At 38.7% G+C, this 72,089-nt stretch overlaps 3 protein-coding genes across 3 annotated transcripts; all 3 read right to left on the bottom strand.

The window, feature by feature from the left end:
• Window positions 1–28,408: 28,408 nt before the first annotated feature.
• Window positions 28,409–45,225, bottom strand: LOC144467946 (very long chain fatty acid elongase 7). Its single transcript, XM_078176977.1, is given in 11 exon segments — window positions 28,409–31,270; window positions 32,325–32,516; window positions 36,379–36,518; window positions 37,384–37,546; window positions 37,822–37,902; window positions 39,654–39,844; window positions 40,304–40,352; window positions 41,474–41,571; window positions 41,574–41,976; window positions 42,164–45,014; window positions 45,071–45,225. Coding segments are annotated over 8 exon segments (1,023 nt in total). The 5' UTR covers window positions 41,710–41,976; window positions 42,164–45,014; window positions 45,071–45,225; the 3' UTR covers window positions 28,409–31,270; window positions 32,325–32,351.
• Window positions 45,226–45,402: 177 nt separating this feature from the next.
• Window positions 45,403–50,541, bottom strand: LOC144467938 (cysteine sulfinic acid decarboxylase). The gene is given in 7 exon segments (XM_078176964.1): window positions 45,403–45,671; window positions 46,382–46,573; window positions 47,925–48,301; window positions 48,381–48,588; window positions 48,819–49,065; window positions 50,007–50,314; window positions 50,316–50,541. Coding segments are annotated over 7 exon segments (1,596 nt in total). The 5' UTR covers window positions 50,406–50,541; the 3' UTR covers window positions 45,403–45,497.
• A 5-nt stretch (window positions 50,542–50,546) lies between these two features.
• Uxt (Uxt prefoldin-like subunit) lies at window positions 50,547–52,023 on the bottom strand. Its single transcript, XM_078176988.1, has 2 exons — window positions 51,730–52,023; window positions 50,547–51,608 (listed from the first exon to the last, which is right to left on the bottom strand). The coding sequence occupies exon 2, from the start codon at window positions 51,593–51,595 to the stop codon at window positions 51,161–51,163; it is 435 nt and encodes a 144-aa protein (XP_078033114.1). The 5' UTR covers window positions 51,596–51,608; window positions 51,730–52,023; the 3' UTR covers window positions 50,547–51,160.
• Window positions 52,024–72,089: the final 20,066 nt, after the last annotated feature.

The raw sequence follows: 72,089 nt of genomic DNA, 5'->3' as shown, positions 1-72,089 counted from the left end.
CGTCATTGATATTGACCGCGCAACTGACCGAAACACTGTTACATTATATTTAACCGTTTGCACTCGAACGGCGAGTTGGAGGCACCGATGAAATTGTTCTGTCACGTCCCAAAATAATTTTTATATAAACAAAGCTTAGCTTCAGAAAAAATTGTTAACTAGTAAATGCGTTTCTATGAATGACAAGAATTAATTTCGTATACGTAAAAGGGCACATTGTTATTTAGAGTAGAAATATTATTAATCAGAAAAATTATTTTAGATTTACAGTTAAAATGGCTTCGAGTGCAAAGGGTTAAGACTTTGACTACCGCGTCACCCATACGCGAGTGACGGAATTATTTATCATAATTATTATATCAAACACTACTTAAAAATCTACTTGTATGAAAAAAGAAGATATTAACAAGCGTAAAATGCAATAAATTCAAGAAATATTCTAAACACACTAATACTGATCTATATAACGAAGAGCAACATATTTAGCACAAGCATCGTTTTTATAGTACATCTAGCGCGTCTCCCTACCGGAAAACGTCTATCTCTTCGGCTAAAAGATAACGTATGCATTCGCGTATCGCAGCCTCCGCAGAGCCGTCAGTAGCGAAAAACTGGAATTAGCTTACCCGTATCAGCCTTATTCGAACCGATAGTGAATAAGCCAGCTTCAAAGGTACAGGGCACCGAAAAGGCACCGCAAACCGTGTAGAGCCTCCTCTGAGGAGTGTTCGGACAAGTCGCGCGAGGCTTTCAAATCAAAGATCGACAAGCCACCGATACAGGCGATTCCTCCCGCGTCCTCTATACCGGCTGACCGTGGATCCGCATTAATCATGATCGCGGCGCAACAGAGAAAGAGGGCGAAAGATTGAGAGATGGAGAAGGAGGGAGCAGGATAAAGAGAGATAGAGAGGGAGGGTGCGAGACAGCAAGAGACAGAGGAAGAGAGAAAGAGAGAGAGAGAGATAGGGTGCAAAAGAGAAAGAGAGAGATAGGGAGCAAGAGAGAAAGAGAGAGATAGGGAGCAAGAGAGTGGAAAATGGATAGAGAAAGGGAGCAGCATTCGAAGGCGCACGCGAAACGGTGAATGCGCGACGTCGCGTCGCCGGCCGCATGCGGACATTCGTTTGGTGCCCCGTATAGAGACACGCATTTAAGAAACAGTGAAAGGCACGGGAGAAATGGCACGAGAGAGGCCAAATGAGAGAGATGGCGGGAGAGGCCGGCAGTGATTCACACGATTCGCGTGTCCGCTTATGAAAACAGGGCATTTGAACGTTGGAGGGTTTTTTTTTACCTCCGCGGAAAAAGAAGGATATCAGCGAATCTATTTGCTGGCCTCGCGAGCCACTCCCGGAAGTGTCTCATTAAAATGCTAGCCTCATTTTCTTTCAAACGAGTCCGCCCCACCGAGGGCCACTCCCGCCTTCCTTCCTTCCTTGCCCTGGGTACCAGCAGCAAGAGAGGAGCATGATCTCCTTGCCAGTGTGTTCCGGCCCGCCCCAACTTTGCCCATCGTCTTGGTGGTTCAACAAAGTGGGAAATGAAGCGGGGCAAACGTCACAAAGAGAGATGGCAAATACGACAAGCTTCTGTCCGCCCCGCAGGTGAGCAGAGAGGGCCCCCGTTCAGCGGAGCAAACCAAATGACGGACAAACGTCCCCGGCGTTGAATCGTCCACGGGCCAAGCCTGGAATTACTCATTCTATGAATAACCAGGCGAGCTTGAACATCTAGCTGGCCCCGGCTTCCGCGAGTTACGGCTGCAAACACGGCTCTACTCGGGACGAGCCCCGGGCTCTCTCTCCCTCTATCTCTCTCTCTTTCTCTCTTTCTCTCTTTCCCTTGCTGCCTCTGGACAGCCCGTAAGGGTGGCCAACGCGGTCGGAAAAACGGGAAGTGAATTACAGCCGGAGCGCAGCGTTCGATCTAATGCGCTGAATCGAAAGAAAATATTTGAATGACAACCGATGACCCACTGAGCCCGTTGGCTGTCATAGGAAAGCACCGTGCGAGATACCAGCCGGTTAGATGACGCGTCTTTGATCATTTTCGTGCTGCGTGTCTATTTCCTAATGGTTCCGGGCAGGAAAGATAGAGAGTGAATGTTAACAGCGCGTGGTTTTCAATGTTTATGTGTTTGAAAATTTTGTTCATTTCAATTGATTAGTCAGTTATAAATTCGGCAAAATTATTTAGAAGCTTTGTCATAAAAGTCCGAAGAATTTTTACGTTTTTAAATAATTTATTGTACCTCGTTCGAGGGTGTATAATTTTTTTGAACTGTTATAGATGATTATATTATTAAAGTGAATTTATAAAAGAAAATATGTATCGTACAAAAGTATCGTATCGTATCCTATCCTATGATAATTTAAAACATTTAGAATGATCATTTTACAGAAAAAATATTAATCCAATATGAAATCACCAGGAATGTAAAATAAAATCAACGTTAATATAAACTATTTTCAAGTTCATTTTATAAAATATTCTCTTCACAACACTTTCTCATGCGAACTATTTAACTAGAAGCTTGCGATTAGCCTAACAGATGTTCATAAAAAAAAGGAATCAGCTATGATAAGTGACTAAATCCCATACGCTGTATCGAAATCCGTGGGACAAGGATTCAACGGTGCACACCGCATCCTCGCGGTCTTTTGAGCTCCCTTTCTGCCAGTTGTTAAGAAATTTACTTTCCGCGACAGCCAAATCGCTCCTCTCTCGAGACTAAAAGGCAAGATAGCCGAGGGAACTTCGGAACGGATCGGTCCTTCTCGCAGGCGTCGCGAGTTCTACGGTAGCTCATCCCTTGTTCAGAAGTGTGCAACTTGATAAAACACTCCGAATCGAGGTGCAAGCGTACCTTTCCTCCCTTTCTTTTCATCCCGACGCCGACATTAATCTCATCCGGCGTAGATCTTTCTCGCACCGCCACGATGGTACAATACATTTTCATTTAACGAGCACGTTTCGATACCAACGAGCATTAGTTAAATACTGTTCATATCATTGGCAATGTTACAAAAATATATATCGTTATATTCTTAAGAGTCTGCAGAAGTATTTTACGTAAAAATCGATTGTGCTACTTTTGTAAGGGAAATGGGGAAAAAATATAGAAATTAAAAATTGGTCTTTTTCTAAATTGCATTCGATTAATGTATACCAAAAGCAAGGAAGAAATATTTATTTTGTCAACTGAAAAATTTCACATTTTTATTTCCAGTTTCACTGTAACGCTACAAGCTTCACATCGAAGACGGAAATGCGCGAAGATCGACCACCGATAACATTTTCTCTCGTCTCGCAGGGCAGAATTTTCTTCGGAAGATATCCCGCGTAGTACGTATTAGCAAGAAGACGGAGGGATTGCAAATTTCTCTTGGGTCGTCCGGCAACGCCTACTAAGAATGCGTGGGCGTGATGCGACTGCGTGATCCATTAAACAGAATAGAGGATGGGGGGCACCGTTGTGGCGACAAGCCGGGGGGGAGACAAGATTGCAAGTGGAGAGGACGCTAAGAGAAGAGTCTGCGGCTTATGAAGGGAACCGTTATAGGAGCATTTCCAGCGTGTTGACACTGCAGCCGGTTGACCCGGTTGGTTCAAAGAGACGCAAGTAGCCCTGATCGGCGGATCTGATAGTGGCAATAGAGTCTAGATTACCTCAGCGGTGCTCACGCCTATCCGTCATTGTCGAGCGGCGCGGCGTCAACGGCCGCAAGAAATGTCTTCGTTCGCGGCCGGCGACAAGTCGCGGAAGCACCTCTGCGCGAACGATTACTGCCGGCACTGGAATCGAGTGTATAATCTGAAATGCATGCACCTAGACAGGCTCGAAATGACGATCCGGCCCCTCTGCGTTTCGTCCGCTGCGCGCGGCCGGATACGACGACCAGACGTACTTCATCAAATCTCCCGATAATCGGCAACATAGTCGTCGCATGTCCGCCAATTAAGTATGAAGCGACCGGTTATGCTCGCGTCCAGCGATCTAGCGAAATTTCTGAGCGCTCGTACGGGAATGCTGTGTCATAAAGACGAGAATTGCCCGCGAGAAGTAAAGGGGTTCGAATAGGCAATTTTTTGGTTTCATTTTTAGTCATTCGAGGCTAATCATTGCTTCACTACCATCCGTAACAAGTGGGTTAGAGTCATAGTGATGTGACATTTTGCTGATTGAATTAAAATAACAGAGTTAAATTAATTTATAGCAACTTTATAATTTATTTCACTGTTCTTTTAACATTTTAGAATACATAGATTACGTTAAAAAGAATTGGTAAGTACGATTATTAAATTATGAAAGAATACTGTAAATATAAGAACAGTGCAATGGAAAGGTTCTATTTAACAAAATCTTTCGTCTTATCAATCGTTATCTAATATGAAAACAAATAAAAAATGTAAAATAAAACTTATCTCAATGTAAAATAAAAATTGTCTGCGCCAATTGCAAGAAATGTGAGCCTAGTGTAAATAAAGCATTCTTAAATTGTTTTAACTTTTCTACCGTTTTAAAGTACGTCAACTGATCTTTGTCAAAAAATCTATAGTCCAGTAACTATACTCATATTTAATTAACCGTATATCGTCGGATAAAAATGTATTAATAGCAACAAAATAAATGCAGTGATATATTTTCCTGGCTTGATACAAAATTAATCATATTCGAATACGGAATTAATTAACTACAATTTCTTCAAAGTTAAATATTAACCAAGTTCGTTGAATAAAAATGTTCCCGCCGATAGCTGCCGTGAGAAAGAACTGTGTGACGAAGTTTACAAAGAAAGGAACACGTTGTGTACGTTTTTGCTGCGCAAATATACGGCATCGAGTTTACCCGACAGTGTAATCCAGTTATTTGAACAAACACGGTGGTCCCGCGTACACCAAGAAGGCGTTGACAGTGGTTAAAGTATTTCAACTATGAAACCGAGCTTGGTTAGTCACTACATTTCTTGAAGCCCGAGCGGTTCTTGTAGTCTAACTCGCTGTACCGATTAATAGAAGCCTGATTGCTTTCAAAACTAGTTAGCACAATCTGATTCAAACCGATTGCTTCTAAACTGACTGTACAGTATCTACTAACGGCAAATTTCATTGCAGTCGAATTGTTCGAGGCCTAACAGCTACTGCAATTGTTACGGTGGCTAACGAGAGCGTTCAAATGCCTTTTAAAAAGCGATAACTTTTTTCAAACTGGATTAAATGATTTGACTATTTTTTATATGGTAAGGAGACTAGTTTACTGCATATTGACTGCTATGATTTGTTTCAATTTTGCTTTTATTCGGAGTGACGAAAAAAATAAACAAACTCTCGATCTTTGACTTTTTTTATCTGAGTCTGTAACAACAATTTAAAAAATGTTGTTGTTATAAATGACATTGTTATAAATTACAACAAATTCAAAATCTCATCGAGACCTAGAAATCTCTCCTTCTTAGTTTAACTTCCAATAAACCGAGGATTTAGACTGACGTTGTTACAGTAATCGCTTTTATATAATTCCGTCACATCCTGTACACAAACTTAATAAACTTCTATACTTTTGTTACAGTGTTTTCTGTATGAAATATAGAACGCATAAAACCGAGTATAAAAATTTATTGAATAGACATGAAAGATCAAATGTATTTTTTAAAGATTTACTACATCGTACAAAATCACGAAGTTTGTGGTGGAAACGATAAGAAAAAGCCGTGAAAAATTCAACGAAAACTCTTATTATCGACTATACAAAGCAAAGTAGAGAGACTCGGCGCAATTCCCAAATGTCTCGACGTTCGAGTAATGAGCAACTGAAGTTTCCTAATAGGCTAATGAGAAACGTTAAGTAAACTGGGGGGCTTCTGCCGACGACGCACTTACTCGCGCTCTTAACATTAACGAATCGAACAAGCAAAGTTCTGTTGACGTTAATAAACGTTTCACAGCTCGTTTAAATGATGTCTACGCAACGCTGTCTTCCATCTACCGATCGCGTGCCGAGCTCAGCGAGGAAGCACAAAATTTTAGTATCTCGAATTTCGGACTTCGTCGCCTTCACTGTCTCCATCGAACCGTTTTTTGCTGTCTTTTATTATTTCATATTTGTGGTAACTTATAATAATATAATACGTTGAAGGATTTTTAGTTCGTAATATTAAAAAACAGATATATTAGTGAAAATGTTTGTAACACTAAATCTACTGGGTTAATCGAAATGATTGACAAATTTCAAGAAATTTATTTAACTATTTCCCATGAACAAACTTTACAATTTTAACAATTTTTTAAAAATTGTTTCATGAGGAATAATTCAATATAATATTTTTTAATTGAAACAAGCGTACATTGTAATATAAATGTGAAAAGGTCCAAATAAATTCTTGTCATTTTTATAAACAAACGCATGTGCTTCAATGTTAATATTCGGTAGAATTGGTGTGAAAACACTTAACCGGCAGAACTTAAATAAACCGCTTCAAGAAATTACTGTCTATTTATTACTAAAAAATTACTACAGCAAAAGACTCATCGATATCTTGTAACTCGTTCTTTGCAAATGTTTAACACGCCACTTTTTGTATACATTTACAAGCAGACTCCAACGTTCTTTTACTATAGGATTCTTCAAATCGGTGACATCTAATCGCCAGCACAGATTCAATTAGTCCCGGGCAAGAAAACGTGTACAAATAAATTGGGACAGCGACGTAGGACGAAGGAAGTTTTGTTACCACGTAAAGAAAGTTCCGTCGTGAGAATAATTGATCTTGCTGGACGTTGAAGACGAATGGCCGGGAAAGTTGTCGGGAAGTACTACAGAATGCTGTCGAAAAAAAGCGTAACAAAAACGTGAGGCAATTTGATAAGATTTAATTAGATCGACGATTAAAACTGTAGCAGTGCGACGCAAAAAATTGAAACAATTCAATGGCATCCATCAGTGTGCCATTTTGTTGGATTTAACGATGTAGTAATCCTCTCGGCCTTCACGAGTTTTATATTCTTGTAAACGTGGTTAAACATTTTATTGCGAATAAATAGATATATTAAATAAAATAAAATAAATTCAATTTAATTCGATAAATAAATATATATTACAGAGTTGATAGTTGCTACTATGCTACACGTGCTCCAGATTTTATAAAAATAACGGGTTTAATATACATGGTTGCTATTAAATGCTTTCATGACTTATTATGCTTTCTGAAGTATTCATAAAAATGAGTAAAACGCCTATATTATTCTCTTGACAAGAATTTGCACGAAGGCCTGCTCACGGTCTACTTACCATTAAATCTTGGACCATTTCGGGGCGATATTTTCTCTGCAACGTTTAATCCTGGACTTAGAATATTCGTCCTTTCAATCCGCTTCCTCCGCCGCACAGTCTAATCGAATAATTCCGTAACCGTTTGACTTAATAGTTCCAAACATCGCGGGGTGGCTTTAGTGTCGGCATTCGCCAGAACGGCACCATCGTATTCGGGTACGCATGCATCCTTTAGCCGTCCGGGACCTCCTGTCGCTGCGGTTCCACATGGGAAGTAAGGACCCGTACGACGACGACGACGACGACGACGACGGTAACATCCTCGAACGAGCGTAAGCAGCTTGCTTCGCAGAATTCCATTGTACACACGCTTACCCCCGTCCGCCGTTTCGTCATATTGACGTCCCCGGATGGCAATTCCGCTACTTAACATCGCAACCGGCGCCCGCGGCATCATACGTCGGCGGGCCCGGGTCGGCGAGATGAATAGCGGCGGCATTTCGGTAGGTTTACTCGAAGAATACCGTGTATCCATGGAAGACAATGCAAAGATTAGGAGCGTCATTAGGCAACGAGGAGGATATTATTCAGCGCTGGCCTGGAAACAAGAACCGTCGGCGTGGCACGACGGAGACCCGGCGCGGCCTTTGGTCCTGTTTGTAACTGGTCGTGTCGAGCGGATTGCAATGGCCTCGTCGGCCCCTATATCCTGGTATATTGGTACTGTCACTCGGAAAACGCGACACAATGACCCAGGTAAATCTAGTTGAAAGAGCCGGGACGGAAGGAGGACGTCTCGAAACAGAAGGGAGGTATCCACGCGGCCGCGAGCTTTCGGAACAATGGCAACTTGTCCGCTCGGGCCTCGTTCCGCTCGCCTCGCCTCTCCCCTATACCGTGCACTTCGCGTTGCCCCGCGGATTAGACGGGGAATGTCTGTCCCGATCTCCGCGCGCCTAATAAATAGTTCCTTCTTCGTATAATACCGGAGATCTGCCTGGATTATTGGCCCGAACTCAAATTCCCCCGGGGGGTGGCGCGATTAAAGAACATTTGCTACTCGACCGCGTAAACTGGTCGCAGACCCTCGCTATTTGTCTATGGGAACAATCGCGGCGATAGCTCGAGGTAAGTTCGATGCACGGTTAACCCCTTCCCGGGCTTTGACGAGTCTGACTCGCGATGAGGGTTTTGGCCCACGGAAGCCAGGCTCGTGAACAGATGATGGGATCAAACATAAACTATACCTCAGGCTCTTAATTTTTATTTTATTCATTTTTATTGAAGAACTGTTTACCTATGAAATATAACTTTAAAATTGTCTTTTATTTCAAAATATAATATATTTATAATATCTACAAAAGGAGAAAGGATTAAAGTTTACTTTCACGACAGCAGTATCGCGCAGACTATATCAGCATTTACTATATCATTAGTTTGTTTACCACGCGTTGACGCCTAACACTTGAGCCAAAGTTTCGTCGATCTGAATGGCACGGGAAGGGGTTAATGTACAGGACTTACGAACTGCAAGCTCGTCGTATCTGCTAGCAAAGCAATAGTTATATAACAAGTATAACGCTCTTTCTCTTCTTAAACAAATTTTAAATGCATTTTTATAATAATACTGAGAGGAAATTTTGTCGCAATTTCGTTACAAATCGTCGTTATCATGTTTGTGCTTGATCGTGCTTTTGCTTTGTAGCTTTGGAGGAGGACTCCTACTTCAGTCGTCAATCGTGACTAACAATGGAATTTAATCGTTAATTACGATTATTGATAAAGCGAATGTAACCGTTAATTGCGATTATTGATTAGCAGCAGTATTGAATTTTATTCTCCGAAGCTGTTTCACTCCTGTAATTTCAGCTTTGACAGAGATACGACGTTCCCGTTCGACGGGTGTACAGAAGCAACGCATAGCCTAGGCGCATTGGAAGTTTCAACTCGATTGCATCGGCCACTCGTTTATTACCGCGTTGTAAACATGGAGTGTCTGACGAAGGTTCGTACGGCAACATGTTATTCTGCATTTTGATCTGCATTGTTCGCTGCTGTGAAAAGACGATCCGTTCTTGTCTGCTTTCAATTTGTAAAACTTCGAAAATCGAGCTTGTTGGAACCTTGATAGCACTGTGAAATGTGAGAATAAGGATATTTAATTATTTTCGTTAAAATATATTTTCAATTTAGGAGGATTACGTCGCAAGAATTGTTGCGTCGGCCACGATTCGCAATCGGTTAAATGTACCGACGAACGAACGGATAACGGCGAAACGAACGGGCAAGGAGAAAAGGCCGGCGATATTTGTTGAATATCGATAACGATGAGCCGGTAGAAAAATTACAACTATTTCGGGGACAGGCTATCCTATCGTAAGAAGATCGACCCACGTCAGGCCCTCATAAATTGTAAAAGGGGTAGAGACTAACCGATACCGGTGGTTCGAATCCCAACCCCACCTCCGTTAGCTTGCGAAATGCCGTTTGCGAACTGATTAATGGGCCAGACTTATGTACCGCAGGCCTTCATCCACTTCAACATCGAGAGCCATCGAGTCGAACATTCATCCTCTCGAGTATCTTCGCAGTGCGCGTTGGTAGAAGACGATAAGCTAAAAAGAACGGAAAAAGACCGATAACGATGCTGCAACTGGTTCTTCCGACGGCGTGTTAAAACTAAACGGAAGTAGCTGCACGAACACTGAATTTTCTCTATCTCGCTCTCTTCCTCGCACTCTCTCTCTCTCTCTCTCTCTCTCTCTCTTTCCGAATAAAATTAAGACGATATCGCGCACTGCGGGCAAAATCTCTCATGCATCGACCACGCGAACCACGAATTTTAAATGCCCCCATTTCCAGGTATCAATCGATCGGCAATCCGCAGAGCGCGCAACTTTCGGAGCGGCTCGCTCTGGAAACTATGTGTATTATTCATTTTTCGAAATAAGCAATACTTTTGGCAAATTGTGGAAAGGTAAACTGTAGTAGGTATTTAAATAACGTAGATACTTACAATATGGAGAACGTGAAGATGTCAACGGCAATATAATATTTTATGGTTTTGGCAAAATGTTAAGAAATTAGGAGTTTACTAAATATAAAAAAAATTATAAATTACATAAACTGATCTCCATTCTAAGGATCTCGAAATTATATCTGTAATATGAATTATAATAATCCATATATCAAATGCATCGTCTACGTCTTCAATGTCGCATTTTAGAAAACATTTAAAATATACCATCACCCTTTACAAATCCTTTACAAATACGAGCAAAAATTTAAATAAAATGTTCTCGAAATCGGAGGCCCCGATAACAAATTAATTTCTTATATTTTCGCGTGGAGTCCTCGGTCTTTTTTACTTCGAATCCCGAGCCACTCTGTATACCCCATTAAAGGGTGAAAGCTAAAGTCTTTGTGCTCGGCGCGCGGCGCGGCGAGATCGTTCCTTTTCATTTGGAAAATATCAGAGAGCGGCGTGGAACGAGGACGTGGGCGGGTGAGGCACGTAGCCGCGTGTCTTCTTCGGCCGGATATAATCCAAGGCGAGAACGAAACGATCAAGGGAGCCGGCAAAAAAATAGAATTTTGGATTATCGTCTGTCCTTGGATGTACTCGTCGTAGGTACCCGTGAGCGAAACAATTTCCTCACTCGCGGACCCGGGCAAAAAGAGACGATAGCCGAGCTCAGCGTCGGCAGGACATCCGGACATAACTCGAGCGTAATCGTACCCCGGATAACCGGCTATCCGCTAGAGAGCGGATAATTCCGCGCTCTTCCTACATTTCGTCCCCAGACCGCTTTCTTGTTCGAGAGGCGAATTGGCTGGTTTAAAAGGAGCGTAAGGGAGAGGAACGGAATGGCGGATAAAAACTACGCGAGAATGATCCTCTTACAGGAGGATGGCGACGCCCGTTCCCGGGGGCTCGAACGAAAAATAAAGGGCGAGGAAAAAGGGAAATAGGAAGATGTGAAAGGGAGTGAACGAGGGGCTTGCTTGCCGATAACACAGATTTAACGTTGCATGCCGGGGATGATCGAGTCGAGAGGGGAACACGATGTTGCGTCACCTGCATTCTTCTCGGGCGAACACTGCAATCTGAGATAAGGCGAATCGATAACAATCGAATGGCGGAGATTTTTCCACGGCACTCATGGAGACATTTATAAGTTTTTGTTTATCAATTGTCTTTCAACATATTTTTCTAGATAAGTCTACCTGACTAATTAATTTTCTATAGATTTTATTGAACCACGTAAGACTAAATTGTCAAAAATTCGATAGTTAAGCAACGATATTTATACTCGAGTACAAATGGTCCGAACCAACCGACTGTTAATTAACAATTTATTAATTTATTCGTTAAAATTTAACGCTACTATTTCCCACGATTGACTTTTATAACCTATAACATTTCTAAAACCTATAACACTGCATCTTCCCAAATATAATCACATAAAAACATTTACTAATTAAAAATTGATAATTTGTTGAGAGAGTGGAACTACAATTGCTCGTGCGTCGCACTTTCACGGCAAGATTCGTACAAAAGAATGGCGAGCAACAGGCATGAAGTATCGCAGAGGCAAACATAGAGGACAACTTCGCCAGGAATCAGCGTAGAAGCGCGGCGACACGTATGATCATTGACGCGATCGACGAGGCCGGCGTCCAGCCCGGAGATCAGTAATTGGCTGTTACATTTTAAACAACCGGGCCACTCGCGCTTTAATTTACTTTTATTTCCGCCGTGGGAATTTTCGTTGCCGTTCTCGCAGAAGTTTATAACTGGTGCCGGTCCCTCCGACCAGCATTGACCGCATCCCCGGAAAAGGGGTCTTTCGCGGATCTCGCCGCCCTCTATCCGTAGTTTTATTCTCAATTTCGCAGCAGCCGCGCGACGCAATTCCTGCCAGAATTACGGAACACTAACTGCACGGTTTAATAAATATGAAAGGGAAAGAGAGGCGGCGAGGAGGAGGAAGAGGAGGCGGGACAGGAGGAGGAGGAGAGAGAGAAAAAAAAGAGAAACACCATCCGGAGAACACACCGGATGCCGGTGGAAAAACCTTAAAGTTCGTCCCAAATGCATTTCCGAAGGGATTACGGGTAAAATTGTAAAAGAAACACGGTCGCGTCGCTGCGACGATGGCGGGCGCGGGCGGGGCGTGCGGCGGTGGCAACGACGACGACGACGACGACACGACAGGAAACGGTAACCGGAAGTTGGTTTTATTTCCGCGGTTGAATAACGCTTCCCAGAAGGATATTTAAAGCGGGTCGTAATTTTGCAACGGCAAAGAAAAACGTGAGAATAATCAAGCGAAACGAATTAAAAGTTCGTCAGGGACGTATTAAATTATTTAAATTCAGCGGCCTCCTGCTCGTTTGCGCGCGGAAGAGAAAAGGGTGGAAAACCTTATTACGCGAGTTGCACCGCCCCGGAATCAGAAATTCGTTTCAAGGATTCGTTAAAGTTTTAATTCCTTATTCATCAAAAAGTTCGCCGGAATGATATTTTCCTGTTCGGCCGGTCGCCCGCAAAACTATTCCGAATATTTATCCCGGGACCGGCTGTGTCGGTCGCTCCTTTGTAATGCATTCCTCTGTGCCTGTAATTAGATGTAGAACCGTTATTGGACGGTGCTCGGTACGGACACAGAGACAGAGGGGAAGAGAGAGAGAGAGAGAGAGACTGGACCGCGATCGACGTTAAAGATTACCGAAATGGAATGCAAAGCGCCGGCTAATTGCAGCAAATAGTTGAAGTAATCGTTAAAATCACCGGTTATAATTATCCGTTGCAATCGATTGTTCCTCCGCGACGCAGATACCGTTCGCCAATCGATACTCTACGCGTTTGACCCAGTTACTCCAATCATCAGAAAATAAACCTCGCGAGTTGCCATCGAATAAGTTGAAAGATCCTGTTATGGAACGCTTTACAAGATCTGTAATATTATTCTTAATTTTATTGCGAGCGAAAAGTATTTGAACTATGAAATATTTGTTCAATGCTAATAAAAAATAACACCAGTAAATTAATAAATGAATGGAAGTATACAATATGGAGGAGCATATTCTTGCTTATAAACACTGGTGTTCGAGTAAACAATTTTGTTACAGCCGAATGTTTCACAACGGTATTCGTGTGATTGAATTTACAAAGAACGATGGTAAAAAAATGTGGGTAATATTTTTATCCACATTTATAAACTCTATCTCTTTTTTATAATATTGTTTGTGTTACCTTTAAAAATCACGAAAACATAATTTGGATAGAAGTGCGCCGGAAAGCTCTGCTGCGATTTATTCGAAAACTGAAAACAATTTCTGACTGAGGGTTGAACTGGGAAGATTAAAATTCGACGAGCACCGTTCTCCGCGTATTCGGGGTGTCTCTCCGCGTTTAGAGGTTAAAAGAGACGAGTTTAGAATCGACGCGGAGCGCGAATATATCGGATTGTAAACCGGGTTGTACCTTTTTGCCCGACAAAGCTAAACTAATCCTGCGGTTCGTTTAAATGTGGCTCGAACATTCGCGGCGGTCATAGCGGTAACGAAGAGACCGGCGGGGCGGCTGGCAACGCGGAGAAGAACGGCGCGGGCGGCACGGGGTGGCAGCAAAACGAGATGGAGCTATCCCCATAAATATTAATTGAGTCTCCATCGCTGTCGTCGTACAGGGGGTGGGGGGGTGCGCAGAATTTCCAACGACTGGTCGTTCGGTAGAAAACGAAAATCCGCAGGCCGCAGAACCATAAATTCTCAAGTTTCTGCGGCTGTCTCCGGCAACCCAGGGAATGACGAAGAGGATGGGCGGCCTCTCTCCTGCTCCCTCCACCTTTCCGCCCCTTCGCTTCAGTTACTCTGCCTCGTCGCACCTTCCTTCCGTTTTCTATTATGTTACGAACGTGCGGCATGCTGAATCGTCCGAGGCGGACTGCTTCGCAACCGCAAGGACCCCGTCATTCCTCTTAGTTCGCTACTAGTTTAAACGAGTACGACGTTGATGCCCCTACGGCCACCTCTCTTACCCACTGTCCGCCGCCCAATTGTTGTGCCACGTCCGGGGGAACAATATGCGGCGTGCTCTACGAAAGTACACTGTTTTCCCGATTCGCTATCGCGTCTTTATCCTCTTAACTCGGGACAACGGGATAAATTCGTCGCCGGTGTACGCTATCGTCTCACCGTCCTTTTCGTTTGCTCTTTGTCGAAGAAATAATTCGACCGTGTCGGGTTTTGCGTTGAGTGTGACAATGTTCGGCATTCTTTTTGTTGAAACGGTAATTGCTTCAGATGTTTCTTCTAGTTTAATGTGAAGACGAGAATGCAGATCTTAAGAATATATGATAATAATTAGTAAATTAGAAGCATGAGAGTGAAAGCATATAAAGAATTTTAAAGGGTATTATTTATTATTTTTAATTTATTAAAGGGATTAAAATGATTAACGTTTGAGTGCTAGACAAATTTTGTGGATGAAAGAAATGGATAGAAGAGATATCTAATCGGATCACAAATATTGTACTATTACAGAGAATATCAAAAAATAACATTTACTCAAATAAATTTACTTCGACTCATTTTTTCAGAAATTTAGTACGACAATTATAATTAAAAATAGTTATAATTAATACAGTTGTCGAAAGTAAAAATCACCTATATTATTAAAATAAACGGAGGTAGTACGCTTCGCAAATTCAACCAGCTTTAAAAAAGATAAAATTAATATTAATTCACAGGAGCGCTATAGCACTCATCAGCGCTCACATAGTTAAGAGAGGTAGTTTTGTGTTGCTTTTATGTCTGGTAATTAGTGCACACATTTTGTCTGCTATACAAAACTGTGAAATCTAATTAGCAGACAATGTCATTCAAGCAACCCTCTCCCTTTCAGCCTTTATTTAAATATCCCAACCATTTTTACATGTATTAAATCTAATACATTTCAAAAGATTACGAGAAACGCATAAAATCTAATAACTGTACAGATTATTATCAAATTTTCCTTGTATCACGTTCGAATAACGAAAAGTAAACTGAACAACACCGGGTCCCCGAAAGAAACAGAATAATCGATAACAGCGGCCGCAAAAGAATTGAAATGATTCACGAAAAATGCGGCGAGTCTACAATGGCTGGTGGGGTTCAACGACCGTAGACGCCGTATTACTAATGAAAATATGGATCAGAGGGAAAAAGATCGATGAAACGAAATTCTAAAACGTACGGGTCTCTCAATCGGACAGTGGTCCGCGATTTTTCTTCCGCCGGGTGACGGGTGAAGTTACTTTCTCACGGTCCTGGAAACGATTCTTCCCGGCACATATGGATTCACGATCGCTTCCGACGGTCGGTGCATTTTCTGATTGCACATTTCTCGGAGTATGGGAAATCTTTCCGGAAGATTACCGACCAAACAAACGGCTGACGTATTTGACGGTAATGCACTACCTTCGTCGGACCTCTCACCCTTTCAAAAGGGTTGAATTTAACTGCCAGCACGGAGCTAACGTTCCGCATATTATACGCGCAGACTGCATACCACGCACCGTCCGCCAGGAAATAGACTGAGTCAATTTCCCATGTGCATTCCTTTGTGGCTAATGGTTAAACCTGCTATAGTCTTCGCGCAGCTATATAGCGGTTTGCAGAAACACCTGTAGCCCCAATCATAGGAGATCGGGCAACAAATAACACTTGTCTGCCGTTTGAATCTTCGCGCGGGACCTGCTTCTTGCATAGTTTCGGTCCAAGTCCAAACACTAATGACTACAGTCTGATGAATACAGTCACGTCGAAAAATATATTTAAACAGCTGAAAATGATATAAAAATATGTATATCTCACATTTATCAAAGTAAAGTTATCGTAAAATATTCTATGAAATTCAAATGATCGAATACAAGCCCTTACCATACAAATAAATAAATATTTAAATAATTTTCTAAAGGTATATGCATTTGTATTAACACCAAAATTTCTACTGCATAGAATTGAAAATGATTAAAGGCGACCGTCTCGTCCTCGGAACAGATGACTCGACGCAGTAGAATAACCCGGCATAAGTCAGACACGCGTGTCCGCGTGTGCACAGCAGAATAAACAACCATATTGATTTTTGCGTTAACGCGAGCGACGTGTTCGAGAAAATCTGCAGGCTTGGAACCGTAAAACTTGTTGAAAAAAAAAACCAAAAAAAAAAAAAACAGCAAAATCTGTCGGTGCACAAAAGCACCGGCCAATTTTTTTTCCTTCGCGGTAATTTACGGGGAGGGAAGGTTACACTCTTCGGAAATTTTTCATCGTGAAACGCGAAAACAAATCATCGGGTTTAGAATGCAACGAGAGGACCATTTTCAACAATGTTTTCATAGTAGCACATGTATACAGGAGACATGCATATTCATCTAAAGAATTTCCGTTGCCAGCGAGCCCGAGCCATTCTTTCGCGCCCCGGCCGCGCTCATTCCCGGTATTATTATCCGTTTATATTAAACGAACCGTGACGTTTGAATAACAAATTATCTGACCATTACGATGCCTCTTCAATTTGATAGCGAAAATTTTTATTTCGATAAATAGCGTTCGTTATATTATTTCCGAGAGTTTGTTCCGACGATAATGAATGTTCTAAAACATATTTTTCTTCGATCATTTCCGGAGTAAATTGACCTCTAACATAACCTCTTAGGCACGACGCGCCATTACAGTGACTTTCACGGATATCTCGTGCTTTACTCAATTGTATTATTAGTTACTAAAATAAACGATTAAAGTGAAAGCGTATATCTACCATACACTAAAAAAAGAATATATATAACTGTATCAAAAATATATATTAAGAAAAATGGTAACTTAATTATGAAAAATTCACTTAAAGTCCAGCCGTGCTTAAGAGTTGATACGTCATTGAATTAAGAAACCTAGACTACTATACCCGAAGGCAACCTGTTATAACTGCAGGTAGTATGAATTATAAAATATTTGCAGCCACAGTAAACGTTGAAAACTACCGAACACGAACTTTTTGCAGGGCCTATCCCGACGCGATGACGAAGAAGACCGGTTCGAATTGTTCGTCGAGATAAGTGAAGGGAACGAAGTAGAATGATCTAAGAAACCGGTGGGTAACGAAGCTGGCGGCATGTGCGTCGACAAAATAAGTAGCTGCGGTCTACCGGAGGTAAGGGAGAACGACGGCGGACCCCGTGGAGCGGGTTGGCTGATAGCAATAAAGCGCTATCTGGCTTCCACTCCGAGTCACTTAACGTCTGCAAGGACATTTAGAGTCCTTAGGAGCGCAGACCATTCGCGCTATAAAACACTGCCTTACCTTCTCCACCGCAGCTACTTATTATAACGACATTATCCTCGCTTTCCCTCATTAGCTACACCATCAACGACACTTCCTTCCACCCCCTTTCCCATTTCGAGCCGCCCGGCTGCCCATTCCAAACAACGAAGAACGCCACGGATAAGGTAAAGCTTTCCTGTTACCCTGGCCTCGCGTCCCCCTCCCCCCCTTTCCGTCCCTCGCCGCCTTTGGACCTCGCCGTTGGCCCCATGGTTGTCCTTTCTCCTCGGTCCTCTTCCGACGCTATCGTCCGCTCGCTCTCGTCGCCCACGCCCGCGCCGCGCCGGGGCCGTGACTGAATTAATCTTGGTTCGATGCACGTAGCCGCTCGTAATCCGTTTATCGGAATGGCGATTTGTTACGGTATAACTCGACCAGCTGCAGAAGGAGTCGCGGGACCGCTTGATTAGTCGTCGCACTTTCTTCGTTTCCGCCGGTTTCTCTGTTTCCGTCGTTCCCGGTCGAGGGGCGACAACTTAGGGGAGGATAATGGTGTCCGACACAGCGGTTTCCGTCTTCGTTTTAGTCTTCGGTTCAGCCCGCTTCGACAGTTCGTTAGATTCCCGTTGATAGAAAGCGCGCGAGATACGAAGCTTCCGATCAACTTTGTTATCTCGATTTTCGCGGCGATCGTCGCTTCAGGTATTAACAAATATATGAACCGAGCGTCTTGTTATAGGCTATGTAATCCAGAGTTATCAATGAGCTGCGGCGTTTTATGGGGATTGCTTCGTTTTATTCCTTGGTAGTCATGGAACAGATTATATTTTATTTATTCTTTTGATTTCAAAATCTTTATATATTATTGTTTGCGTGAAAACAAAATTTTGTCAAAATTTGAATACTATTAAAATGTATTTAAGGTGCTGAATGAATTGTTCCCAAAGTAATACGGTAGAAATTAATTTGTCTGAACTCCATTTATACGAACGAAATATTTCGTCAATATTCGATTTTGTGAACAGATATAATTTAGCTATTTTATGTAAACCTGAATTCCAGTTATTTTAACGTAAAGTTGCAAGTACTGTAAACAGTCGGCCACTGCCTGTTATATGAACTATCTAGTTGTATGAACGGACCTTTACCGTATCGAAATTTTAAAACATTATATTCTATAATAACTTTTCTAGCTGCTAATGCTTTATAATCACAAACACGTACAATTTCTGTCCACGGTTCAATATGCCGATAAATAATTGCTACTGCAAAATAAAAGTTTCCCGCGCGTCAATGATAAATGGCGGAAGGTAAAAATTATTTGTCCCCTCAGTACTTTTAATAGATCGCGTACAATAAAATCCGCAGCGCGCTGAATGTTTATACAGCGATTTAATTTACGAGAGACCGAAATTTTAGGAACGAATGTCTGACGGTATTTAGAGAATATTGAAAAATATCCGCGTCGATCGGTGCGCACCACAGAAGCTCGCTTCTCCCATTTAACGCTGTCATAAAATGGTTTAGCCCTCGCGTTGCTTGCGGGACTTCGATTTCATCCCCTCCCTCCGCCCTCGCCAACGAAATATATTAACCCCGCACGCGGAACAGACGTAAAGTAATCGAAAGTTTTCATCCTCCCGACGATTTTCCTAATTTTATGTCTGATCCATCTTCATTGGACCGACATCGGACATATTCTTCGACAGAGTAAAAAGCCATTCGTTTTTTTTTTCTCTTGCCGAGGTTACCGGTAACAATATTACCTTATCAAAGTTTATCCAAAGCTCCAGTCAAGCCCGAAACTTTGAACTGGAAAAGGGAAGACCCTAACGAAGTCGCTCCGTCCACTTCTTGCAGATTGAACTTTCTCGTCGTACTTTACTGATGAATATTCAGGGGTCTATGTGTAAAAGTCGAGGAGGAAAAAATTCGAGGAAGTTTTTCTAACCGAGCGATGTTTTATTCCGTCCCGTATTAAAAAGAAAATGCGACTGTTTTAAAAATCGTCTTCCGAGAGAGAGAGAGAGAGAGAGAGAGAGAGAGAGAGAGAGGAAAACCAGCCGGGCCGCCGCGCATCCCGTATAAGAACTGATCTCGTCTTTAAACTCTTTAGATTTGCCGTGCCGCTGTGTTCAAATTATACAGCGATTTAAATACGAAATGGTGAAATCGTTCCGTTTAGGTTTCGGAGGATGTGATCTCGGAATGTTTCCACGCTTTGGAGAAGCACTGTACTTGGAGATTAATTAATGTCATATATTACCTTCTAATAAACAAATTCATAGCTTAAGATACATAATATTATAAAATGCTTAGATAAGATTGACAATGTCGCAAGTGATCTTGAGGTTAGGTTCGCTAAACAATTTAATTTCATTGGAGAGTGAGCACAAGATTTAATTTAAATTAAGTGGAACATTATAATATTTAGGGTGAAAAATATTAAAAATACTGTGATTTAGAGACTATAATAAAGCAAACAATTCCTTCTTTAAATTCAATAGATATGTAATAATACTTATTTTAAACATCGATCTCAAATTAGCCCTCGTCGTGCAATATCCGATTTTTTTCAGTCTCAGAGCTCAAGGCCTACCTTAATCGTTTAACATTTGATGTCAACTGTTTTTTGTCTATACTAGAGCAACAACAAGAAATATGAAAACAAAACTAAAAAATGTAACTACTATGTAAAAATAAGTACGATAAAATAATAGCAATAATAATGATAGCAAAAAAATTTTACTTCAAAATATTTGTATACATAAGGTAATGGGTCCATCTGAACCCGAACGTGGGACTCCAAGTGAACACCCAACCACAAGTATTACAAAGGACAATTATTTTGCTTTAAGAAATAATTAAAAACGAACACTGATCGTAAATAATGACGATTCATGAATCCAATTGACGTATTTCCAACACCTAATCTATCTAAGACACAGAAAGCAAGAATAAGAAGCTACCGAATTTATCGACTCGGTATCAGAAGGTTAATTAGCGAGACCACTATAACTTCCGTCCGACCGTTCGAAGATACGATGACCCCGGTGGAACCTCGGCGCGAGACTACCCCGAGATTTTTCTATCGGCGCCGGGGCCGACTGGCCTTTTCTCCTTTAAATCGCGCGGCGCGATGGAATTTCATCGATATTCGCTAATAAATTTTAAAGGGTGCCCCGGAGCACGCCGGATCGCGCCCTAGCTGTAAATATTCAAAGTTTTCGTTCGAGTCGGTTTCCCCGGGCTTCGGCCGAGGTTCTTGTTCCCCCCCTCGACCACCCCCCGCGCGCGCGGTTTCTTTCTCGCCGGGGCCAATCACATTATGAGCAACGCGCGCGCGCGAGAGAGAGAGAGAGAGAGAGGGAAGAACAACCTAGAGAGGGGCCACTTGGAAAACTTTTTCGCGAGATGAATTCCTCCGCGAGGGCGGGTGGGAGCCGCAAGAAAGGAACGGAAAAACGGGTTCTCGATATCCGGCAGGCACGGGCCAGGAACTCCGGCCGAAATCGTTCGGTGAAATTCACACCGGGACGACGCCCGTTGCCGGTAGGACTTCGACAAGCCGCCTTCGGGGAACCCCGCCGTACGATGATTTACATCCGAACTAAATCATCCGACGTTAGGCAAGCTTCAAAACTTTGCCCGGTGAAATAGAAAACCGCGAACAGCGCGCGGGACGGGAGGGCGGGGGGAGGAGGAGGAGGAGGAGGAGGAGGAGGAGGAAGTATCATACGGGTTTATGGCGGGAAACGATTTTCAGGAAACGATTTCTCTTGCATCGATCCGCGCCGCCGGTATTATTTTTCATAGTCGGGGGCGCGGTGGAGTAATCGACCGGTCTTTTCGTGCCGGAGGAGCACGCCGGTACGGTTCCAGCTTTTATTGTGCCGTTGGAAAAGGCTTCTCGATTTTATTTAATTTCGTTCTACTTTAATTCAGAAGTCTACTCTAATCTTAGATTAATGAAATTAATTCGTATTAAAATTGTGCTGAACTTGAATTCATTTTATGCTTTCATTATTGTTCCTTTAGTTTATTTTCAAGCGTTATTAAAATTATATTTAGCGAGTAAAATATATGTTGTGTATGTGTTTCAATTGTGTTTATTATTTGTTTGTTGAAATTAAGCACAAAATGGAGGTCCTTAGAACACCACAAAATTAATTCAATTTTTAGATGCTGAATTTGCGATACTTTTTGTATAGCTTCAAAGAAGACTCGATATTTGTTTTATGGCGGATTTATATCGATAAAGGGAACTTCGAAATTTACCTTTAGGTTCTTGAGAAATGTCAATTAAACTGCTGAAGTTGCTTTTAGTGGAGGAAAGTTCTGAAGTCCGCCAACAGGGCACGGCTCCTCTACCCTACTTAGAAAATTAGAGGATACAATTAGACATTTATGACACAGTGTTGTAGAGACATTCCTGGAGAAAATTTGTTGAAGAAGAATTTTGCTTAATGGAGCAATGAACATAATTTTCTTTTAATTGTTATAATTGCCATGATATTAATTAATCAGTTATAAAAAACTTAAATTAAATAAACATGTATTTCTGCTCTAATAATGTCAATATATTAATCCTGGAACGATCGCAAGAGATATTCGACAACTCAGTCATTTGTTTCGTAATTAACGTTTCCTTATTTATTACTAAACTATTAAGTGGTGACACTTGGTAATCAATAGCTGTATTAGCCTTCAATTAAGAGTCAAGGCAGCATGATCTTGTTCTCGGTATTATTTTTACTCATCTCTCGCGCCGCTTCATGTAACTATAAATTAATAAATTAAATTCTTCTAACATCTTGCTGGTTTAATATTTCACCTGGTCAATTTTAACATAAATGCATTTAACGATCGCCTATATCTCACCTATAGCTCGTAAACTCTGCTCATCTTAATGGCAAAGTGAAAGTCGTTCGCTGATTAACTGATCGCGCACCACGTATGCCATATTCTGCTAAAACCAGAACCAACGAATAGCAACATTAACAATCGCGACTACGAATATTTGTATTTCCGTAGCGTGAACGTTTTATTCGAAAGATCCCGAAGATGAGAAAAGACACGCGTGCTGGCGCGAGTACGGGGCGCCCGGCGGTGGGTGCAGGGGAAATTAAATTAAATTTAAATTAAGCTCAATTAAGTAAGCCGCTTCCCCCATGGGAACACGGCTTCTGTGCCCTGAAATTCGCTCCTGGACGAAGGGGCAGTCTGAAAGGGTAGTGATCCTTGTCTAGTGCCGGATACGGAACTAATCTCTTTTAAATTAGTATTAAATTCTAAACGGGTTCAAGTCCGTGCTCGGCGGTTATTAAATTCCGACATGCTATCACCAAGCACGCCTCCTATTCAAATTCAAACCGCGACGCGACTCTCCTATGTTTTATACTACATATACGAATCGTAAATATACAACGAGTCCCCACCTATATCGCCGCCTCGCTTTCATTTCACCGTTCAAAGATTACGCGCCGGAGTTTTCACCGTGAACTCGATTGTCCATTTCAATTCGGTTTAACCGTTTAATATTTACCAATTAATAATCAATGCCTACGGGTGCTAACAATTTACGGTAACGCGCCGCTGTATTGATCACCGTGTGCCAGCCACTGGAATAGTTCGCTCTCGATTCATTTCTTATTATCGGTTTCGTTCATTTATTGCTGTCATTCCACGCGCGCGTGATACGGTAAATTCTCGCGAATTGTCCGTCAGCTTGTAAACCAAAATTGACAATTTGGGAAGAGGAGATACGATTATACCATTCTCGCGGCTCATTTTCATAATTGACAAATTGTTAATAATTATAAAACGAAGCGCACGATTACGTCAATTATGTTTGGAGAGAATGTTACTATGTTGGAGAGAATTTATTGTATATTGCGATGAATCGATCTGTGTGAAAATTGGAATATAATTTATAAAAATTGAAATATAATTTATAAAAATTCAAAAATGGACTAGGCGTAATTTTTCCACTTATAAGAGAAGTTCACGTCGCGCTGGGTGGTTAACAATGTTGGTAATATGGTATAACAGGATCGATTTTTTCTCCATCCTTAATTTCTGGAAGGGCTTGAAAAAATGAGTGTAAAAGTGATGAAAGAAGAGAGGAGTGTTTCGACTTCGGCCTGCTAATGGACTCATCAGTAAGGCGACCTGCTACACCCTGTCTTAAACATGAATGTTCGATGATCGATTATGGACGGTATCTCTCTAGCACCGGCGGACTAAATAGCTACAGGAAAAGCATCGACTTTGATGTCTCGTAGCAACAGATACGAACGATATTGTTGCCTCATTTTCTATCAATTTATATTACCCGTGAACTGTTTAAATATACGTAATACGTGTAACAAATTTTAAATATTTTCTATTTAGACAGTATTCTCATTTCACTGCAACGATGTCAGTAAAAAAATTAGATAATATGAAAAATATAAATTGATAAGATAGAAAAATAATTAATGAGGCAACTAAACACTTCAACACCACCATGAAGATTTTATTTTAATTAGAATAGTTAAGTTTCAAAGTAGTTAGGTCAGGCTTCAATAACATCGTGGATAATTAGTTAGGCCAAGCGTGATATAATTATTAATTGATTATACCAACGATCTGACAAAAGCGTAATTATCAGGATAAAAATCCGTTGTTCACCTATTAAATAAAATTATAGGCTAACAAAATCTTCATGAATTTTTTATTTAGAGCAATTGAACAATTGTACCGACAGTGAAACGAATTTAAGAAAACAACTTTTGCAAGAGAGCCTGTTGCTCGTCCAGAAAATTTGCATCTTTGCGCGAATAATTATTTTCCTCGATGTAAGCAAGTGTCCGGTGACTTATGGGCGACAATGTAGCCCGGAAAGTTTTCTAATTTGTTCAAAGAGAAACACGATTACCCTCTAGCGTCCATTCGTGCCTTGTTCAAGCAAACGAGCAAACAAGAAAGATTTCGCAAAACCATTTCACCGTTGTTAACTTTTGAAAATTTTTCGAAACAGTAGAATTCTATATATGCCGATCCCCTCCACGGCGACGTGTCAAAGAGGCAAACCTGTGTATTTACGTCCGGTTGTTTAAGCGGCCTCCACCGCATAATATAGAGTGGCTGGCGGTAGGGAACGGTCTCTTAAAAAATTCGCGACATCGGGCCTGGCCGCGATACACAGAGACCGCGGCACGGGCGACGGAGCCATAATGGACACCGGTGGGGAAATTCAAATTTTCGACCAATAAGAAACGGGGCGCAGTTACCAGGGTTCCACGGGAGCGCAATTCCACCGTTCGCCGGTTCGCTGCCGCAGAATTTATATTCTTGCGAAATATGTCGCGGTTTACGAGGGCGAGCTTCACAAACTCGGCTCTTTTGAATTTTTAAATTTGGAACGCGGGCCTTGGTATCCCGTTCTTCCCGCGGTTTACGTTCAATAGGGCATCTTTTTGATTATTGTGATTCCGAAATAGTGAGCGGCGCGGGCACGAGCCGGCTCCCTCTTTCTCTCCCTCTTTCTCTCTCTATATATCTCTCTATCTCTCTCTTCTGGCTGGCATGTCGACCTACGACCCCGGCCGACGTCAAGCCAGCGACCTACGATGGTTTTTCACCGAGCAAGAGAACACGTTAACAATCAAGAGATTCCTCGTTGTGTGAAAATGAGAAAGTCCATTGGAGGCTCGCGTTTAATTCCGCGGAAAACTAGGACCGCGCAAACTGTCGTCATTTGAGCACCGCGAAACTGGCATTTCCGAGCGGGCTGAAAAAAAAGAAAAACGCCGGATGGAACAACGGTGCCTCTATTATCGGCCCGAAATATCTCCGCGAAGCCTCGCAAATGTGTTTAACGTTTGCTGCGCGCGAGTGCCGATTGTTGTTCTCCTGCGCGAGCTTCTAGCACACCGAGATCGGCAGACGAGATGCCTTATATCGACGAGAACGCCGGAGTGACGATAAATAAAGCGACGTTCAATTTTGTTGCCAACTTAGGATTAAAAAAGGTAATTGTAATAATGTGTTACAAAAGTAGTGAGATTATTGATTTTATATATTTATGATATAGAAATTATATACGAATGATGTATAAATATTATAGTAACAAAGAGAATAATAGTTTAAAGTTGTCAATATATTATTGAAAATTTGTTAAAATTATTAAACCATGAAAGAACTATCTGTTTCTTGCAATTGACATAGAAAATGTTTATTTGTTATAGAGGTTTGCGATTAGTATGATTTATTCCTAACATAAAATCATGAAACACCTAAGAAACGTAGACTTGTTAAAATGATCACTATGTTATATAATATAGCACAGTTATATAATATATAATATATCATAATATATCAATATTTTATATATAAATGATCACTATGTAATATATTATTATATAACCGTAAAATGTAATTTAATATAAATAGAATTAATGTAAATAAAAAAGAAGCAGACGAATATACCGTGAGATAATATTCCATAAAATCTAATAATATATATCTTCATTTTCTATGAAAAAATGACACTTAATTTCTAACCTAGAAATGAATTTCGTTCACAATTTCAAATGCAGAATTAAATTTGCATGTTTCAACGTTTCGCTGCTGGGAGAAAGGGATGAAACAGTTCGGTTGAAGATGCGTTGTTGATTGGAATAAAATTCGAACGGTTTCTAGGATAGCAGGGGTTGCTTCGGCGATGTTTCTTTGGTCGAAATTTTCGGATATCAAAGCGTGGAATCCGGCAAGAGCCTTAGGACGGTGAATACGGGCAAACCGCACGAAGTTTAAAAAATGAATTCGCCGTGCCGAAGCGAAGCTAGCAGGAGCACGGTCATACATTTAGCAGGGAAAGATCCGCCCTCCACCTTTTTCTTTCGCAGTCGTGAGCATTGCATGCGGAAACGCAAGGCGCATGCATTATTACGCGACTCGAAGCTACCGCACTTATTCGCGAACTTTTAAACATTATTCATTTATCATCGGATGATTCTTAATTTCTCGTTGAAACCTAATCACTCAACTTAATAAAAGAATGAGATCGCGTCTTGTGGTTTGAATAAAATACGTGTTTGAAACACGTCGTGCTTCCGAATTAAATGATATGTTAATTGGACGATATATTAACATTCACTGAAACTTTCAATTTTTATTTAGATCAAATGAAACTAATTGTAATAAATTATATTAACAATCCTAGATAAAAGCACAATTTCATGTTTTGTGTGTTAATCGTTTCTTTTTAAAATGATATGTGACTAAATTATTCTGATTATAATCTTTTTCATTAATTCTATTTTACATAATGGAATAATATTCTAATGATAAAAGCGGTTATTGTATATTTTATTATCATTTTTACATATAGCTGCTAAATGAAAGTAGAACACGATACGTATCACGATTTATATATAACAAAGAAGCTAGAGAGAGAGCGGTAAATAAAAGATTATTAAAATTATTATTATTATTGTTGATAAAAGATCTCCCATTAGTCATTCAAGTCGACAAATAATTTAACGCTAGCTTGGAAGAAATTACAATAACCTAGCGTAATAATTAATAATCTTCGAAAAAGTCTTCGAAAATGTATCGTAGCAAAAGGAGCCAAATTTTAACCTTTAGCATAAATTATGTTCTTCAGTTTTATGATTGCCATTTTCGCGAAACTTAGTATAATATATGTAAAATATGTTACATGTGTAAAACATTAAGTTGGAGTATCTTTGTTTATAAAGCAGCTGGATATAAATTCTACAGATATAATTCCACCCTGTATAGTACTCAGTATTGCACAGGTGATATTCTAAACCAAACATTTTTGCTCTCGCGTGTTCAAAATATGTTCGAATAATTAGGAAAGTCGTCGTGCGCACGTCATCTCGAAGATTCGAGTTTTAACGGGGGCGTAGCTCGGACGCATACATTTTTGCATGGCAGCCAGGCACACGGCAGAACGGGACGATCTTCCACGTAGCGACAGGCTGCGCTCCCACCACCCACCCACCCTCGATGGTATTAGAGCCGCCGTTTTCCTGGCCAACCGAAATTAGCATAGGGGATTAGTGCGTCCGTGGCTTAAAGTAGACACGCATGGTTGCATGCCGATAAGACTTTATTAACGTCAGGTTTATTTATCCTGTAATTTCGTCCGAGCCCGTGTGACCCTACCTACCGCCGCTCTCCACCCATGACTTTCTCTGCGCGGCTTTCGGGATGGGCTGCCACGCAACCACGGGCGCGAGAATTTTCGGTGGCCGGGAAAAATAAACGTTCGCTCGAAAGAAACGGAATTTTTTAATTGAATCTCCGACCGTTCGTTTTCTTTTTTTCGGAAATTTCCTGCTTGACCATCTTGTGCCCCATCTTTATAATTATTCACGGAATATTATTTCCGCCGTCGTAATTGTTACAGCGAAACGAGAGCCGAAGAATTTCGAATAGACGTCCGATTTACATAAATTAGGAAAATAAATATTTCGCGATTATACTGTGAAATAGTCTCGATGTCTAATTTTAATAACAATGTACTGACAAGATCGGATTTTAAAAATTCATGGTACATTCTTTTGTAGAAAATATTTCGTAATATTATACTCCAATCTTTCATTACTGCTTTCATTAAATTTTTGAGTGCGTAGCTCGTACCACAATTTGATAATAAAAATCTGCGTGGCGAATTTTGTATATCTTGTAACATAAAGCAGAAGCTATCGTGCTGTCATAACTGTTAATTAATTAATTATTATTGAAACTCATTTTGTAGCGAACGTTTGGAGGAAGGTTTCGCATGCAACAACACTTTCAAAGCATAATTCAATAATGTTTATTACAAACGTTTCGGTTTGTAAGTGAAATACATGTATAAAATATTTGTGACGGATAAATTGGTGATCTATAATAGTAACTGTAATAAAGAATTTCTTATTAATTAACCTTAGGAAGCTTGGCGTCTACTACGTTCACACTTTGTCTACTTTAATACTCGTAAAGTGGAATTACATTACTGCCATGTTTATCGCGTGAACTCGCAAAGTAATCGTAACAATAAACGGATAAACTGGAAGTTAGTTATTTAGTTTAATAGACTATCTTTTAACCTCTTCTATTTTTACTGGATTCTAAGATCAATGTATCGTTTACATTTCGATTGGAGTATCTCTCACAAACGATCTCGGGATTTTCAAGCTTTAATGAGCGTATTTCAAGTTCACGTATCGAGCCAGTAAAATATTCTTATCTTTAAGCTCGTCGAATTGCTGATCAAGGCCATTTATTCTTTTTTATGGTGCAGTCCTTTATTTCCCAGACGACGGCAGGTCCCTTCATATACGGCGTGTAACAAAAGTGTTCGGACACTGGTATAATTTCGAATTCTACGTCATATACTTAAATAAGTATACTATGAAGGGAAAAAACCCTCACGGTGTTTTAATGTAGAATATATAAACGTCAGAATACAAAAATCATCAATTCAGTATGAAAGGTTATGTACGTAATGAAAAAGATATATTTTTTAACAAAAACATTCGTTTGAAATTATGTTCCATTCTTAAGTTTTATTATTAGTTTTATACCTTTATTATTTAATCACGTTTCAAGAAGTTTGACATCTTAAAAATTGTTTTTTATTTATAATTTATATCGTTTTATATCTCTATCCTGCACTATTTCATGATGTTTCTATAGCGTGCATTGACTTTAGTATGAATTCACTTTACGAGGACAGACAGATACGTATAAATATAATTTGTTATCTTTTAATGCATCTGAAGATATTTGCAAAATTAGAACGCCATTTGAATTAATAACAAATTATATTTACACGTCTGTGTATCTTATACGTCACTGTTTATCCTCTTCAAATTTACAGCGAGTTACAGCGAAAAATATACTTACTATAAAAAATATCGCGAAATCGTATAAAATAGAGCTATAAAACGACATCGATCATAAATAAATAATAATTTTTAAGATGTCAAACTTCTTGGAATATGTCTTAAATTATAGAGTTATGAAGCTAATAATGAAAACTTAAAGAAAGGTTATTTTTGCAATTTTTCAATTGAATTCTTCTTCAATAATTTTTTCATTATGTAGGTAACCCTTTCTACTACATAGATAGTTTTGTCTATTTTGATATTCATGTGTACATTCTATTTTAATATACTGTAAAGAATTTCTTCCCTTCGATGTATGCAATTTATTTAAATATACGTCACGGAAAGACGAAGTTATTGTTCGAACGCTTCTGTTGCTCGCTGTACATACGTATCGTTAAATCTTTATACTCTAGTGAACGGGATGAGTACCACACGCTTCTTTAATCAGTTAAAAAACTACACGTGTCGTAACAAATATATGATATTATTTCGGGTAACCATCATTGAATACCTACAAGACGAGATCTACAGTGTGTACTATTCTGTAATACGCTGAACACGATGTAACCGAAGATTTACAAGAAATGAATGAACCATGACAGTTATTTATATAAACATGAAAATGTACAAACAGAGATTTTTAACTTAACAAAACGCGAAACTATATACGTAGTATAATTACCTTTCAAGAAACATTCACCAGACACACTTCCTCCTTAAATAATTAATTCAACCGTCCGGTCGAGTCGCGGAAACAGTTTCTCGTCCCAGCACAAATTTAATATTCAACCGTGGATTTGTTAATAAAACGAAAAAAAAATAAAAAAGAAAGAACTCGCTGCAGCCGCAATTCCCACTTGAAATTACTTTCGATGCTGTCCACGACTCGACCGGCTAACAATAAATAATTCTCGAAGAGGCGATGCGAAACGAAAGAGCGCCATCCATTAAAAATACAGAAAAAAAAAACTTGAACCGAGGGTGCCGCGTCGGGCGGTGTCGAAAACGAACGAGACTAATTCTCGTCAGGATCTCCGCTGAAACTAGTTTAAATAATTTAACCGCGACTTCGGCTCGCCGTACACAAAGGCTTGCTTTTCTTTTCTTCTTCTTCTTCTTATTTTGATCGCGGCGAGGCTTCCGGCAGATCTGCTGCCACGCGCTTAAAAGAGAAGTCGACTCCCAGACGGGGCGCGAGCGCGGCACTAAAATGAAAATCCCGCGGCTTGAGAATCGGGAAGGAATCTGTTGGATTTTCGTCGCGCTAAACAAAATGTGATGCGCTTCGATCCGCGCGGTGCACGCCGGGCTACGGGCTGAGGCGAAACAAAGAGGGGAGAGAGAAAGGGAAGAAAGAGAAGAAAAAAAAGTGCGGCGGGGCGAGTATTCGACTAAAAGCATTCCGGCGAACAAAACGTAAGCTGGCTTGGAAATACAAATTTTATCCTGGTATCTCGTGGAATAGTTTTCCTCGGCCCTCGATAGACACCGTTCTGTATAGTGCATTTCATCCACGCACGATGCATCGGAAGACGCGTATATCGGGTCGCGTGCATGCTAGCGCGATCGTTCCATTCAGCCGGCGGTTCTTCGTTCCTCCTTTCCTTTTTTTTTTCCTTTTTTTTTCTTCTTTTTTTGCCCCTTTCTCCTTTTCCACAGAATTATCGCTGTGCGAACACGCGTGCTGGCTTTCGAGGGCGGAAGAGCTAATGAAGAGTTGGCGACAAAAGCTGGAATCTACGATTTTTTTTTTGCGGCCTTTGTGCGGCCCGTCGCTATTCTTACCGAAATGACCTGCCGACAAAAGGAGCTTATTTGAATAAAATCATCGCGGTATTCCCGGACGGATTTATTTACGGGTTACTGTTCACGGCTGTGTACGAGGGGCTAACAAATTTTCATGGATAATTCAGCGAAAGAGTGGAACATCTGGAGATTCAATATTTTCTATGTTAAGTTAATGGCTATAGTTAATAAGTTGGTAATTATTATCATTTACCATCAATTGTAATAACTTAAAAATAATGCGAACTTAATTTTTAACATCATCAAAGTTTCGCATTTGACATATTAATTTTTATCATAAACATATAAAAACCCAATGAAATATCATAAAATATAGTAACCAACAAGCTATTGACACAATATAAATTTTTATAATATAATTCCTACGTGTCTTCCATTATTTTAGCAATTTACATACGGTACATGAATTCGCGCAATCTAGTAACCGTACAGGAAAATACAGCGAAGCATTTGTAATTATTTTTACGTAATTGCAATCCGTTTCTGAACATTGTAGTTTTCTTTTGCTGAATCAACTTTCTTGATTCGTTGGAACGAAACTCTGGTTAGTTTTATCCTGATCGCAACGGGCGCATAAAATTCTTGCTGAAATAGTGGATACGTTTCTGTGTACGCATTGTAAATAACAGTGTACACGAAAAAGGGTTTCCACTCAAAAATTGATTTGCTTACTGTATCGCGTGGAAGTTGTAATTCGAGCTCGGTTCTAACGAAAACATGGATGCAATCACAATTTATTCTCTTTAATTAAGAAACTTGTGGACCGAACATACCGAGAGAGCAAAATATCTTGTTAACCCCTTGCGCTATAATAACGAGTCAGACTCGTGACGAACATTTCGTGCGAACGATTCGATAAATATGGCTGCCAATCGTTTCTATTAAATTGAAACAAAATTTGGATCCTCTGTCATCGAAATTAGGGAGTGAAAGTAGACGAGGTCAATCGGGACACTAATTAAATAATTAAGAACGAAACAGTCGTAATCAACGCAGCTCTGAAAGACGCAATAGCGCAAGGGGTTAATTAGGTATAGCTTACCTTGAAATTCACGGCTCAACGAACCGGTTATTCCGTCTTTTTTCTGAGATACGATTTTTTGTAATAGTCGCAGAACATGTAGAACATGGTGAGAATTTGTGACATGTAGATGTACGCCACCGGTTTCCGATGCGGCTCGCAAGAAGGGAACAGTGTTTGACATGTGTGACCTATCATGATAACGAATTGGATCTGCAACCACAAAAAGATACATTTTTAATCAATGGCGTATCGCTAGGATTTCTACAAATATACGAAACATATTCACCGAGCTGTTATTATTAAACATTTTTCGCATTCGAAGCTATTATAGACAACAATCACATTTTTGACAATTATTTAAATATAAACTTAACAATATTATATAGATATAATAAAATAAAAAGGATTTTAGAATTTGTCAAATTTTAAATATTAAATTCTGAATGGCTCCGCTCCGGAGTCCTCGAGTGCAAAGGATTTAAAATGTCCATGTTTGACATCGAATAATCTTTGGTTTCTGTTTCAATTGTAATTTCTGCATCAATCGCAGTTTAATCCGATTTGACAGTGATTCACGAATGTAAAATGCAATATGAACAATCGAATGAATTTACGAAGACTTGTTCAAACAATCGAAGAATTAAGCAAACTGTAACGGAAAAGTTTTATTTTTCGTAAGGTCTATAGTTCAAATATTCATCGCAGTTACGATTGTTTAAAAAAGAATCGTTTATATTTTACAAAGAGTTACGACGATGAACAAATAAAGTAATCAAATAATAGATATTCTAAAAACGAAGTGAGATATTAACAATTCCCAAAATAGAACTATAAAATACATTTAAATACAAAAATTCTAGTCAACAATTATAATCTACACTTATTATAATTATATCTACGCTTCCCAAACTTGACCATTTCTGTTTATAAACTAATGAACAATTAGAGAGAACTTGCTGTATATTTAAAAATTGTTTCGCTCCGACGTAACGAATTATCTAGATTCGTGTAAAGGACTAACCTCCCGTAAAATTGTCGAGCTTCCATCGCGCGCAGTTATTAAAAAAACCAATTAACGAGCATTCGGTAGATAAAGTGTCAAGTTCCCTCGACCGCATACGAAAATGACACTTCGACGTGCCGACCGGTCCACTTCCCAGTCGTCCCACTTTGCATAGTGTAAACGCTTAGCTCGAAATTAAACGTCCACGTAACCCGATAAATCGTCCCGTCGATATCTCGGCAGAAATAAAAGTTCTCGGTCGACGGATTATTTAATTAAAAACCGTGCCGTTGTCGTTGGTCCGGCGTCCCCCGCCACCACCACCACCCCCCCTCCCCCCTGGCCAGCCACACCGCCTGCTATTTCATCAAGCTGTTGTTCCTCCGTGGACCACGACGCCGAAATCGAATCGACGCTCGCGACTACAACACGTATAATTTTCCATCTGGCACTTACGACCTCTTCAACCTTCGTCAGAACCCGGTTATCGAGTTAGGAAGAACGATTCGCGTATATGACCTAATATTCCCATTCCGAGGATAGCGCGCGCGCGCGCGTTCACTGCGCCCGGAAACATATTGCGCCTTTTGTACTGTGATTCGATAATTAAACATCCAGTCGTACTCCGTATTTGAGCTGTACGTCTCCGCTTTGTTGACTGCTGACGAAACGCAAAAGTAATTGTTCGACGGGGAATATTATATTATAATATTATGTAATTTATATCCCTTATAATTTATATTATCCTTTGCAATGAGTGGCGATTCGAAGACGCTGATGAAAATTATTACGTCACGTATCATAATAAATTTTATCAAGTTTTATTATATTCAAAAAATTGTTAAGAATCTGTTAACCGTTGCACAAGTCGCAAGATTCGATTCTATAATGTTTAAACTGTAAAAGATTATGTCAAATGGAAACGTTACAAGTATTTGGGAAAATATTTTGGATTTTTAATTTAAATGGATTCGATTGCAAAGGGTTGAAACACTGGATGTGGCGAAAGTTTTGTAGGAACTTTTTGTATGAACTGTGATAATCTTTAAAATTAATCTTTAAAATGACCGTGGACAAGATATCGCGAAATTTGTTTGTAGAAAGTTACAGAAGTTCAATAACTGACAATTCTCCGATCACCGTTCCCTGGTTTTAGATAAAAATTTCACAAGTAACTTAATAATGTAATAAAGAAATCTATATTTAGCAAAGAAATCTTATCTTTAAAATTACCCCAAAAAAATTTCTTCTGTTGAAATTTTACAGCGCAAAAACAATAAAATTGAAGTAAACTAAATTTCTCAAAGGTCAAGGGAAGAATTTTCTTCGAGACGAATATAGGCCAACATTTTGTAGACGTTGGCATTGACATTTATTAAATTTTTAAACAAATGGGTGGCACCAGTTTTTCTGGCCCTCTTTTTGAACAGGAAAAAGGCTGTTTCTGAAAAGGTTTCAAGCTTGTGAAACTAGAGACCTCGTTCTTTAAAATGTGCCCAGGTAGAATGTTGTAAGACCTTTTCTACACAAAGTTGCAGAACTTCAAAGGTCAACTGATTTTAATTTTGTGCAGAATTTTTTTCAATTACTTTCGATTAAAAAACCTAATTGCACAGAAAAATTTGAAGATGCGCCAAATGTTCAAAAAATTAAATTTGGATCCTATTAGGTAATTTTTCTTCTTCGTTCATTTATTGAACACGCTATAGTGATTCATTTGAGAACGCAAGTTCAAATCGAAGCGAAAGGGTTGTTTGCAAAAACGGACTCATCCTCGTTGTTTCGATACTTCTCCGGAAAAAAATAGTATTTTCGTCGTCCCTCCTGACGTTTATATTTCACGGCTACGTATGCCCCATCTGCAACTTTTTGCAAGCTGACAGAAACATAAAGAAGAATTTTATTGCAGGTGGAACCATCGGCTCTGAAACCACCTTGCTCGGATCGATACGTTTTTCGGGAAAATTGACTTATACATTTTTGAAAATATCAAGGTGTACCTGAAATCGACGAAAAATTTCAAAGGAAAAGCTTGGACCTTCCTACCAAATAAAATTTACCAAATATAAATTTCCTACCAAAATTAAATTTTTCAAAACAAATCGAATAAAAGAAATATTCTAAAATTAGACTTAGAAATTGAAAAATATTCTCATGAATTAATGAAAAAGCAAAAGTCAGTACAACGATGAAATGTCGATATATTCCTTCCATCCTTCTCTTCGGCTAAAACATTGTAATTAAATTATTCAGCAAGATTATTTTATCATTTAACGAAGAATATTTAATAGTTCAATGAAAGCAATGATTCTGAGAAAATATTCCCACTGAAATCAAAAACTAGAAACGAAATTATTATTACAGCAACAGATATAATTTAGCCTGCGAACTTTCTGTACGTTGGTTGCAAATAATTTCTCGCAATCGATGCGCGAACATTTTTACTTCCCATCTAGACCCGCGGTCTAATAAAAAACAATTTCGTCCCACGCGCGGAAGCGACTTCGAAGGGCTTCGGTCAACGCTCATAAAATAAAAAAAAAAAAAGGAGTGAAACAAGCACCGCCGAGCGGCACTTTAAAAAAATACGGGTTCTTCCAACAGCTTTCAATTACTTGGGCGCAAAAATTGCGGCGGAAGAGTAACGGCAACATAATTCCGGGATTTCTGAAAACCGGCCTTCCGCGTTGCCGTGTTACCAGCGGAAAAGTCATTCAATGGCCCCCGTTGTTTCTCATCGCGATGCGTTATTGGTGCAGATTAATTTCCTTTAACCGCGTTTCTACCCGGCACGCCGGCGGGGGCCAAACGTCAATAACAATTCCACTTTCGAAAAATTCGACCGCACGACGGAATGTAATTTTACGGTTACGCGATACGGGGACGCGCGTGCACGGTGAAATGAGCGAATAACGCCTCCCCGGCACGGCAATTCAGTCAGCGCAACGAACAGCACAACGACAATATATGTATGCATTCCGGGGCTGTGCGCGCCGCTCGGCGCTGCTCCGGCCGCGAGCGCGCGCGCGCGCGCCAGATAGCGAAGTCAGATACAAAATGGGAACGTACCATTTGTAATCCTGTAATGTATTGTTTCCAAGGCGCGATCCTCTTCTGCATCTCCGGGCCCAAGCAGGCGAGGAGATAGTAGGTGTACATAATCACGTGCACTATGCAGTTCGGCATAATCGGGAACGTCCACATACCGCCTGCGAACAACACGGTTCCCGAAATCGGAAGAAGACTTTGAAAAACATGGTAACGCGTTTCTGTTGTTATAGGATAATTAACCCCTTCGTTACGGCAGTCCGCTCCGCTGTTGTCACGTCACGGAACAGGATATTTATAGTCTTACATTACGTAATATTATATTGTATTCTATTTTACTGTATTGTATTGTATTTATTATATTACGTATATTATATTTAAATAATACCATATGTCGACTATAGTCGGCACTCGTAACGAAAGGGTTAAATCTACTAATATTTTTATATTTTCATAATATTGGCATTAAGCAGTATTTATCTTATCTATTTCATTTATTTTACTTCTTTTTATCTATTTTATTAATCTCGAATGGTATCTAATATTTGAAAAATTAGATAATAATAATTATTATTATACCTATAATTATATATAATATTATACCTACTCGTTAAATAAGCTAAATCAAAGATAGTTAAACATCGGCAACAGAAAACTAGTATTTTATTATTATTATTCCAACTAAAAAGGAACTAACAACATACTTAATAAATTGTGTACAGTATCTACATCACCAGCCTCCCCTAATTATAAATCAAATAGTACAAGTTCTAATTTTATGCAGCGATCAACGTATTAACAAAAATTCCATTTTGTTTATAATCATTGGATGTTTATGATCATCGTCGCACGCATACTTCTCATTCTTTTTTATCAATTTATTTCCAAAGGTATCGATCAAATAATTTGATTTTTTATCGAATCGCGCGTAGAGAACAATGCCGGAATGAAATCAAGAGATAAAAGTAATCGAGTTTGAATAGATTGGAATTGGTAACAACGGCGGGTTCATGTATGCAGATTTACCTGGCACGAATTTGCACGTTATCCAGGAGAGAAGAACGGTGGAGGTGTGATGGTAGACGTGGAGAAAGGTGGCCTGGTTGAACTTCTTCCTGAGGATGAAGATTATTGTGTCGCCCAACTCGAACAACTTCAGTATCAGAACCCTCCATATCCATCGTGCCATCTGTTAGGAACGATAAGCGTCTCATTCATGGGACATTTGCATCGCAAGTTGTATCGGTGACGAATAAACTGCAAATATTTATACTAAATAAAATGTCGACGATACTAATGAGCTTATTTCAAAGAATTTTTCGCTGGGCTTGCATAGAATTAATTAAGCAAATATTTGCTTCTGTACGGTTCAAGCATTGTAACACTGTACTGTACTGTTTATTGTAATATTTCTCTTTGTATTTACCGCATAAAAATCTGCAGTCTGATAATAAGGCTACTCACGCGATAGGACTCAGGATCGTGCGAAACAACGTGAATTTCGCATCCTAGGGAAAATTTCGTAGTGAAACCAGATGTAAGAAGCTGAAAATTGCATATTTTATTAATACTAATTAAGGTAATATAATTGTTGAGTAAAGTAAAGCATTATAGAGCAATATAATTAATTTGCGATATGTAATAACATTTTTTGCGATATGGTAATCAAAGTCAATTTAATCGCAGAAATAAATTTCATCGACATCAAGCATTTTTCATTAACAAAAGTAATAAGGTTCGCGTACAATCGGTAAGATTCATTAGACCTTCGCGTAAACATGGAACCAAAATATCGAATGTTTTTACACATTTTATTTCCGGAAAAATCGACGTTTTCCAAGAGCCCTTCATTAACAACAATTTTCCTCGACATCGCGCATTTATATTGTTTCCATAAAATCCGTTACGCTCTGTTCATCGAAATTTCATGTAATATTTTCTTGCGCGGACAAAATTGTTTCCAATCAAATTGCCGTTTTTCATTATTACAAGTGCGTACGTGAAAAACGAGATAGCTATTTCGGGCGGCCATTTTCTATCTTAAAACGAACAAAACGATACTTGAAACAATGGAACTGCTGATTTAGTTCGAAACGCGGAATTTCGGCGGAAAGGTTTTTTTTAAACGTTGTAATGGAATTTTCGAGCTGCATGGAAAATAATAAAACTGAAACACATGCGTCGAAAATCTCCAATCAAATCGTGTCACAGTCGCCTGTTACAAGACAGACAAAAATTGTTCTCTCTTTTTCTATTGTCGGTTTTGAGCTTTTTAACGTTTTTTTTTTTTTTCGGTGCGCCAATCCGTCGCATTTTAACAATGTCCGAATGTTTAAACGATCTCTTTTTTTTTCTCTGGAAACTGTCGATTACTTGTTACGGATTACGAAAAAAATATAACTTTTAATAGATCTCTTTTTTTTTTCTCTGGAAACTGTCGATTACTTGTTACGGATTACGAAAAAAAAATGTAACTTTTAATATTTAGGTTAGATCGTAACATGTAAATGTGAAGAGTTCTTCGTACGATGTACAACGTCGAAGCCGTAATTAACGCGTACCATTATACTACTTTCCACGAACACGGTGTAGCCGCGAAAGGGATTAAACTTTTGCGCTCGTGTGTCTAGCAGTATCTACACCGCGTATTTCATTTCGGAAACTTGGATATTGAAGTTCGAACGTTAGAAATATTCCGGACAGCTCATTTTGTATTCTCAGAATGAGAAGTAGCAGAATCATCCGTGATTTTATTAATAAATTCATGAGTGGAATAATTATAGCATTCGAACATTTTCAGAAGCAAGTATAATTTTAATAATAACTCTGCAACCTGTTTTTTACATCTGAAACTCATTTGTTGGTTGCGATAATCAAAGTTTTATGGAACTACGAAATATAAAATTAATATTGCAGATTTGCTAACAGATTCTGGTGAAATTAAATTATTTGTTCAATTAATGATCAATTCAATTTCTTATTCAGTTAATGATGAATTCAATTTATTATTCAGTTAATGATGAATTCAAGTTATTATTGAATTAACGATCAATTCAATTTATTACTCAATTGGTGATCAATTCATTTTATTATTCAATTAATGATCAATGCAATTTATTATTCAATTGCATATTCGTTTAATTTTCATTTAAACATGTAGCAGAACCACATTGGATATGCTGTACCTGGCAATGTCTCTTTCATAGCGGATAATACGCGGATATTCCAGAAATTATAGTAGCCCGTGCTGCATAATATTAATAATTGAACTGACAGGAAGTTCGTCCTATTCTTACCCCATAGAATACAGCTGCGCTTGCGGTCGCCATAAAAATGTTATAAAATATCATGAGCTTGTTCAAGTTGAACGGCTTTCGGTTCTTCATATAAAGCGGACCGAGGCGAAGGACAAATGCGAGGTAAAGGGATATAATTCCTAACAATGGAACTGGGCTACCCATTAAGAACCAGTCCGCTACCCGAGGATCTAGAAAAGAAATCGGAGAAAGACAAATATAACGTTTTATCAACACGGCTTTATCAGTGCCTCGTAACGTTGGATCAATCGTTCGTGAATTCATGGCACCGTTTAGAAAATGTGCAAGATCCACCGCTCGAGCAAATTTTATTCATTGCAATATATTAACAGTGTAGAAAAAGAGGCACACGTATTAATTTATCATATTTTGTCGGTTACGTTAATGAATGAATTACAAGTGTGTAACAAATTAAAGTGTGTGCTAGTTGGAAATGTTTTGTACCGGAAACAATTAGTGTGATAAGTGAATTTAGTATACATTAGAATAATGTAGTAACGATGTGTATAATTAATCTATGTGTATAATTAATCTATGTGTACAATTAATCTAGTGTACAATTAATCTAGTGTACAATGAACACAACGAACAACGTTGAAATAAAAATGTTTAATGTTAAGATAAATTACCTGCCGCATCCTCCATAACGTATCGATACGTTTCCAAGAGTCCAACGTTCTTTAAGGAGTGAAGAAATAACCCACTGAATTATTCGAATCACGTAACATTCATAAAAGTGAAGAAAACAGTTAGAGTGCAGTGCGATGTAGAGACAATCGTTGAGAGAACAGTATAATACAGTGAAGTCAACTCACAATAGTTAAAAGGAAGTTAATTTTTGATAGGTGTAAAATATTTTTCAAAAACTGTTGAGACGAGAAGGCTTGAGAACACTTGACGATTAAACTAGATATTTCTTTGATGATATGATGAAATAAATATATTTGAAGCAGCTGTGCCTGTTAATAATAAATCCAAAAATTTCATACCATTCCGTGAGACGCGAGTGAAACTGCGAACTCTAAAGAACCCACTGCAGTCGAACGAAAGAACAAACAGATTTTTCACAGGACGTTTCCGCAATCCTTAATCCATCTTTTGATTTTACACGGGAGTTACATCGACTCGAGGTTACGTTTCGAAGCTCGGAAATTCCGTGTTCAACTTAATAGTTCGCCGGATTGTTCGAAAGACGACGTTGACTAAAGCCGATGCCCGGCCAACATTCCGTATATCGATCAATTTTTCGTGTCCGAACAACAACGGAAAAATCCAACGTTCTACAAGCGACTGTGCGAGTCGAACGACGCCGCGGAAATATCACGTTCCATCTCGGGCACAACTTTTTCCATGCAACCAAAACGTAGAAACGATTCGAAACGTCGGCGTACGGTCGTCCGAATGCCACGCCGACCATTGGACGCAAACTATTGTCATCGTTGCAGTAGGACTCTATCGATTCATTGTAAATTATGAATCGGTTTCTATTAAAATTGTAGTTGTATCGATAGAAATGCGGCAATGGGTGAACGTCAGTGGCCAGCCCCGGCAACGAAATATTCGGAAACGTGTGCGAGGGACTGTCTGCGCGAAGCGATCGCGACTTTAAACTCGTGATGTGCATCGTGCCGGGACGGCGTGCGAATGAAAAAAGCGATAAAAGAACGTAGGAAAATTCGTGGTGACCGCGAAGGCGTGTGCAACGGGGCGACTATTATTTTCGAAACGTAATCTACTCGCGCGAAAGCAAGCGGAATCCGGAACGGGCTGTCGCCGAAACGCAGAAGAAAAAAACATACCTGAGGCACGTGAATTGGAAGACCTTGCTCATCCTGGCCGTCGAATTTACAGATATCGACTGACATTCGGGTTACTGAACGGTACGAATGGTAGCTAGCGACGTTAACACCGTCTTTCACGGTAGCAACCTACTGTCTAAGTTCATCTGCAGGGCAAGCACCCCTAGCAGTGACTCGGGGACAGGAACGTAGCACACAAGCACAGTTCCCTGTAAAGGGTTTCTCGCACACCCCATCTTAATACGATAAAGAAAACATGTTCAAGACCTGTACAGCGAAGAATATTTGTATATTTATCACGGAACGCGATTGGTGCTAGATCGTTCACCGAACCACGTCTAAAAAATCCATCGACGAGAATTCGAAAAATTTATTCCTCCTGCTCGTTAATCGATACTTTTCATCGATTTTTCGTCGGTCTTCGAGCTACGTTCGTAAACGGTGTCACTTCGAGAAGATCCAAAAGTGGCGGACACGGTTAGAAATATTAGAGAAATTTGTTTCTGGAAACAGAGAACACGTTCGATGGGAAATATATTGTTAATTTGTGTGTTTGCAGAAACATACTATGAGAATGGTATGAATATACTAAAATGTGAGACTGGCGAATCGATTTTTCTACGGCTCTCGTGAAAATATATAGGGGCGAAATGCGGAGAATGGCATTGGCAAGTTTAGCAGGCTTGTTACCTTACTATGCCAATTATCGATCCATTCTTTTAATTACTTTTTGTCCAGGCGTTGAATTAATTTCGCAGGTGGGTTCGCTTCTGAGAAATCTAAAAATGAAAACGATGTTGAAATACATGGAACGAGTAGTTGCGTAGACGGTAATAATAAATGTTATCAATATATAGTATTAATATTAATGTTAACATTGCATAATATAATATATGTTTAGAAGATATAACTATATGTTTAGAATTGTAGAACGATTTTTGTACATCTGACGCGTGAAACGAGCCAGCGATTCGATTTTGCTATTTTCTATGGCTTTGCTGAAAACAATGGGACTACCTGATGAGGATAGCATTGGCAAGTTTAGCAGACTTGTAACCGTATTATGTTAATGCCGGATCGTTTGAGTCTGCAGTTTATAGGTCATTGTAAAACATGGTCACATGACATTTGCTAATCAGGCACACCATTCAATTACCATAATCGTTACCTGTGTTTTTATAGTTAATTATACGTTTCGCGCGGTACGAATTGTTCGTCGGGCTCAGTGATATCGGCAATTAAATATTAATTGTTTCATTAAACAGGGGCCGGCCGTGACCAAAATGCAAATCAAAGGTGATAAAAATACCTTTCAAACTAAAATCCGCGAGACTTTACGATGGCGCATTAACACGTTAATGAAGTTATCGGGCCATTTAATTTTCTATGATTATGCATTGACGCATTGAACCGTGCAACGGTGTTATGCTTACTTGCATCGTGAATGCGTACAAAAGTTTCCGAGGCGATATCAAAGTTTCGAACTTTATTAAACCATTCAACGATATGCAATACAGAAAATCTGTTAATCGAGGTGAAAGCAGTATTTATTTCGCTTTTAATTTGTATACGCTGTTTTGATATTCTATTTAATTAAGTTGAAACGTCGATTGCAGATATTTGAATTTGATTCTAGGAATGATTTGCAGCATTCTTTTTTTAAAATATAAACTTTAATATGTAGAAAGTTTTAAACGACTCAAATAATGCATACGGATCTTCGTGAGTTTTTATTGTCGTTCCTACGAACGCTTTATTAGTGCGTAAAATCACTATCATGTCCCTCACACGCATCATGGGCAGCTCCATTCACAATACAGGTCAATAAAACTATTGTTGATAATACGACAGACCTATTTCAGACAAAACCAGAGCTCGTTTATCATCTTTCGCTTTTCAACGCAAAACTGTTTCGTTTTTCACCTTATTATATTCATAAATTCATAAATATTACCTGTCATGAGAAAGTACAATATCGTTTCACATTAATTATATGATAAAAATTATGTCGTTATAGAAAAATATTTCAATTTAAAAAATGAGAGTTTGAAATTATTGTTACACTTTACCATTTTATTACACTATCAGAACAATTTTATTATAATAATCGATCTGCTCCCCTTTTTAAGAAAAAATAGTAAAGAACATTGTTAAAGAAATAAGTATTAATTAAATATATAACCATGCTATAAGAATCCACGAAAAAGTGGAATAACTCTTTTATTATGCAGTATTTAAAACTATAAATACAAAAACAAAGTTTTCTATTCTTTTATAGGATAAAATATTGTCCTCAGTTAATTATTTATCTATTGTAATATTTAATTTTGCAAGGGACGATACGATGTAGAAAAAGGGATAGAGATTATTTTGATAGAACAATAAAATTTGAAAAAGCCACAGAAATGTAGCAGGTGTCATGATGTTACCCGACGTGTCGAAGTAATCTCGTTTCCTCGAATAATCCTCTAAATGCAGAAGACCAAGATATTGTAATTGTCAATAAAATATGAAACTGTTTCAACGATGATTCTAGACAAATTCTGACATAATTCTACACTTCCTTGAATATTTAACTAACCCGTAATAAATCCTTCCTGTTGCAACAAATGATTGCAATACAATTTCTAAGTCTAATTCTGAAATCATCGAAATCATTTTCTAGAACACCGTGTTTTCTAACACAAAATAAACAAAAAGATATACAACTCGTGAACTATACCAGTTGCATTTATATGTATTTATTTTTCCTAAATAGCAAATCTTTAAGAAAACTGAAAATTTTTTAAATTGATTGCAGAAAATCAGTAAATTGGATTTATTTCATCCCTTAATTTTAGCACTCGGGTGACGACTCTGCGACGCTATTAAAATTATTCTAACACGTTCGAAAATCATTTTTATAGATATCGTCAAAGATTCGATTTAAAAAATTGTTGAAAATGTAACTGTTATATAAGTCACGAGACGCAATTTCATAGAATGAATTTTGTTACATAAAATGGAAATACTATAAATAGAAAAATTATTTTAGATTTGTAGTTGAAATGACTTAATAATTTCAGTAAGCCAAAGATAATAATAATAACTCGTAATATTTCAAGTTTTCTATGAAATTCGCTCTTTCCGTTCACGGATCGATAAATTCCACAGTGATCGCGGAATGGATCAGAATGTGTTTCTCGTCTCGGAACAGTTCATTCGAAAAGATCATCATCGATGGTCTCTCGTTTACGATAGTCCGGGATACAGTAGCGGTGGCAAATCATTATGTTCTACATAGGACGAACGCAGTTCTATAGATGTACATAGGGCTTCTCTATATGCTGTCACTTGTACCAGGATTAGTTGTCGGGTACGTCGCGACGCCACGCCGCGGGCTCTGCGACGAACGTAGTCACGAATTGTCTTCGTACCTTGGCATCAGAAATTTAGTGTCGGGTCCCCCTTCTAATCAGATCAACTGCCTGCTAGGTTTCGCCTAGTTAACCCGAAGGAATTGATTCCCGTGGCTGGAATTCGTTATTTCTTTCGCCGAGACCTGATTAAAACCACTGTTAGTATCGAACGTGAAACATCATCGGACGGAATTCATACCTTTTCTGTTCGATAACACCGCGGATGCTTGATACCATGATCAGATAGAATCTCGCATAATTTTGATTGGAAAACGATACCTTCACTTCGCATCGTCGTCTTCTTTTTCTCCTTTTATGGGAACCAAATTTTAATCGATACACTCGGAATGCCTACTTCTTGTTTATTGTATCGAAATTTGAAATATTTATATATATTAATATTATCATCTGGTATTATAATATTAATTATAATTATATTAATATTATCATCTGGTATTATAATAAAAATTGTAAATAGCTTCAGAACTATAATAAAAACCGCGAAAATAAAAGGAAACTAAATATCATAAATGCGGTAAAAGCTGTTTATTTTTTTGGAGATGATAAATTAAATATTTTCTTACACTGAGATGCATGCACGCGACTTTCGCACACCTCGCATGAAATCACATGGTTTCCCCAAGATTTTCTAACTCGTCGAAGACGTAATAGATATCCTTTACATCCACGCCAGAATTTTGTGTGACGAATCGAAAGAAATTTGGTTTCTCATGTAGCGGCTGGTAGTTAATCATCAAGCTGCCTCTCTTGATCATCTTCTCCTTCAATTTTGGTGCAACCTAATTAGAAATAACAATTTGACAAGTTAATTTTTCAATGACGAAAGATTAGATATTTGAATTTACTGAATGAAGTATATAAAATAAGAATTGACTGTGCACAGCATTTCGTATACCGATTGCTAGTAAATGGGGAATATCGTTTATCGATTAGTATGAGATACCTACAGACGATAAATAAGAGAAGGTAATTATTTACAGACGTTAATACTGTTTCCTACCATATCCATTGCCAATCTAACAGTTTTATTACTTATTAAAAAATATATATAATATTTGTTCTTTAATCGACAAATTGCTTTTAGATATCTCTATATTCTTCCATTTATTTAGAAAGAAGCTTTTAATAAATTCAGTGACAAAAGTCATTCCACGAAAACCTCAGACAGAAGTGACCTATTGACGGCATTGTATGAATTTTCGATCTGCAAATCTTTTATTAGGGCTTAAATATTATTTTAAACGCGTGTAGAAAATAACTAGCTTCGTTGAATTTGTAATTAATAAACGTTAAGAGATTTGTTGGCATAATTGATAGAGAATATTTCGTACGATATTAATTGGGAAGAATGAACATAAAACTTAAACATTTTGCATATAAATCTACAGTGTTGCGCCTGTTCCATTGTCATATACAGTAATGCAGTTTTCTAGTTCAAGAAATATTTCTCTTGTTTCTGATATTCTCGTAAAATCATTGTTATACTTACTTCATTTATTCGTTCCTTATAATTGTATAACGAATGCTGATTTCTCAAAGATGGCGGAATGAACCAAAAACAAACATTTATAAAACACGAATCTGTTACTAATTCAAAGGCGTCCCTTGTTTCTACTTCTTCTTTAAAAAGAGCTGAGAGTGTCATCAAGTGGTCGACATGCTTTTCGAAACCTGATGTACCCTAAAAAAAAATATAATGATAATAAATCCCAACTAATATCTAATAATACAGAAAATAGGCCATTTTCCAAAGAATCTATTTTTTGCATCAAAATATTGCATTAATGTCACGTAATAGGTGTTATATTTTCGTTGCACATGTTTCTGATAAAAATAGGAAAACATCTGCCGATCTCATACGTTACTTAGATCATCGAATAAAAAGTGTTCTAAGAGTGCGCTATAAGCTGTTATATAATAATTGTATAAATAGAAAATAGAACTATGATTACTGATGATGATAAAAAATTAATAAAATCTTTCAAAATGAATTACAATTGAGAATAATATTTAAATTATATTGACGGACTTTTTGAAAGAAAAGAAGGATACTGTATCCTTTAGTAGAATTAATGTTTCTCGATTTTGTAAAACGATATTACTTGTTCTATTATTAATCATTATTAAGAGATGCTTAGGTTTTTCATTTAATTAAGCATAATTGAACACAGCGCAATTTAAGTCAGTTTGATTGTAACCTGTACATTAAATTAGTAATTGCAACAGACACAAGTTTGAAAAGAATTGCCTACTTTTCTTATTAGATTGTTAATTTATCTCGTATCTATTAATATTCATAATTTTTTTAGTGTACTGTGGAGCTCTCTCAGTGCATTCAATAACAAGTAATAAGAAATTATCTGGAAAAACTAATTATATACATTAGTACATGCAAGAATGGTGCTTCCATAAACATTATCCTGGTGGAAACAATATAAAACACTATTTTAAATACACTAATGGAAACTGATGTGTGTACATAATTATTTTACACAAAGATATTTGACTGTTTGCCCAGTGTGAACGTTCCAAGGCTAAAAGCACAGCTATCGGCAAACCCCTTTAAGGATTTCAGCAGCTTCTTTTATGATCTTGAAAATCCATTGAATATGTGGAGTATGAACATTCTTCAGTCGTACCAGGGGAAGATAATGTATTCATGAGTATATAGGCAAACACTTGAAATATGGCATGCAGACCCTTAACTTGTACGGAATGCACCACAGCAGCAGCTTATACCTCAAAGTACAAGGTGGACAATTGGAGGAAGATCAGGGGAAAAAAGTGCTACCAAGGCTAGTTTTCTAGAAATTTGCATAAGTGGTTGACACTTAGAGATTAATAAAGGGGGGCAGAAGAAATTTTATGCGACGTGAGTAAGTCTTATCTTGTGTTCTGAGCACATTGTGCGCAAGATGCTTAAAGAAGGAGCCTTCTTGCATGGAAAATATTTTCTGGTGAAGGCAAGCTAAGAACTTCTTTGCAAGCAAAAGCATATATAATCTAAATATATCATCGGTAGACCATATTACCTTGGCTTGCCACATGAACCAGAATTTTAACACGTCTGGCCTGCGTCCGCACTGCAAGTACTTGTCCCCAACATCTAAATCAGTGGGATAGAATTTGTCTTTTTGAAAAAGATAGGAAGCCTGTTTGGAGTGTGCCTCTGTTAAAATATTTTGATGCCTGGTCAGAAACACAGAACATTGCTGAGGAACGGCTAATAACTTGTGCGGATTAAACAAAATCGAGTCAGCTCTTTCTATTCCTCGCAGAAGGACGCTGTGTTTTTTACTGAATATCAAACCACCTCCCCAAGCCGCGTCCACGTGCATCCACATGTTAAATTGCTGGCAAATATCCGCAATTTCGATCAATGGATCGAAAGCGCCCAACACCGTCGTTCCTGAAAACAAAATTATTTTTTTTACGCGATACTTTTCACGCTCTCGTGCGCGATGATTTCAGAACGTTCTTCGACTCACCCGCGGTTGCAGAAACTAAAAAGGGGTAATTTCCAATTTTCTCTTCCTCCATTATTTTAGATTTCAAATCGTTGACGTCCATTCTACCGTAATTGTCAGTTTTTATTAGAATAACCGCCACGTCGCACACGTTGGCCCATTTCGAGACCGAATAATGCGCGTCCTCGGATGTGAATAGCACCAAATTCGAAGACGATATACGCGTATTCTAACATTTATTACAATATATTAATTTACATAAAATAATGTTCAAGATATATATAAAATAATAAAAGTTATTATAAACCAATTCATCGCACATCAAGATTGATGTTTGATACTGCAACTACTATAAGAGCTGATATGACTTATTCGAGATCTTCGATTTTACAATTACATGAGACAAAAAAGTACTTTTTGCAAAATTTTTAAAAATAACTTTTTGCAAAAGTTACTTACAGTTTGCGTTGTTTTCCTGTACCAAAATCGAGCCAAATTAATTGCGATTCCATTACAGAAGGAACCTCCTGGACTGAATAGACCATCTCCAACAGTAACGCCGTTGTCCTCCTTGTAGAACATGCTTAGCAATTTCGAGATTATAGTCTTCTCCATTAATGTTAAGACAGGTGCCACCTCGTAAGTGTACACTGAAGAATTTAATACGTCGGTGAGCCATTGTCCAGCTAAACCATAAGGATCCAATCTACATGAAATAAAATTGTTCGTAGAATCGTACATGTCGAAATAATGTAATTAGGAGAAGTGATTTACTAATTTAAACTGAAAAAGCTGTGCAAGTATTTGTAAATGAATGAAACTAAAACAAGTCTTGGAAAAGGACAATTCAAATACAAATACCAAAAATTCATAGAAAAATATGACAGTCTTAAAATAAACATAATTGCAGATTTAAAAGTTATTTCTACCAGAGATTCTCATTTTTGAAACATTATAAAATAAAAATTAAATTCAGATCTGGCTCAGAGATTTCTCAGATCAAAATTGTGAAAAATATAATAATACATACACATGTATGTGCTACTGGTATTTTCTATTACATAATACTCCACACCAATTGTAAAATATTTATAAAACAGATGATTTATTGTAGAAATAATTATATGCAAGAAATAAAAAATATTCAGTTTATAAACATAACTGGCAATTACATAATAAGGTAAAATTTCGTTTACGAAAGAGTAGAATTTTCTATTTAAAACTCCATCATTATTTTAAAAATAATATACTATTGCAATATAATTTTAAATGTATTGTTTAATATATTGAATACAGTACTTAACGTAATGTTGAATTTAGTATAAAATAGGTAAGGTCATAATAATTACGGTTCTCCTACTAACAAAATGTCAGAGAAGGAAATAATTTGTTTAAAATTACTTTTGGCTTACTATCTGCCACAGAATGAATATTCATTGATAGCAATGCCATAATACTCGTTCAAGTTAAGAATCTTTTAAAGAGGGGAATAAGACAAGCAGCAAATAATACAAAATATTTAAAAATATTATAATGAATTATTGCACTTATCATTGCAAGTACAAGGTACCATAAAGTGCGTAATATTCGCTGCAATTGCACGAGAGCCTCTTTCAAAGTATGAGTGCGTTTCAAGCGTAATCTTACCCGGAAAATAATTGATTCATGAAGTGAGGGTGGCCGGTTTTGACGCTGTACTTGAAGACTTTGTCAGCAATCTCCAAGAGATTATCCTGACTGCACGGCTCGTCTCTAACATCGAACTTAACGATGTCCCGCAGGTGATTCGGTTCACGCCATCTCGATACGGGATTTTTACGGGACACGCTCTCGAAGGCGCAATCGATCAGGATCGCGAGCAGTTTCTCGAGGAACTCCTTGTGCTTTTCCGCGCATGGTACGCTTTGCCAATCCGACATTCGTCGAGGTCTACGAAAATGCGAAAAAACCACCGAGGAAACCGCACGCAGAAAGGAACGCGTACTGATCCCCTCGCGGTTGACCTCTGTCGTATATAAGCAGGGCACAAGGTCCTCGCAAATTCATACAATTACGCTTAACGAGAACACAAAAGCGTAACGTTCAAACTAGGAAATTAATGGGGCACATTGTACAGCTCACATTAAGTTAGAGCGCGTAACTAAGTTACGCGAAACGGTGGTGGTTACCGGCGCAAAACAAAGGAAAGCGACAGAGTCTTTGGAGAGAATAACTTACTTTATTAGCTTACAATATGTACAAGCTCTTCTGGTGCAAAAACTATGTACAAGAATAAAAAATTACAGAATCACACGGTGTTGCGGAATTTACAATTTGTGCAAGTATATGCGAGGCATACGGATAGACTCCAGTTTTGAAGATTCGAGGCGATCTCCGGCGCTAAAGAAAGTTGAAATGAAGCTTGGAGCTTCGGTTTCTACAAGCCGAATCAGTCGTGTGTGGGCACAAGAAAGATTGTGTTTACATAAGTAGAAATGTATCGAGCTTGAATTAGCCATGAGCTAAAGTTTAGCCATGAACAGATGTTGTAGCTGTGCCTTGTCTATTGTCATGCATGGTGATTTATACTTAGCGTAATTATTAAAAACGATGCTCTGTACAACGATTTTTCAAATTTTCTTCTGCACTGTGGACCGCCTCTTTCTTAATGGTGCTGTGATTTTTCAAATACCCTGTACATTAACATTGCATATTTAAAGTTTGAATAGAAATTGAGTCAAGTAGAAAAGTTTTGTGTAGTATTTACACAGTTAAGCAAATAGGTGAGCCAAGTGTATCTTAGGTATGTAACGATATTAGAATTATTCTTTTATGTCCTGTAACTCTCTCAGAAGGAGAAGGATCAATTTGATGTGAGCTTTTGCCTTTGCTATATCTTTGCGATACAATGCAATCTGCTCTTCCAACAGCCTGATTCGCGCATTGATAACTACTAACGCCTGATCTAAAGTGAATTCCAAATAATGTCCTAAACCAATGTCCAAAAGGAGCATGGATGCATCAGGCACGTGTGCTTCGATATAGAAATTTTGTCCAACGTTTACTTGAGTCTTGAAACCATTTTTATCGAATTCATTATCCTGAAGAGTAGTGATAACACACTTCAGCTGAATGAACTCGGCAATCTCTGCATTTTTGGAGTCAAGCTTTTGTTCTAACGAAGCTAGATCGTCTTTTAATACGTCATTGACAATTGTCTCATACAACAAGATCTTTTGTTGAATATCAGGATTCATAATCGTACAGGATCTACAACACACAAATCGGAAAGATGATAGATATTAGAAAAGCGTGAAAAATATAGGTTAAGTCCACTCTTTGCCTCTCTATCATGCATATAATTTTCAAGGAGCCGTGAAGATTTACTCACCAATAATATATTAGGAAGTTGGACTTTTTGTTGGGAACACTAAATCATCTGTGATCGACGAGACTAAATAAATAAATAAACTCTTTAGTCCTGAGACTTTAACAGGAGCATAATCATGAACGTAGTGTTACTGTATCTACTTCAGTGCTTGTCCACATCTTTATTACTGAATGATGATACAGTTTGTAAAATTGACTTTAAGTTACTTTAATATGTAAGTAAATTATATACTTTTAAATACGTAATATTTCAGACGCGTGTAAACAATTGTGCGTCCGGTGCGTTCATGCAAGTGCGCCAGATATTCTTCTGGTGGAAACTGCTTGAAACTCGTTACTCTATTGGTAAAGTGAATTACTTTCAGTATTTCAATTTATAATTCATTCCTAATAACTTCCTGCAAATAATTGCGTCTCGACTAATATAATTTATCTAATCAAATAGAATTTCCGAAATTTTAAAGACTAAAATTAAAGTTTGAATATTGCTTTTTATCGCATTTGGAACGGCAGGCATATTCCAAGAAATATTAAAAAATTAATAAATGTCGACTGCTTGAAAAAGAATTAAATTTCAGAGTATGCTTCAAATTGATTTAATAATATATTGCTATTATAAGCATGTATCGTTTATAAGCTATTATAAGTATTACAAATTCTTATCGTAGACTTGATTGTTACACGTTCACGTACGAAATAATCTTAAATACTTTAATCGATGATAAATTGCTTAGAAATTAGGAAAAAATCTTTTTCCTTTTATTTAAGCTGAATAATTCTTTTAAATCGATATACGAAATTTTGGCATCATATTTCCAAGACGTCGCCGAAAATGCGGTTTAATTGTTCCAAAATTATTCTACGCAAGAGTTAATTGGCCGCGTTTAGAGAAAGTCAACGTTGCACTCGTGCATCGCCTAAACTCAAGCGATATCGGTATTTTCATAGGCATCGCTCGAGCCTTGCGGAAGAGAACGAAAACACACTGGAGGATCCTCGGCGCGCATCGTCATTCCATAAATTAAAATGTTATTCTCAGATGAAAACGGGAGCATGTGTGCGTGCGCATACCGTGCCGTAGCTGCATTAAAATTTATGAATCAACGAAGAACTTGTCTAATAACGCAGTGTCGGCCTCCGAAGACGCGCGGCCGTTACTAAGCCGGTGTATTCCATTGATTGGCTCGATAATTCGGTAATTTGCGAACGTACGGCATGCGCTGGGCGACAGCACGTGATTATATAGTAGTGACTGTGACGCGCGGCCGGGCATCGCACGGCATGAACAGGCCTACGTTTGCCCTGCTGAGCGTATAATAATTCAGTCACGCGCAGGTAACTATGGATCTTACAATTTAGAAAATACCAGATCCGAGGCAAAAAATATTCATCTCCATATTTGACTCACGACGCCGGGATGCCGTACGAAGGCCGCTACGTGTAACTCGACAGTGGTGGACAACCTGTTCCTCAAGAGGGGATGGTAATGGTAAACTGTGGCAAAACTGTGGGAAATTCTGGACTTTTATTTTTTCCTATATTAATATTTTATATTTTAATATATACATATTTGAATATCTTACAATTTTATGAATATTTCTTGGCATTTTTTAAGTAAAAGGAATATATAGCAATAAATTTGGACTTATTTTGAATTTTGAAGACTCTGCTTCTAAAATCTATTATAGACTCTGCTATAGAATTAAAAAGATATATAAAAATAAAACGTGAAAGATGCATTGTTTGTCGAATATTTTACAAATAGGAACATCTTTGAGAACTTTAAACAATTTTGTTCGTGGTGAAAGCTTCTCTTTGTTAAGATCTGTCGAAAATTCAATATATAATTTTCTTAGGGTTACTCTAAACAATGGTACAATATTATTATAATATTTGCAGCACGTTTTTTACTAAAAATGAATTCGTGTAACAAATCATAACGAATTGTAAGGATGAAGCTGCAATATTTAATATTTCTAAAGACATTTCTAAAGACAATTTAAATATATCTCAGAAATCAGAGAAACTCTCGAATCAATAAATATTTATTTATTCGTTATTATTATATTAACAGTAGAGGAAATAAGGTACAGTGTACCAACAGTTGCACAGAAATGAATTCTACAGAACGAAACGCTCGCAGTTATATTACATCGTAAACTATTGTATATCTCTTCTTGCGAAATCGGTTTAGCGAATTTTTCACTGAATTATATCATTCGAATTGGTTTCACCTATCCTTTCTCGCTTATTCAGGATTGCAATACGTCCGTGAAACTGTTGGCGCATTTACAATCGATAAATCACGAGTCGTAAACGCGCTGACTTAGTTTACAACCTTATATTATACAGTATTGCATGGCACTTCGTGAAAACGTTTTCTGGATCAACGTCAAATGAATCATGTTTGTTCAGTCATTGATGGTAATGGCAATACCATCTAGTTCTCGTTTCCAAATAAGGGATTCGCATAGTTAAACGCCAGTACTTTTGCGTTTTACCATTGTGTTAAGGTTATGTCAAGGGACAAATCGAACTGCCGAAAGAAAGAATAATGGATGATTAAATATATAAATTGAGTGGAAAACATTGAACCACGCTGGTTACTGTTCAATTAAACTTTAAAATATTGTTTAAGCACTTTTTATGTACTGAGAATACGTTGCACAGCAAATGGTTCTCCATTATAATCCACGGTTGCCGATTTCGTCCAACGAGGATTGCAGACACGAATTGAGTTATTGAAAATATCAAATTGGATAGGATCACGGCCAGTTAGAATTTCAAATATTGTTGAAATATCTTTCCGTGGAGGGAAAATACATTGTTCGGCAAATGGTCGTTCATTATTATCCATAATCGGCGATCTCGTCGGCCGGTCGTGTTCGTGCGTCCGGATCTCTACCCGGCCGGCTGCCTAAATCCAGTAATTTCGGGTAATTCCGGTTAGAGGACACGACAACTTAGAGAAACTATGGTCGCCGAAACTGCAGCCGATCGCCTCTCCGTTTCGACACTACGCATTATTTAAGTTGCCGCTTAATGGCCCCTAAAGGATACTCTCGCGACATTTATCCACCCTGTCCGAGGTGAACGCGCCCCGTTTCTTGTAAAATTTTTGCCAACGCCATGGCGTGTTAGCCCAAGCAGGTAGCCCGGGTTCGATTGCCTTAGGCACGAATTAAACCATTCACACTCGTCGTGGTCTATCGTTACTACTACGCGCGTATTTAATTACTATACAATTTGTACGACTTACCGACGACCCTCCACTGCACGTAACAAACGTTGCTCCTAGACGCTTATGTAAATTCAGAATTTTTTGAGCAGGAATTTGCGTAAAATAATTTTTATCTAGCCTTGGGGTAATGATCATAAGTATACGCAATAATAATTTTTGTGAAGTTATTGTGTAGTTTTAAAAGAAATCTTTAGATAGTTTATACTAACATGTAAAAACAGAATTGACAAGATTAATAGTTATTAGATATGTTTACAATGTGATGAAGAAGCGTGTGAACATCCTCTTCGGTAAAGAAATTTTTTGAAGATATTTTGAACACTGGATAACAATTTTCATTTTAAGAAATTAGAGAACTGTTAATTGCACATGCATCGATGCACTTAAAACAGATCCAAGAACCTGCAAATATAGTACTCTTCTTCTTATTTTCGGAAATGCATTGATAATGGAGTTATGACCTGAAACGTTAGCGCGGACCACCCCCTATATCTAGCGCCTTTAGAAAGCCAGCTAATTTAAATAACAAAAGCGCGTATTGTTTTCTACTCCGCTACTCTATAGAAGCGAAGAGGAAGTGTTACTCGTACGCAAAGTGGTTCGTCATTTAATGGCAAGACATGCTCTGTTGCTCGGCGTGATCGGAGGCCCGTTAAACAAGTATAAGTGAATTCATTATTTTATGGAGCAATTTGCGAGGATGATAGGTATATTTTAGATCAGACTGCTACCATACCTCGAGGTGAACCAGCCGTCTTGTACTCGGCAACAATATTGACCGGCCCATTGCTGTTGAACCACAGGTTACTTAGAAATCACCGACAATGTTGTTCGCCGACTTCGGATTTCCTCGACACCCAGACCCGACAGGTATCAGATCGAAAAGTCCACTAACTCATATCCCTTATACCTTGCAATCACCCACGAGTCAGTGAAATGATATCAACAGAAGTTCAATGACCGAAGAAACTGTTTAGCGTTCCGAAGGTGCCGATAGAGACACGCCGTGTCCTCGTATCAGACCACATCGCGTAGCTTTCAGTTAATTGGAACGGGGATAGCAAAGCATAGTGTGCTCTTTATACAGGGTGTCCTAAAAGTCACTTGTAATAAAAAAAATGAGGTGTTCCTAAGGTGATTTCAAGTAACTTTTTCCTCAGAGAAAATGCGATTCGCGGCTTCGTTTGCGAGATATTAATAGAAAACGGTGACCGATGGGAGGCGAGATCAGTGGACGCGAGGCGGCCGAGCCAACGAGCAGAATTGGGCTTCGTTCATTCGTTGGTACGGTCTATCGAACTCGCCTCTCGTTGGTCAGCATTTTTCGATGACAACTCGCGAACGAAACCACGTATTGCATTCGCGATAAGGAACATGTTACTTGAAATCGCGCCAGGAACACTTCGTTTCTTTATTGCAAGTGACTTTTGGGACACTCTGTATATATGCATGATGTCGATCAATAGCTTGGTAGCTAAATGAGTTCTCAATGTGATTTTTTCCCCGGCTGTACTTACCAGGAACAGGGGATAATTCCGCACGGTGGAATATGGACGATGCAGAACGAATTTATACCCAATTATTTACCCTTTTTTACGATCAATCACGATTAAGCGCGAGTTTAAGCGAAGGGGGCATCAAAAAATTCGAAAATAATGCGATGCGCCCGTTCCGCGGACATCGTTGCTTCTGCATAAAGCAATTAATAGCTTCTCGTTACATTCCTGCCGAAACCTTTGGATCCTTCTCGTCGTAACGATGATTATCAATAAATATATTCCGTTGTTCGAGTTTGTAACGATAGCATGACTACAGAAAAGAAAAACCTGCGCGCGCGAAGATAGAAAAATTGTTGTACCGTGTATGCGGTAATGTGAACAGAGCAGGTGGCGTGCAAATTGAATTAAACCATTTTGGTGTTATTTTCCGACTGTCGACATTTACGTGTCTGTGATATTTTTACACATTCCGTGCCAAGCTGTATGCGGTCGACTCTACATTCTGGTGAATGAAAGCTTTAAAAATCAATATATTATGTTTATTTATCAATTATTGTCAATATAACTATGAAGCAGACTTATTACGGATCTATTCTTTTCGTGGAAATTATTTCTTGGATTCTAACTTGTCGTAAAATATTTTTTTTAATCACTGAATAGATGTACCACCAGCGGTACACGTGTCACGGGATGTGTTAAATAAAAGAAATCATGTATATCGACGTTTGTACTTTATTTCTACCACGAGGAAATTTCAAATAGGTAATACAATAGCAAGTTGAATTTGTTCCTCATTTTCTAGTAAATCGAGCATTTTACGGATGACTATCGTTTTAGCACGTGCCATGTGTAACCACCGATGGTACATGTTTATTTAATGGGCTAAGGAATAGTTTATAACACATCTAGAATTAAAGAATTAATTTCCACCACAAGATTGGATCGTACTTAATTTGCTTTATTGTTATATACTATTATTAATAATTACAGATAATATAGCAAGTTTTAATAGAATAACGAATGACTGGAGTTGAGGTTATGTCAAGATTACGTCGAGGTTATGTTAATAAAAGACAGCTCGGCATGGAACGTGTTAAGAAATATTTGCAATCGTATCGTAACGAAATAACAGGGTTTCAAACGGTGAAACATACTCCCCCCCCGTTTTTCACATTTTTGCGGATCATATTGTCTATCAATGTCCACGTTCATTCTACGATGCGCTAATTCCAGTTCACCCTGTACGTGACGGTTGGGGCAACTCTTCTCACGATAGCATGCACTTACACCTTTGACCTCTAGAAATCGTTCTTCATAGGTATCCACCAACCAGACGACTCTCCGTCAGTTTTCCCAAGATGTTAATCCCTTCGCTACATTTGTCTTTCGGTGGAAGATTCTTCGAAAATTGCCGACGGTCTTACGACAAATTATTCGATTTGTCAGAGAAGCCTTAACCTTCTCAGGGATGAATTTTTATAGTAGGAAGGAATCTATTTAATCATTTTATATTTATTTATCATCCACCCAATTAATTCGATGAGTTTTGTTAGTATTGCTAACAAAAGTTGAATAGTTTTTCAACTGATTCTCATTTTTTTTCCACTTAGAATAATCATAATTTTAAGAAAACAAAACGTTAGGACGTAAAGAGGTTATACAATTTTAGATACCAATCCGTTGTGGCGGGATCTTTGAAATAAAAATAAGGTTATACAGGGTGAGCCTGAATTCGTAGTAGAAGTAAACGGAAGGTTATTCTACATGAAAAAGTAAGAAACAAATTTGGCACAACCTTTTTTTTATCCAAGCCTCCATTTTTGAGAAAATCGACATTAAAGTCTGTTTTTAACCTTTATAGTTGTTGTCTATTCTTCTACCACACGTGTCTCCGACCAAGATAGTGTTTGCAAATATGACTTGTTGCGAACCGTGTAATAAACGGAACGTTTCCATGATTGAAAAATATTTGTATACACTATCTCGGACGTAGCAACGGCGGCAGAAGAATGAAGGACAACTTAATCCTTTACAGAGATGAACTTTAGAGTCGATTTCCTCGAAAATGGAGCCTCGACAAAAATAGTGTTATATCTTCTTATTTTTTAACGTAGAATTATCTTGTGTTCGATTATGCTACGAAACCCAGTCCACCCTGTATAGCGATTATTATCGACGTAAACTTTCCTTCAATTTTACAAAAATGAGAATATAATAAGTCTATACATTATGTCAATACGTCATGAAATTCTGATTATAGATGTCACGACGATCAATCCTTTCACAAAGTTGCAAAGCACCGGTTTCGATTTTCCCTGGCGCAATTCTCATTCGAAGGAAATATTACCATGCGTTCCCTTTTCCAGATTGATCAAAATGTTTTCTCGAATGTGTTCTCATGCCCGGCATATCTCGGTGTCGCAGAATATTAAAATGATTAATTAACACGATTAAGTGAATTTATACGTTAAAGATCCACGTAATAAAGGTTAAAAGCGCTGCGACAACATGAATCATAAATTACGTCCGCCACGGAAACGTGGAGGAAAGGTAACACAGCGATCAATCATGTTTTACGTTCGAGCGTTTTATATCGTAAGAATGAAACTGTTGGACGCATGTCCCGCCGTTTTCTCCCAGCAATCGTAAGATCATCGATTTCGCGAATTATCGGTGACACGTAAAACCGCCGAGTCATCGGGTTATATCAATGTACGATATCATGCAGAGAAAATCAGACGTTGCTCGGCGCGATGCTGCGCTATGACAACTGACAGCACGATGCATAAGACAGAACGGTTGAACGCGATGACGAACGTTAATCGAAATTGAAATATTGTTCAATGGAATCGTCGTTCTGTTCATAAATTCTGCCAAATTTCTATTCACAGAGATTGCCAGCACTAATTGAACCTTTAAATTAACCCTTGAACCTAATTAACCCTTCGATGGAAGGTAAGCTTCGGATTATTTAAATTAGAGGTATAATTTTTTTCAACCTGGAATAATTATTTAAACCCCGTAATGCTAGCAGTAATAGTAAATAATTATATTGTTAGTGAGGGTGTATTTCGCGTTATTAATTTTTGTATCGGATCTCAAAGCGAGCTGGAATAACTCATCAAATATTTATTGTATGAATAAATTTTTGAGATAGAAGTTGCATGGTTTTTAAGGACACATAGTATTCTAATCAGTGTTATGTTATTTTGCTTTTTTATCAAAATAGTAAAGGTTACTTTTAATTTTTTAAATGAGATAGTTAATATCTTTTCCTGAATTTGGATAAAGCGTTAAATTATTCATAAATAGTATTACATTGAATGTGTTTTACAATACATAATTACAGAGATATTAGCAAAATAAGTTATATATTAAGCTATATTTATACTGCTGCTCGTTACATTCAAGACAACTACGTAATTTTAATAATATAGAACGAGAAACATTCTCAAGAGTTCCTGCATATTATCGCAAAACATGCATGATACGTTGTTGCATATGTTTTTACTTACATGTGTATGATCTAGTACCACGTTTTCCAATACTGAACAGCCGCTCGTAAACAAAGTTGTCCGCCTACGTTGTGTTAACAGTCACGTTGATTAATGGTCTTTCAGAATAAACGCAATATACTTTCGCGAATATCTCAGTAACTATGTATTTTAAACCCCTTTCGTTGCAATACCTTTTTATGTAGAATACAACGCTATATCCTAATTCAAGAAAAAATATTAATTATCCCGTTTAAAAAATTGAAGGTAGAAATTTAAAAGGTTTCAATTTAAAAATTGAAATGGTAGAAATAAAAAATTGAAGTGTTGTAGAATTCGACACTTTATCCTAATTCGAGAAAAAGTATTTACTATACTATTTAAAAAATTGTAAATGACCTTTATATCTTGATAAATGAACAAAATAACATAAAACTCATCAATTTGACATAAAACTCGTTACAATCCTATATACCACTCCTCTAAATTCCACGCAACTTCTTTCTAAAACATTTTTTCGTACAGCAAATAATTGACAAATTATTCGTGACGATACAAGACTCGCGCGTTCGTACTCAACGTCATGAACACTGAAATCAATGTTCCTCTCATTGACCCAACGATTATCTTCCGACGCGAACGAAAGGGAAATATTCATATTTACGAACGTGTTTTCACGTGCTTCGAAAATTTGCGATCAATCAACGTCGCGTTCCGTAACGATTTCTTCGCCGTTGAAAAAGCAGTACCCCGGCATTGCCAGCTCTCGACGCGACGATAAGGCAACGGTAATTGCGGCGTGAACAATTGTTATTAAAATGAAACGCACGCGGAACTCGAAAGACGTACGCTCGAACGGCGCATTGTAACGAGAGCGTCCGCACGGTGGCGATACAATAACGAAGTTCATGCACATATCGGGACCCGGTTAATTGACTGGTGGCATCGTGAATGTCCCGTCGGTGTCCCGGCTTTCTCCGTTCCGACGTGGGTTTCACAAGCTGAAAAGATATGCATGTTTTTGCACGTCCCCTGTGCTTCGAAGAGACAGCGGCGAACGCCGCGCGCACATGCGGCTAATGAACGCGTCGAAATTCTTCCGTTACTTTGATGGCGCAAAATTTGGAATTTAATTAACCGTCGTTGCGACCGATATCAGGGGTTGCTTGAGAAGTGGGAGGGGAGGAGCGAGCCCGGTGCTAGACAGTGAAATCTCTTGGTGGTTTTTACGGTGCAGCCGGGGGTACACGCGAGCGACGCCGAAAAAGAAACTGACAAGTCGCTCGTACGCCGACACCAATCAAGACCGAGTCTTATTGCGACGTGGACAAAAATGTGAAAGTAAGAAACATTGTGTGCGGGAAAGCATCGGTGGCGGATATGGTCACAATTTCGGCTGCGCGCCATCGTCGACCACTTTTTTCCTTTCCTCCGAGAAATCGACATTTAAGTGATTGTTATTGAATCATTCCGGCTCGCGTGACCAATAACCGATACATACGCCGCAAATTAAATGCCTAATTAATTACCGAAAAGGAATTCCCGGCCAATCGACGAGGACCGGAAATTGTACGCGTTTTTACGCAACTTGGCACTCGCGCCTTCAATCGAATTTGTCGCTTAAATTCTTCTGATTCCTCGAATTATAAGCGTGGCGATGTTAGATTGAAAAGAACAGTGTCGTGTTTCAACCCATTGCGATAGTATTGTTTGCTAGTCAAAATTCATTTTCGTCGAACGAATAGTGATATATAATAAACAAGATTAACTAGGGGAAATAACATTTATTAATTCTTTTTTGAAGTTTACATGTACGTTACACAATAATATGTTTTAATTTTATGTAAATATAAGAAAAATTAAACAAATAAATAGCATTGATGGTCGAAAGTAAGATATACGACTGTGAAGGGTTTAAGATCTGGTTGATTAACGTGTTTATAATTCGTTTACGCATGTTAAGAAACTCGAGAAATTGTTCGATCGACGTCGTCCTCTCAGCTTAATAAATTAGTTATGAATTGACGGCGATAGCGATCGTCCTGGCGAGCGTATTTTTAGCAGTCGACTTTGGGAAAACTGTTACATTACCCGTTTCCAATTCGTTCGCGGCATGTGTCCTCAAATTATAGTTGTCAGGTGGTAGATATTTCATGGCGTGCGACTTTCGTTTGTCGATACTGCTGTGCTATGTGAATTTGACGCGAGCAAGAGTTTTATTATGCTTCCTTATAAGTATCGACATTTACGTTGAATTTGTATTTGATTTAATGACAGAAAACAATGACGTATCATACGTCGATGGAACCATTGGAAATACAACTGTATTATTTAAATACATCACCACGAACCATTATTAACAGATAGGGTACATGCGGAGAATCATTTTACGAGGTTCGCAAATGTATAGGGTGTTACAAATGTATAGGGTGGTACAAATTGGGTTAGGCAGACTTTATGGCTGGAAATAAGATGATAGTCAAAAATAAAGAAATTGCGTGGGAGATCAGTTCGACGCGTGCATTTTAAACAATATATTGACTAAATATAATAAACTAAATTTAAGAATTATAAAGAATTTTATAATAATTCTAAGTATATAATTCTTCATATAAAGAATTTTGATTGAATGAGATAGACAAAATTGGCGAATCCACAAATGAACAAAATTTAAACTGGTTTAAAGAAATTCCTACAAAAAAAAAAGAAAAACAGTTATGTGAACGAATGTAGCGCAATAATTTTCCCCATAACAAAAGTATGATCGGTGAAAATTGGCTTCGAAATTCGAAAATCTCATGCACGCGAACCAGATAAACGCGCTTCGATCTCCTCGAGAGCGTTCTTCGAACGTGATTAATCGAAGGTGCGATATTATGATTGCCAAGCGTCAGAATGGCCTTTCTCGAGATAACGACCGAAAGCCACGAGTTTTTAATCATCCCGTAAAATACACGCTACCGGTTAAGGGTTAACACTTCGTTATCCGGCAGCTAGAACCATCTATCTTGTGGCGTGGAGCACAAGTGCTTTCCCATCGGTGAGACGCTACAAACACGGACGCGTAACTCCCGCGACCCACACACGCGTAAGCGCGCGGCACACGTGAGCATAAGGTACGCACACACGTGCGTGTCCGTAGGAACGCGCGCACGCGTGCGTAGGGTGCGCACACAAGCGAGCGCCCTCCGGTTTAAGTAGAAACACACCGGGCGTCGTAATCGGCATAAGTATGGGAATTCGCGTATAGACCTATAAAAGTCTTCGCAACGTTTAACTGCGGCGTCCCAAGCATAAACTAAAGATTGTATTGCTTATAGAGCGCAGAAATATACCATAGCTAAGACGCTGCAACGCTTTTATACGTCTCGAGCTGGCATGTCTTTCCTGTGCTAAAATTTTCGTATCTTTTTCTTTGTTTTCTCCCCCCCCCCCCCCCTTCCGCCAAGTACCATTTTTATTTCCTTGCCCCGCAACTTTCCCTTGCTCTTATTACGCGGCCGTCGAAAAAGCTCGGGCCCTGCGTAATCTGTTCTCTCGATTCGCGAAACAATTGAAACGCCGATTCGCGTGTTAGAATTCGCTCTAGTTAACTCTTACAATGTTTAGTCCATGAATGATACTAGTCCGAGTCGCATCGTTTACTTCGGGGTTTTTGTGAACAATTTAATGCACCATGATCTTTATATATTTATAATAAAAATGCAATGTAAGTGCGAGTGATCCGAATGACATTGCTATAGTACGGATAAGATTTGTCATAAAAATAATATAAAACAATAGTGTCTCCTTCTATTTTATTTCTATCAGCACGGTCAACAATTGTTATCGGGAGCACAGAATAATACATTGCGCGCTTTGCTAGGGATTTGACAATTTTGTACGAATATAGATGTCTTTTTACTAGAATTATAGAATAAATAAATTTAGAATATTTAGACATTATTTTCTGCTTTAATGTTGAAACTACAGTGATCGATGGATAAAATGAGATGATACAAGGGCTAGAGAAGCTGAAAATTAAAAGAAAATGAGATCAAAGTACCGCAGTTATTATTAATTAGTTTTATAGTTTGTAAAATGCAAGGAGCTCGCGCTTGCGACTTTTAAAGAATTACTTCAATGAAATTATGAGTGACGCTGATTCGTCGAAACACTAATGGCATAAAACGCACGTCCAGTACTTTTGAACTGTCAGCAGACTGCACTCAATATTCTATCGTTTCGCACTCCCGGCTTAGCATAAACGAAAATCGCGATTTCCGTATCATTCATCATGTTCGTACAGCACCTATGCCCATCGTTTATTGATGTGAGGAACGTTCCTTGGTTACGGGCGATAAAACCAATGCGCGCGCGACACCGCAGCCGCAACGTCCGTCAACAACGGCGCGCGTCGTAACGTTTGCTATGAAAATGCTCGTGTCGCCGTACTCTGTAAGGGCCATTTATAGTTATGAAAATCGATCTTTCCGTCGAATGAAATATTTGCGACTTGGACAGTTCACAAACACCAACTCGGTGCGACGATGGCACGTCTCCGAGTCGAAAGAATCAATTGTATAATTTAGTTCTGAAATGGTTCAGAACGAGAAAGACGAACAATATTTGGCATTTCTCCAACTCTCTTTACGCAAGAGTACACGCTAAATTCTGACCAAACTGCTGCGTAAATTTTCATGTTAATTGTCCCCATGGTTGACTGTGTGCGCGCATTTAAAATCAGCCTCAACAAAATCAACGAAAATCAGCCTCATTTTCGCGAGACTGTTCTGACAAATCTGTTCGATGAAAGTAGTCTGCTGTTACCAAATCAATTTTCGGAAGTTGACGAGAGTTTTCTTAAGAAATACCGTACAAAATTTAGGCGTGATACTGTTGTGTTCATCTTTAGACGATTCTGAGCTGCTTTTTCCATTGTAAATTAATATAGGAATAAATAAATTAGGAATGATGTCGTATGAACGTTTCTATGATCAGCCATGTAACTCTGAACTGTTTTTTTATTGAGGCATTTATTTGAAAAAAGACCTAAGTTTATTTGTTTTTTATCGTTGACTGCAGTAACGCATATATTATTCATTTAATAAATACCATTATTATAAAGTAAGCTTTTAAATATCTCAATTTGACTATCTCACTGACACTCATTTTCAAAATAATAAATCAAAAATTTTTAATCTTCCTTCCCCATAAGCCCCGCCCCTTCCGCGTTTGACCCGCCCCTCGGTCAATAGGCCCCGCCCCTTCCCCATTTGGCCCCGCCCCTCGGCCAATAGGCCCCGCTCCTTCCGCAATTGACCCCGCCCCTCCGACAATGGTGACCACCCTCCACCAATAGGCCCCGCCCCTCCGCCAATGGGACAACCTTTTTTTTTTGACGCGGAGGGAATCTGCCTGTCAGCCGGTAGGTGAGCCTGCCGTGCCGCCTCTCGCGCCACTCATAAAAGTGCGGCAGGAGGGCCCCGGGGACTCGCTCGTGGGCGTGGGTGCTCAGCTCCACGCGCCACTTCTCGAGGATGAGACCAAGATACTTCATCTCGGATCTCACCTCGACACTGGCTTCACCTACCCGAATCCACGACCTAGACTAAAGTGGCGCCGTCGGGCAGGGAGGCCTCTAAGACCGAGTTGTACCCCAGGTTCCACAGCAATGGCCCTAAGACGGACCCCTGGGGTACCCCTCGATCGACCTCCGTCCTCGACATCCCGTCCCGGCCGGGGTACGTGATGAACCTGTCCCGCAGATAGGCCCCGACACTGCCCGCAAGTAGGCACCTGGTGATGAACCAGCGCCCCCCTGATGGCGGACCAGGGCAGGGTGTTGAACGCATTGACAATATCCAATGATATCGCCAAGCACACCCCGTCCCCCGAATAGGACATAACCTGACATAACCTGATCCATGCAGGAAAAGTAGCGACGTTAGTATTAACAATTTATTTGTCACTGAGATAGCAGGTATGGTTCCTCCGAGGCGCCTGAAGTAGGGAAATCCGTGGGCAATGTTTGTTTCGTCACTAGGTCGCCATTAGGTCGCTATTATGAAGGAGAATGAAATACGATAATCACTTTGTAAGTTCTTTAAGTAATTAGATATTCTGCGAGCTGCAAAACTGTGCTGTTATAAGTTGTACCTACTAAGTTTTGGAATAGAAAAAGACGTAACTCGAAGAAGAAATCGAATGTGTCGAGTTATTACTCATACCCTACCGTAACTTGAGATATTTAAAAAAAAATTACCGTCCATTTTTTATTTACCATCATTTCTCTTCACCCCGCAGTTATGGATGCAGATATAAAAACAAAAAGCGTATCAAATATTTTCTAATCATCTATATCATATTAAAATCGTTTTGAAATCGGTGCGTCACACTTGAAAATGTCGTCTTGCCAGAAAATATTACCAAAAGTCACGTTGAAAAATGCGCCGTACGTTGACAAAACGTTGTAGAAAATGATTCGAAAGAGCGACACATTCGACGGGCTGTTCTTCCCCGAGACATTGTTCCTCCGCGCAGTCATAATGCATGGACGGGCCGTCGTAGGCTGACCGCGTAAACGTTGCATCGCTCTATTCGCGTTTGCTTATATTCCGCCACGGGGCTGGTCAAACATTTCCAGCATGGCACGTATGCATACGAGGCATAAACGTGTCAGAGAAGACACGCGTGTCAATAAGAAGTCACTTGCGACCATGAGAGGGCTGAACGGGCCGCGCGAGGGCTGAAAATAACCTGCGGTGTGGCTGACCTCTTCCGCTCCGCACATATCATATATGTAACCGCATGTATTTACGCGGATTTGACGTGTAAGCGCGAATTGCCACCGGGTCGCCCCGATACGGTAGACATTTTTTGGGCAACGCGGTGCCGGATATCTCGTTTCGTTCAATTTAGAATCGCCAATTTGAAAACGTACATGTTATATTGTTTTATCAGCCCGGAATATGTATGTTTTATACTTGCAAAAATTCTAGGTGAATATTGGTATATACACGAAAGTATTTGCAAGCTTACATTTCTAACAATCAACTAATAAAATATATATATATATATATATATATATATGTATACCATATATATTAAGCTGAAGCATTTGATATCATATTACATACATAACAAGGGATAGATCTTAAGATTACATGAGTGAAGGTATGCTTCACTTTAACATATATATTTCATTAGTTGAACATTAAAAGCGCAAGCGTTCGAATACTTTCATATATGAGTGTATACAATATAAAGACGAATTTTCTATTCGTGTCATTCCATAGCGGGTTGAAATTAAAAGTATCAATAGCGAAGGTTAACTAGAAGATATAAAACTTAAAGGCAGGTCAACAAGATTTAAACTTTAATTAAACAGAGTTTTCGTTCGAACTTTTCGACGAGATGAAACGATAAAAATATATTGCTACAAATCAATTACCACGAAGCGAAATAATTTAACCAATTAAATAGTAGTATGGTGGACACATTCATAAAATAAGTATTACACAAAACGAGCGGTCGTTAATTTTTTCATAAAAGGACGGCATTTATTATGCATTGGCGCGACGGTCGCCTACATAAAAAAAAAAAAACCGATTCCGGTTTCCCTCGGATTTTCCAAATTTGTCGAAGGCGATAATGGTTTAGGTATGAACGTAATTATATGTATAGTGCTTCAGAAAGTGATACCTTGACGGTTTCCCTCGTAAGGCTACGATCACAGTGAAATCGACGTCGGATGATTCGACCAACGTTGGACTTGTCGATCGAAGCTCAATTTTTTTAAACGTGCAGGTAGCACATGCGCGACCTTGTTATTTTAAATTGTAAAATAAAAAAAAAGCAATTCTGTGAAAATAAATAGGTTTAGCGAATATAAAACATTTTTTTTTATCCCTGTCAACTCTTCTTAATGTTGCTTCCCGACGAATCGTGAAAATTAATCTCTCGAAACTTTCTTTCAACGATTCGTTCATCTTCTGTTCGCTGTTCTACGTCGATAACGACCGACAGTTTTTATTAAGACAATACACATATCTCCCAGAACATTTAAAAGAAGTCGACATATCTGACCAACGTCGAATGGTCCAGCCCTGAATTCCTGACATATTAGAACGATTTATTTTTTTATTTGCTGGAAAGCAGGGAATTAATTCTCTGTCAATCAACGCATTTTCGCGCGAATAAAAGTTACTTTGCAATTACGTTCGAGGATAATTGAATTATTTTATTCTACAAATCTTCAGCCAGAAGCTAGTGTATGTGCGTATGGGTGTGTATAATGAAACAACAATTTTGTTACAGATGTATAAAACGCTTGATCAAGCTCGTGCCTTGATCGTTTCCATCGCTATCCCCCACACTTAGCGTCCACATAATTGGAGCAAATCGACAGACAATGAAATCTGACATACCTCTACATAATTGCTCGCTGTCGGAACCAAGGTTCGTGCGGCTATAAAGTACGTTCAGGCCCGTACTTCTTCTTATTAATTCTTATGCAGTTCTTTCTTACAACCACACGTTTAAAAATACGTGTCAGCCGTCACTGTGCTGCGCGCTTCTAAAAACTAGCCCACAAAATCCAAATTCAAACAGAGCCTTTAATCTTTGATATCTCCATCGCGATAACAACGTGCAATCGTGTTTCACATTTATCAAAACGATTTACCTTAACTGATTGTCATACTTGCCTCATCCGATCCTTAAAACGTTCTTCGCTCGTGTTCGACAACACGAAAAAGTGTTCGTTCGCGTTGGTTCGGATACCGGAGGCTGCTCCGTGTCACACGTTGCCGCACCATGGCCTCCCGGTAGTAAATACGAGAGCTTTCGGAGCTAAACTATAACAGGCAGGAAAAAAGGAGGAGTGCCGCGTCGTAGCATTCGGAAAAACGACGAACTCGTCAGCGGCCGCGTATGGAACAGGTTTACCAAGGTAAAAAGCTTTTGCCACAATCGAGTTTCGAAACAAAAATCCCCTAGATTATTGTGTGCGGGTCGGTGGGGAGGGGATGCCGAGCAGGGACGTCGAAAAACGACGGCGACGAACGAAATCCTTGCGAGGGTATGAAATACACGCATAAGAGAAGCAAACCAATAATGATTTTTTCGACAATCGCCGGTAACGCTGCTCCCGAGCTATTCTGCGGCTCGATCGACCGAAGATTATCCTGCGGTGGAACCAGAAAGGGGGAAACCGGTGCATAATCCTGGTTAACTGATCGCAGCCAAGATAAAGGGGCAAATTGTGGTTACAATGTTGTGTGTACAGTCGGCCTTAAAAGATCAATTTTCTCTCGCTGATTGTGTTAGATTGCGTGACGGGCTATCCGAGCATAGAGAGCGCCACTCGATTCTTAATTATTTGTGTTCGAGTGTACCGTAGATCAAGGGTAAACGGGTCGGATATTTAGTTCTTTGCGGGAGAAATAAAGGAGCGGAGCGATTAAGCACCGGACAGTTCACTTTAATAAGGGATCCGTCCATGTTCGATGCGTAAGAGTTTATGCCAGTTGTTTCTAAATACAATCAATACATTTAATATTCGTTTCAAATTATGTATGTCATTCTTTCATACTTGACTGTATAAATAGGAAATCCAAATGCAATTGATTTAGATGATTAAGAAATTGTAATAATCCTAGCGGCATCGTAGAGTTCACGAGGAAAGGCTCGAGTTAAATAATAATAAATATTAACAAAATTAACATTTTTAATTTTAATAAAAATTAACATTTTACAATTTGCAATGTACAAAATATCGATTGTAGAATATGCTGCAGACGAAAGAGAAACAAAAATGATTTATTATCTGCTTTCCTTAAAATTTAAATAAGGAATGACATTTTATTAATCAAATAACAAGTTTAATAATTATTATTATTAATTGCGTTAATTTTAATGTGTGACAGATACTTGTGCCGACTTCTTCGAAATATAAGTTGTTGATTTAATATTAGTCTCCGCTTGTCCGAGTTAATTTCCAAGGTTCCTCTCAGCATTTTTACGAGGAGCATTTCGAAGATACAGTATAAAGAGCCGTTTGAAGCCAGCCCGATGCAGCACATTATGCATCGAACGCAACGCCCAAGTATTTCGTGGTTTTACGAAGACGAAGCGGCACGTAAGAAACTGCGGTTTCAAGATCGGCATGCTACGCGCCCGGAGAATGTCTCGGTGGTCTGAGCTTGCGATTTACTGGCTGGATCGGTGGAAACAAAGTACAAATTATGCGGCAGTAATTGTACAACGTTCTATTTTCTAAGCGTGAAACGCGGTGTTCCGTTTACTGTATCTTACGGCGGCCACCGTCGCCGTTGCCGAGGCTGCGTGTGTTCCCGGCCATCAAAAAATTCCCTCTCCGGCAACCACAACATTTTAATGTGTTTTTCCGCGGATATCTGCGCAATTTATACTCCGCCGAGTGATTAATGCAGCGAAATAATCTTGTTCCACGGTAAGGAACGCACTTCTTTTTTCAACAACTGATGAAACTGTTAATACGATGCATTACTCAACGGCGAATATCTAACGCGACGTTCATTAATAATACACGCTCCGATGTGTCCGTATCGTTGACTGTCAAACTCGGACATTTCAAGCTGATTATTATGGAAATCATTTTTTGCCGCGGTAAAGCGCGAATTATGAACAGGATTTCTGCTAACGCGGAGAATATTGTTTTAGAATTGTTTTTAAAATGTCGTTTTCGTGGGTTGCGAAGGGTGGGACAAGTACTCGAAAATATTGTTAAAATTTACATACTTATTTTATGCTTGTAAACGATATCACGATACTGGTGGAATATTAAAAATTTTAAAATATCGAATGAATCCTGTTCGAATATTTAATAAAATCTGTTCATGGATTTTTACGCACAGAATGTGTATCCGTAAGCCTTTAAGCACAAATTATTATCGTGCGCGCGAAACATGCTCGTTTCGTAAACAGAAATGAACTGACACACATAGAACTTGAATTCCGAATAAATTTGGTCTTCCTCAAATGAAGCTGTGAATCTTTTACGAATTTAATCGACGCCGGTGACGTATAAACTGAATAACTTATGCGCATTAGTATACAATTAAGTCCTTTTAATCTTGCTTCAGCGTGCTTCTCGTATCAAGAGAAAATCCGAAATAATTCGGCACTAATTAAGGAGATACCGCAAGCTTTGCTGCAGCAAGAGGATAGTCTTGCACAATAAGAAAGAGTAAAATATTGATCAAATACTGCTGATGAGAAGCAGGGAGGTTGGAATACGTAGCGCAGCAATAATCATTCTCCATGCTTACATGTTTCACGTTAATACGCGCGTTCTTGCGAAAATATTTAAACGTTGCTCGAGGACTCGAATTTCCTCTACGTTGCTCGAATTTGTTGCTTCATTAACATTAACTGATTGTTACGCAAAAGCTGATTGGAAATTAGATTCTAATTTTAACCATTTACTAATCCATTAATAAACTTTTCAATCGCTGAACAGCATATAAGACACGCTCTATATAAGTTACGTTACAACGCTCAAAATGATTTGTTGAATTATAGACGTAATTGTCTTCACTTTTGAACAATTTTCCAAAGGATGTACTGATAAAATTGTTGAATATAAAAGTATTGTACACAGTGAACGATCAGCAATCTTGTTCGTTTGGAAATGTTTTCGTAAGCAATCAGTCGTTGAAATATAAAACTTTCACCGCAAATATTTTGGCGAGTAAATTCAAAAGCGCGAAATATTCGTTAGCTTTTCTTTGACTAAAACATGGCTCTGATTTTGGTGTCTGTGGCAATACTAACCATTTCATAGCGTCAGAACGGTTTTCGTTAAATTCCGTGCTAATGATACAGAACGAAACGTAAAGCGTCAAGATGAAAATAGTTTTGTACATCCGCCTATTATAATAGCATCGAAAGCGGAAAATATTTTCGCGTAAAGCGGAATATTCTGCTCGTCTGTCCGAGCACGAAGTTTAAGGAGATTCTAATTTCTGTCGAGGGCGTAAAATGAACCAGGTAGTTTGCAAAAACCTGTTATTACTGGAGAAGTACTAATTGATTTACGCCTGCGTCTCGAGATAATTACTGCACGAGTCACTCAGTGTATGGCATACGGAGAAAAATACATTTC

Source organism: Augochlora pura, chromosome 1, assembly GCF_028453695.1.
Source record: "Augochlora pura isolate Apur16 chromosome 1, APUR_v2.2.1, whole genome shotgun sequence".
Classification (NCBI taxonomy): Eukaryota; Metazoa; Arthropoda; class Insecta; order Hymenoptera; family Halictidae; genus Augochlora; species Augochlora pura.
The sequence above is the reverse complement of the archived record's forward strand: the minus strand, read 5'-3'. Positions and strand labels throughout refer to the sequence as shown.

What these genes read in the sequence shown, in the direction of transcription:
- Uxt (XM_078176988.1), bottom strand. Translation starts at nt 51,595, where the DNA reads ATGAATCCTGATATTCAACAAAAGATCTTGTTGTATGAGACAATTGTC.